At 49.8% G+C, this 72,089-nt stretch overlaps 1 protein-coding gene and 1 pseudogene across 2 annotated transcripts; both read right to left on the reverse strand.

The window, feature by feature from the left end:
* Positions 1-12,163: 12,163 nt before the first annotated feature.
* Positions 12,164-12,289, reverse strand: LOC135052878 (U2 spliceosomal RNA; annotated as a pseudogene).
* A 1,845-nt stretch (positions 12,290-14,134) lies between these two features.
* Positions 14,135-57,488, reverse strand: PRCP (prolylcarboxypeptidase). Of its 2 annotated transcripts, none has more exons than XM_063951328.1 (9): positions 57,406-57,488; positions 32,174-32,314; positions 30,388-30,489; positions 30,085-30,263; positions 29,529-29,686; positions 27,769-27,941; positions 27,227-27,391; positions 17,865-18,052; positions 14,135-15,821 (listed from the first exon to the last, which is right to left on the reverse strand). In XM_063951328.1, the coding sequence occupies exons 3-9, from the start codon at positions 30,481-30,483 to the stop codon at positions 15,602-15,604; spliced, it is 1,179 nt and encodes a 392-aa protein (XP_063807398.1). In that variant the 5' UTR covers positions 30,484-30,489; positions 32,174-32,314; positions 57,406-57,488; the 3' UTR covers positions 14,135-15,601. The 2 variants fall into 2 exon arrangements, with proteins under 2 accessions (XP_063807398.1, XP_063807397.1); XM_063951327.1 differs by lacking the exon at positions 57,406-57,488 and adding an exon at positions 57,183-57,378.
* Between the last annotated feature and the right edge of the window lie 14,601 nt (positions 57,489-72,089).

Below are 72,089 nucleotides of genomic sequence, written 5' to 3' on the forward strand. Positions count from 1 at the left end.
AATGTGGACGCTGAGAGGAGGAGGGGGTGGACGCTGAGAGGAGGAGTGGTGGACGCTGAGAGGAGGATTGTGGACGCTGAGAGGAGGAGGGGGTGGACACTGAGAGGAGGAGGAGGTGGACGCTGAGAGGAGGAGGTGGTGGACGCTGAGAGGAGGAATGGTGGACGCTGGGAGGAGGAGTGGTGGACGCTGAAAGGAGTAGGTGGACGCTGAGAGGAGGAGGGAGTGGACGCTGAGAGGAGGAGGGGGTGGACGCTGAGAGGAGGAGGGGGTGGACGCTGAGAGGAGGAGGGGGTGGACGCTGAGAGGAGGAGTGGTGGACGCTGAAAGGAGGAGGTGGACGCTGAGAGGAGGAGGGGGTGGACGCTGAGAGGAGGAGTGGTGGACGCTGAGAGGAGGAGTGGTGGACGCTGAAAGGAGGAATGGTGGACGCTGAGAGAAGGAGGAGGTGGACGCTGAGAGGAGGAATGGTGGACGCTGAGAGGAGGAATGGTGGACGCTGAGAGGAGGAGGGGGTGGACGCTGAGAGGAGGAATGGTGGACGCTGAGAGGAGGAATGTGGACACTGAGAGGAGGAGGGAGTGGACGCTGAGAGGAGGAGTGGTGGACGCTGAGAGGAGGAATGTGGACGCTGAGAGGAGGAGGGGGTGGACGCTGAGAGGAGGGGGTGGACGCTGAGAGGAGGAGTGGTGGACGCTGAGAGGAGGAATGTGGACGCTGAGAGGAGAAGGGGGTGGACGCTGAGAGGAGGAATGTGGACGCTGAGAGGAGGAGGGGGTGGACGCTGAGAGGAGGAGTGGTGGACGCTGAGAGGAGGAGGGGGTGGACGCTGAGAGGAGGAGGGGGTGGACGCTGAGAGGAGGAGGGGGTGGACGCTGAGAGGAGGAATGTGGACGCTGAGAGGTTGAGGGGGTGGACGCTGAGAGGAGGAGTGGTGGACGCTGAGAGGAGGAGGGGGTGGACGCTGAGAGGAGGAGTGGTGGACGCTGAGAGTAGGAGTGGTGGACGCTGAGAGGAGGAATGGTGGACGCTGAGAGGAGGAATGGTGGAAGCTGAGAGGAGGAATGTGGACGCTGAGAGGAGGAGTGGTGGACGCTCAAAGAAGGAGGTGGATGCTGATAGGAGGAGTGGTGGAAGCTGGGAGGAGGAGGGGGTGGATGCTGAGAGGTGGAATGTGGACGCTGAGAGGAGGAGGGGGTGGACACTGAGAGGAAGAGGAGGTGGACGCTGAGAGGAGGAGGTGGTGGACGCTGAGAGGAAAAATGGTGGACGCTGGGAGGAGGAGTGGTGGACGCTGAAAGGAGTAGGTGGACGCTGAGAGGAGGAGGGAGTGGACGTTGAGAGGAGGAGGGGGTGGACGCTGAGAGGAGGAGGGGGTGGACGCTGAGAGGAGGAGGGGGTGGACGCTGAGAGGAGGAGTGGTGGACGCTGAAAGGAGGAGGTGGACGCTGAGAGGAGGAGGGGGTGGACGCTGTGAGGAGGAGTGGTGGACGCTGAGAGGAGGAGTGGTGGACGCTGAAAGGAGGAATGGTGGACGCTGAGAGAAGGAGGAGGTGGACGCTGAGAGGAGGAATGGTGGACGCTGAGAGGAGGAATGGTGGATGCTGAGAGGAGGAGGGGGTGGACGCTGAGAGGAGGAATGGTGGACGCTGAGAGGAGGAATGTGGACACTGAGAGGAGGAGGGAGTGGACGCTGAAAGGAGGAGTGGTGGACGCTGAGAGGAGGAATGTGGACGCTGAGAGGAGGAGGGGGTGGACACTGAGAGGAGGGGGTGGACGCTGAGAGGAGGAGTGGTGGACGCTGAGAGGAGGAATGTGGACGCTGAGAGGAGGAGGGGGTGGACGCTGAGAGGAGGAGGGGGTGGACGCTGAGAGGTGGAATGTGGACGCTGAGAGGAGGAGGGGGTGGACGCTGAGAGGAGGAATGTGGACACAGAGGAGCAGGGGGTGGACACTGAGAGGAGGAGGAGGTGGACGCTGAGAGGAGGAGTGGTGGACGCTGAAAGGAGGAATGGTGGACGCTGAGAGAAGGAGGAGGTGGATGCTGAGAGGAGGAATGGTGGACGCTGAGAGGAGGAATGGTGGATGCTGAGAGGAGGAGGGGGTGGACGCTGAGAGGAGGAATGGTGGACGCTGAGAGGAGAAATGTGGACACTGAGAGGAGGAGGGAGTGGACGCTGAGAGGAGGAGTGGTGGACGCTGAGAGGAGGAATGTGGACGCTGAGAGGAGGAGGGGGTGGACGCTGAGAGGAGGGGGTGGACGCTGAGAGGAGGAGTGGTGGACGCTGAGAGGAGGAATGTGGACGCTGAGAGGAGGAGGGGGTGGACACTGAGAGGAGGATTGGTGGACGCTGAGAGGAGGAATGTGGACGCTGAGAGGAGGAGGGGGTGGACGCTGAGAGGAGGAATTTGGACACAGAGGAGCAGGGGGTGGACACTGAGAGGAGGAGGAGGTGGACGCTGAGAGGAGGAGTGGTGGACGCTGAGAGGAGGAATGTGGACGCTGAGAGGTGGAGGGGGTGGACGCTGAGAGGAGGAATGGTGGATGCTGAGAGGAGGAGGGGGTGGACGCTGAGAGGAGGAATGTGGACGCTGAGAGGAGGAGGGGGTGGACGCTGAGAGGAGGAGGGGGTGGACGCTGAGAGGAGGAGTGGTGGACGCTGAGAGGAGGAATGTGGACGCTGAGAGGAGGAGGGGGTGGACGCTGAGAGGAGGAGGGGGTGGACGCTGAGAGGTGGAATGTGGACGCTGAGAGGAGGAGGGGGTGGACGCTGAGAGGAGGAATGTGGACACAGAGGAGCAGGGGGTGGACACTGAGAGGAGGAGGAGGTGGACGCTGAGAGGAGGAGTGGTGGACGCTGAAAGGAGGAATGGTGGACGCTGAGAGAAGGAGGAGATGGATGCTGAGAGGAGGAATGGTGGACGCTGAGAGGAGGAATGGTGGATGCTGAGAGGAGGAGGGGGTGGACGCTGAGAGGAGGAATGGTGGACGCTGAGAGGAGAAATGTGGACACTGAGAGGAGGAGGGAGTGGACGCTGAGAGGAGGAGTGGTGGACGCTGAGAGGAGGAATGTGGACGCTGAGAGGAGGAGGGGGTGGACGCTGAGAGGAGGGGGTGGACGCTGAGAGGAGGAGTGGTGGACGCTGAGAGGAGGAATGTGGACGCTGAGAGGAGGAGGGGGTGGACGCTGAGAGGAGGATTGGTGGACGCTGAGAGGAGGAATGTGGACGCTGAGAGGAGGAGGGGGTGGACGCTGAGAGGAGGAATTTGGACACAGAGGAGCAGGGGGTGGACACTGAGAGGAGGAGGAGGTGGACGCTGAGAGGAGGAGTGGTGGACGCTGAGAGGAGGAATGTGGACGCTGAGAGGTGGAGGGGGTGGACGCTGAGAGGAGGAATGGTGGATGCTGAGAGGAGGAGGGGGTGGACGCTGAGAGGAGGAATGTGGACGCTGAGAGGAGGAGGGGGTGGACGCTGAGAGGAGGAGGGGGTGGACGCTGAGAGGAGGAATGTGGACGCTGAGAGGAGGAGTGGTGGACGCTGAGAGGAGGAATGTGGACGCTGAGAGGAGGAGTGGTGGACGCTGAGAGGAGGAGAAGGTGGACGCTGAGAGGAGGAGTGGTGGATGCTGAGAGGAGGAGTGGTGGATGCTGAGAGGAGGAGGGGGTGGACGCTGAGAGGAGGAGGGGGTGGACGCTGAGAGGAGGAATGTGGACGCTGAGAGGAGGAGTGGTGGACGCTGAGAGGAGGAGAAGGTGGACGCTGAGAGGAGGAGGGGGTGGACGCTGAGAGGAGGAGGGGGTGGACGCTGAGAGGAGGAGGGGGTGGACGCTGAGAGGAGGAGGGGGTGGACGCTGAGAGGAGGAGGGGGTGGACGCTGAGAGGAGGAATGTGGACGCTGAGAGGAGGAATGTGGACGCTGAGAGGAGGAGTGGTGGACGCTGAGAGGAGGAATGTGGACGCTGAGAGGAGTGGTGGACGCTGAGAGGAGGAATGTGGACGCTGAGAGGAGGAAGGGGTGGACGCTGAGCGGAGGAGGGGGTGGACGCTGAGAGGAGGAATGGTGCACGCTGAGAGGAGGAGTGGTGGACGCTGAGAGGAGGAATGTGGACGCTGAGAGGAGGAGGGGGTGGACGCTGAGAGGAGGAGGAAGTGGACGCTGAGAGGAGGAGTGGTGGACGCTGAGCGGAGGAGGGGGTGGACGCTGAGCGGAGGAGGGGGTGGACGCTGAGAGGAGGAGGAGGTGGACGCTGAGAGGAGGAGTGGTGGACGCTGAGAGGAGGAATGTGGACGCTGAGAGGAGGAGGGGGTGGACGCTGACCGGAGGAGGGGGTGGATGCTGAGAGGAGGAGTGGTGGACGCTGAGAGGAGGAGGGGGTGGACGCTGAGAGGAGGAGGGGGTGGACGCTGAGAGGAGGAATGTGGACGCTGAGAGGAGGAGTGGTGGACGCTGAGAGGAGGAATGTGGACGCTGAGAGCAGGAGTGGTGGACGCTGAGAGGAGGAGAAGGTGGACGCTGAGAGGAGGAGTGGTGGATGCTGAGAGGAGGAGTGGTGGATGCTGAGAGGAGGAGGGGGTGGACGCTGAGAGGAGGAGGGGGTGGACGCTGAGAGGAGGAATGTGGACGCTGAGAGGAGGAGTGGTGGACGCTGAGAGGAGGAGAAGGTGGACGCTGAGAGGAGGAGTGGTGGATGCTGAGAGGAGGAGGGGGTGGACGCTGAGAGGAGGAGGGGGTGGACGCTGAGAGGAGGAATGTGGACGCTGAGAGGAGGAATGTGGACGCTGAGAGGAGGAGTGGTGGACGCTGAGAGGAGGAATGTGGACGCTGAGAGGAGGAATGTGGACGCTGAGAGGAGTGGTGGACGCTGAGAGGAGGAATGTGGACGCTGAGAGGAGGAGGGGGTGGACGCTGAGCGGAGGAGGGGGTGGACGCTGAGAGGAGGAATGGTGGACGCTGAGAGGAGGAGTGGTGGACGCTGAGAGGAGGAATGTGGACGCTGAGAGGAGGAGGGGGTGGACGCTGAGAGGAGGAGGAAGTGGACGCTGAGAGGAGGAGTGGTGGACGCTGAGCGGAGGAGGGGGTGGACGCTGAGCGGAGGAGGGGGTGGACGCTGAGAGGAGGAGGAGGTGGACGCTGAGAGGAGGAGTGGTGGACGCTGAGAGGAGGAATGTGGACGCTGAGAGGAGGAGGGGGTGGACGCTGACCGGAGGAGGGGGTGGACGCTGAGAGGAGGAATGGTGGATGCTGAGAGGAGGAGGGGGTGGACGCTGAGAGGAGGAGTGGTGCCCGTAGTCCAGTGATGTCCCTGCACACTCGGCCACGCCTCCTCCCAGCGTTAGGACTCAGGAGAGGTGGAGTCAGCCGGGTGAGCAGCAGCACAGCGCATTTCTAAGGTAAAAAAAGCAGCCAGCGGGGCTCAGCAGCTAGGTGCAGGGGAAGGGCTGGGCGTCAGAGATGGCTCGGGCACCATAGCAACCACATCCCCTGCACCTATGGTAGCTACGCCCATGGTTCCCAACCTCTGTCTTCAAGTACCCCCAACAGTTCATGTTTTCCAGGTCTCCTTACAGGATTGTGAGTGAAATAATTAGCTCCACCTGTGGATCTTTTAAAATGTGTCAGTGACTAATGAATACACCTGTTCCACTGCTAGGTGACCTGGAAACATGAACTGTTGGGGGTACTTAAGGACCGAGGTTGGGAACCAGTGTTCCAGAAGATAACAGCTAGAATGTGATTGGTTGGTATAGGCAACATCTACACTTCTATAAACCTGCACTTTAGTAAATACACCCCTTATGGGCTGATTCTGTGATGACCGCAAGTCGCAATACGCACGGATCTTGCGGTTTTCAGCATACTGCGCTCACATCACTGAAAGAACTTGTCTTCTATACAGGCCCTGGATCAGGTATGTGCACATGGACAGAGATAGCTAGAATGGATTGATCCTTCCGGCAGCAGTCCACACAATCCGTGAAATGGGTGTTTCTGGGTGGCAAGTGGGCCGCGGTCATGTGACTGCATGGGACTCTTCTGTCATCGAGAGCTCATTGGCAGCGTGCAGATGGAGATGGGACGTCTGTATTATCAGCCGAATCTTTTTCATCTTGTTATGTAGATTTCATTGCATGTCTTAGTGGTGTATTCACTAATATTCCGACAGGCTATGTGCAATTTATGAGGCCGACTCGATTTGCGGCGACTAATCCAAATGAACCAGCGCAATTCATCCTTGCTCCAGTGTACAGATATCTGCTCCGGTCCCTAGCACTGCCACGGTCGCCTGTAATTAGAAGCGGCAAAGATTTACACCGCAGATTTGTCCCTCAGTTGGCTTCTGTTTTCGGAGCTAGGTAATTAGTGGCACCATATTGGTGTAATGGGGCGGCAGGTCTGTAGTGCACACAGATGATATCCAATATATCTCCTGCATGACATCATTGGTGAATCAGTCTATTTAAAAATGTGACAAACGTGCAGAAACATGGTGGCACAATAAGCTTGTGGCCTCACAGCCCTTAGGGCATAATTTGGTGTGGAGTTTATATATACTCCACATGTTTGCGTGATTTTCCTCCTACACACCGAAAACATTCTGGTAGATAGTGTACACATCTGCCAATAAACCTTTCTTAATAACTGCTGAACTACTGCTTAACAGACCCAATCAGGTTGATGTATTGCCCCCGTAGAGGCAAATCAAGACTATAATGGAACTGTGTAAATCAGCATTCTGCATGTACTGTAGCCTTTGCATTTAATACAGGTAGTGGCCACCAGGGGGCATCTGACTACATTGTAAATAGTGATTACATAAAACTCAATAACCCAGTTCTTCTTTTGCAAGTGTTGACATATCAGGAATTGACATTTAGCCATGTCGATATTATGGCATTTGATAGTTTGGCAACCTTTTGACTGTCATCATTGTAATTGTTGACATGATGGGGGTAATTCAGAGTTGATCGCAGCAGCAAATTTGTTAGCAGTTGGGCAAAACCATGTGCACAGCAGGGGGGGCAGATATAACATGTGCAGAGAGAGTTAGATTTGGGTGGGGTATATTGTTTTTGTGCAGGGTAAAAACTGGCTGCTTTATTTTTACACTGCAATTTAGATTTCAGTTTGAACACACCCCACCCAAATCTAACTCTCTCTGCACATGTTACATCTGCCCACCTGCAGTGCACATGGTTTTGCCCTACTGCTAACAAATTTGCTGCTGCGATCAACTCTGAATTAGGCCCCATGACTACATGCCGTGCGTTACATAATGTAGCTGAACATGTGACACCTGGTGGTAGAAAACAGTACTACTGTAAAACATTTATGTATTTACCTTATGTGATTCCGTAAAACACCATGACCATGGCAGTGATGGCAACAAGATGCGCAGAGTTATACATTAACGCTTAATACCACTGTAGCTATAAAAGGCAATACACGATAACGCAGGCACAGCTGTACTCACTGGTAGATGGAGCTGAGCCGGTGAGTGTAGGTGACGGGTAGTGGTGCGAGATGCTGGAACAGTTATATCAGCAGGTAATTGTAGAACTCACTGTGACACTCGTACACAGTGCCAAGATGGCTCCGGACATGCTCAGTAGTAGCCTTGGTGGCCATCTTGGTTCAAGGGATGAATCTTCCCTGGAGGAGTAGTAACATGGAGTCTGCGCAGTAGCGCACTCCACTTTCAACAGTTGGCAGATATAGGATTCCAATAAGTTGCTTAATGTAGGTCAGTGATGGGTGACAGGGGTCCCAAGGCCAAAAGGGGCCCGCTAATTATGTAGCGGCTTCCTGCGTTAGGACTCATTGGCGCACTGAAACAATTGCTGGAGACACTACACCTGACCTGGACAGTAAATACGTTCGGGTCACTGCTCTGTGGAACATTTCAGTCACTTACTCTGGAGTACAGCGCTGAGAAGATTCACCTTCCTGGTTATGATCACTGATTGGACGTTCTGGACTGTTCTGCATACAGGTTTCATCACCCACGCATTTCTCTCCACAGTATTTCCTTCTACATTTACATACACCAGTACCAAAAAGAAAGAAAAGAGTAAAGGCCCATACACACTGGTCGATATATATCGGCCGTTCTCCTGAACGGCCGATATATCGCGGGACCGTCGGCCAGTGTGTACGGCCGATACGTCTGTGAACTCCGTCGTTCACAGACGTATCGCGTCGGCCGCGCAGCACAGCCGACGGCCAATATATCTACAGATATATTGGCGCGTCGCTGTGTGTGTACACATGCTGCGGCGGCCGGCGGTGATTGACAGCTGAACTGGGTGGGCGTGTGTACACGCCCGCCCAGTTCATGACATCAGTCCCCGACGGATCGAGCAGTGTGTATGCTGAACACACTGCTCGATCCGTCCATAGATATATCTGCAGATCAATTGAGGAACAGAGCATTTTCTCCCTCATGGAGAGGATCAGGTAGGCAAGTATGCTGTTAGTGTGTACCCACCTTAAGACTGATCTATAGAGATCGAAGGCTGTGTACACACTATACGGCTGATCGTACGATCTGCAGCAGATCCCAATGACCATCGTATAAGGTCTACCCCCTGATCCACCCACTTCAATGTTTCATGAATTGGGTGATCGCAGCATACCATCGGATCTGCGGCACATCAGACTGGACGATGCCGTAATGACGCAATGTGATCACATGAAGCATGTAGCTATATAATGCATCGTATGGCAGATCATGCAGTGTGTACAACGATGCCATATACTGTTACATCGCATTGCGGTGTCGCACAGGTGTGTACCCAGATTTAAGTGTCACTAGTCTACAATTCACTCCCTGCAGGTGTACACAATTGTATATGCAGCACTGGCAGTAAGTTTGGACTCTGTATTGCCACCTATTGGTCACTAATGGCAATGCAGCAGTTGTTATTGCTGAACTTCAGAAGCAGTATTTCTTTCTTTACTAAGGAGGTTTTAAATTGTGTTATTTGTTAGAATTTATATTTGGGGCAGGGCGACAATCATGTCACAAAGATACTGTAAATATTTATTCTGCATGTTGTTGTATGAGCAGTGCGAGCAGATACTGGGGAACAGGAATGGCCATCGATGGCGATGATTAGCGATGGTTATGGTAACTTCCATCAATTGGAGGCCACCAGTGAAGTACAATGGACAGTCTGCACATGTGCAAAGTGAATCCATCGATGGCTCAACCATCAAAGTTTCTAACCAATGGTTTAAAACCATCGATGGCTGACACCCCTACTAAGGAATGAGTAATGCGTTCTCGGGTGGGTGTGAGGAATGTGCATTGTATATAGAATCATAGGGGTGCAGTGTATAAGCGACATCCCAGAGGGAAGGTGACCACACATTGTATACCAGACATCACACATTAATCATGCTTTGTATAATATGGGATTGCCTTGTGGTATTAATTTTAGTGGTTCATGAAATTGTAGTTTCCCTTCACAGCTCCCACTAAGAGACCTGCAATGGGTGGGGGAAGGCAGTTTCTCTTCAAAAATCTTTGGCTTGGCCAAAAAGTTCCCAGGAATTGTTTCAATGGTTGTCAAATGGCAATGCACATTTCTAACATAGAACTACAGCTCCCCCTGCTGGCAGGAATACACAGTTCACCATATTTTTTTTATTTTATTTTTTTACTTGAAGCCCGAGGTGCGGTGCTTCATCACCCAGGGTCTGTGCCAAACGTGCTGGGGGCATAGGATCTTGGACCCTCTCCAAAAGGAGAAGGGTCCAGTTACTCCCCAACCCCTCAGAGCCAGAAGGCCTACTGAGGGGAAAATGGTCTGTGGGTCCCTCCTTGCCGAGGCGCAGAGGGACAATACTTGCCTACTTTTGAAAACTAGAATCAGGGAGATTACAGTAGCATGTGCCGTGCAAAGCGCGGCGTGCCGCCATGGGGGCGTGTCAAACTCTACCCAAAGGGCGTGTCTAGTTCCACAAATGGGCGTGCCTATGCTTAAATGCTTGTTGTTGCAAGATATTTCTATATAACATTAGTAACAATATATTTTGGGAAGTTTTGCAAGTATTGATACTAACATTACTGCCTGAAATACAGGGTTTCTTATTTGCAATATGTTTTCGTTGTGATATTTCTTTTCTTCTCACTCAGCACAATATGCATGGTAAATGTGATGCCTACTGTATGCAATAAGTTCCAAATGCAAGTTGACCGTGTGTGAATTCATCCCTAAACATAGAAGTAAATGATTATTTTGGTGTTGTAGATGTTATTTTTATTGTGAACACTGGATTGTCTGCATCTTGTAGGCACGACCTATATTTATTGGATGTGCTATTTTCCATTCCATTGCAGCATTAACCAAATCATTACAGATACCAGCTGCTCTAATTAAACAAATGTGTTTAACTACAGAAAGATTATACTAACAACAATTCTTACACCAGCAGCAGCAGCAGCAGCAGAGTCATGCTATGGGTCAGTGCACACCAGCACAGATAAGAGGAGTGTGTGATCAGGCACTGCTATCTCTCTCTCTCTCTCTCTCTCTCTCTGGGGATACACAAGGGGGGTAATGAGAGCCGTCAGCAGTGATTCCTGAGCAACTACAGCAGCTCACTGTTCTTGCAAAGAAACTCCTTAGTGTCACCCCTGAGAGAATCTGAAGAATCGGGAGAATTGACCTATAAAGCAGGGGATCGGGAGATTTATGGCTGAAGGGTAGGCAACTATGAGAGGGACCCTCGTGTGTCCCCAGGGTTGGCTGAAGCTTCCCCCTGGGGACCGAAAATAACGTCTGGCCCTCCCCAGAGGGGGAGAGCCTCAGCAACTAGGGGAGAGAGAGTGTGGCCCATAAGGGTCTCACCTAAACCCCAACAAAAAAACCGCGAACGTGACTTACAAAACAAAAAAAAGTGCTAGTGCGTAAATAAATAAGCCCCAGCCAGAAGGCCGGGGGGGGGGGGGGGTGTAAGGAAAAGTGCGACAGAAGTTGGGAAGTGATGGTGCTCGTGCCGTCATAGTGCAAAGGCGTGCACAGAGCAGTCTTAACAGCAGTGTAGGCCCCTGGGCACAGCAATGCACTGGGCCCCCTACCCATTCTCCAGCAGTGGGGGTGCTATCAGCGGCAGCATTGATGTCCCGCGGGTGGTAGGGGGTGTTCTATCTTCCGCTCAGCATGTAGGACCTGGAGCAGTAATTTCTCTAATTACTCCTTTACTGCACAGATGGGGCTAAACTGTAGAAGGGGGCATTGGGCTGAATGAAGAAGCCCTGGTACATGACTTCCAGGGTGGTAGGGGGTGTTTAATACATAGGGGAAGGGATAGTGGAGTGGGCTTAATATTTATCATTTTCCGGTGGGAGGTCAGCTTGCTTGACTGCAGATATCTCAAGTTCCTGAAAATATATTTCTTAGCTTTGAATGGGATAAAAAAAAATTAGAAAGTCCCACCTTTTAGAAGGTTCTGGGGACTTGGGGATCAGAGTTCAGGTGCCAGAGCAATTCACCAACGAAAATATAAAACTGCATATTAGGCGTGTGGAGCTGGAGCAGGGACCAGCTGCTGGAAGGCTGATATCTCTGGTTCTGGGCATAGTAGAGACAAGCTGCCAGTGTCCACCAAAAGGGGAGAGTCTCAGCTTTTGGTTTATACCCTCAGAAATACTCTAAGTCAGACAGAACCCGAGATATCAGACTGGGAAGAGCAATTTACAGGCTTGGATGGGAACCACTGCTTTCAAGTCGGATATCTCCAGTTCCCCAGGGCCGATTTAAAAAAATCTGGTACCCCTGGAAAGAGGAGACCCTCAGCTATCAGCCTAGGGCCCTTATTCTCTTGGGGCCCTTGGGCAAGAGCCCATTGAGCCCATACGAAAAGACGGCCCTGGGCGTGTTGATACCACCAGTGCACATTAAGGCACCCCTAGGTCTTCTCACCCTAGGGGCACGTGTCACCTCGAGCTTTGAGACGCTCCCAGCCTCTCAGCCAGACCAAGCTTCATACCTACTCTGTGCCAGGGTCCACCCCCAGTACAAGAGTAGATACTAGACCAGGCCGTTCCCTGTCCAACGTAAGGGTACCGTAAACCCTTACGAAGTAGGGATACTAAGCCTGGTTTTTCTCCACTCTCGACCAGGGGCCTTGCCACACCCCGGCATAGTACTCCACAAGGTGTTTCTCCATTCCACATCTAGGAACCTCTCACGCTCCTAGTGTAAGAACAGATACTCCACCCTAGGTGTTTCCCTCGAGCAGATACTACACTTGATCTTAGCCAAAAGGCCGAGAAGCCATAACCAATCCTCCAAATGACTTTTCTGCAGCAGAGCAGCTTTTAGCTTATATTGCAGCAAGCCAGGCAGGTGAGGCGAGCTTTGTTGTCTCATGGAGAACACGACTACTTTAGTGCTGCACTCATGCAATGCCAAACTGGCATTCCAGGAGAATAAGCTGTACAGGACTGGCAATCATTCTTTGCGATGTCAGGCTGTTCTACACAGAGGGACTTCTTTTTGTGTAAAGTTACAAAATGCAGTCTTTATGCACTGGGAGACAACAGGAGTGACTGGAGAGAAGTTTGGTTTATCCCTTCACACCAGCATTCCTCCCATGCTCCTCTGCCCACCAGTGTGCCCTGCGATTCTCCATCACCATGGCTGTGCAATGCGACAGTGTGAGATAGAACAGTCTTATAAAGAGACAGCAGTGGGGAGGAAGGGACTGTCCCTGCTGCCAGAGCCGGTCCTAGGCATAGGCAAACTAGGCAATTGCCTAGGGCATCTTGTATGCCTAGGGGCACAAGCAGCTTCTGCTGATTAAAATGATATGCAGCATGCCTATATTCTATGTGTAGCATTTTGTATGCAGATACAGCCACAGTCACATACAGTATATAGGCATGCCGCATATCATTTTAATCAGCAGAATCTGCTTGTGCATCCTAGCCACATAGCAATGCACATAAGATGTATTTTCATAAAAAATAGGCACCCAACGTTAGCAGAGCTGCCAGTTGACTCAGGCCAGGAACTATATGTGTCATTATGTGTATAAGGACATTAATAATGTGTAACATGTGTAAGGGGCACTATGTGTGTCATTATGTGTATAAGGGCACTAATAATGTGCGGCATATGAGTAAGGGACATTATGTGTGTCATTATGTGTATAAGGGCATTAACAATGTGCGGCATATGTGTAAGGGAAATTATATGTATAAGAGTATTAATAAGGGTTGGCATAATGTGTAAGGTGCATTATGTCTATAAGGATATTAATATGTGTCATATGTGTAAGGGGCATTACTGTGTGGTATTATGTGTATAAATGCATTACCAATGTGTGGCATTATGTGTATAAGGTGCTCTACTGTGTGGCATAATGTATAGAAACTGCACTACTGTGTGGTCTAATGTGAATAAAGAGCAATATGGTGTGGTGTAATGTGAATAAGGTGCAATTCAGTATGATGTTATGTGAATGAGGGGCTGTACTGTGAGGAGTAACGTTTATAAGGTAAAGTGGTACTACTGTGTAATGTAACGTGAATTAGGGACACTATCGCATTATAAATTGTGAATAAAGTTGCACTACTGTGAGGTATAATGGGAATTGGGGGTACTATTGTGTGGCCATGCCCCTTGCCAGCAAAAACACGTACCTTTTTGGGCTGTGTGCCGAATGAGCACATTGTTCTTATTTAAATTACAGGGTAGGAAAAAAAAAAAAAAAAAAGGACTGCTATGGATGGCAGGTGATGGTGCAGGGTCAGAGGCGGAACTAGCGGTGGTGCTAGGGGGCACCAGCCAAAATCTTGCCTAGGGCATCATATTGGATAGGGCTGGCTCTGCCTGCTGCTCTCCTCTTCAGTGACTGCAACCATCAGTCAACTACTCAGGTTCCACAGTTGCTGGACAACCAATTATACCTCAGGCTTTGACCCCATCAATTAGCAGACACGGTCTTCCTGCTTGGGGTGGGAGAGATGTACTCACTGGCGCCCCCAGGTCCTGGAGCCCTAGGCAGTTGCCTGGTGATGGCACCAGGCCACCCTATGTCCTCTATCAGGTAGGCGTTATCCAGAACCCAGGAGGCATCTGGGAAACTGCGTGCACAGCTATACTGGATGAAAGAGGCAAATTCATGTAGGAAAATTAATTTTTATTGCTGTGTGATTTCTCAGCACCAGACAACCATGTAAAACTGGTAAATGCGGGATTATTTCACCAAAACCGGTAAAGTGATAACACGCGGAAGGATCCAGTCCCCCAGACAGATTAGACAATTCTGATTAGTGATGTGCCAGCACCGGACAAGGAACAAGCAAATTAGTATCAACAGAAGGTTTAGCAATTGCAGAAGGGAACGAATAAAAGGGTCTATTTACTAAACCTTGGATGGAGATAGAGGATGGAGATAAAGTACCAGCCAACCAGCTAGCAACTATCATTGTTTAAACACAGCAGGTAACATGGCAACTAGGAGCTGATTGTCTGGTACTCTCCGTCCATTTTATCTCCGTCCAGGGCTTAATAAATAGACCCCAAAGTCCTGTAGGCAAAGAAACAGATCAGCGCTGGATCCAGGCCTACAACGCTCGTACAGCGGGAAAGGAATGGATTACGTGAGCCACATGACCACGTTGGGGAGTCAGTTTTCTATGACCACATGAATAATCATCTCTGAATTTCCATCACAGACCTACGTTATCATAATACCGTATCATGGGGGTAATTCCAAGTTGATCGCAGCAGGATTTTTGATAGCAATTTTGCAAAACCATGTGCACTGCAGGGGAGGCAGATATAACATGTGCAGAGAGAGTTAGATTTGGGTGGGTTATTTTATTTCTGTGCAGGGTAAATACTGGCTGCTTTATTTTTACACTGCAATTTAGATTGCAGATTGAACTCACCCCACCCAAATCTATCTCTCTCTGCACATGTTATATCTGCCTGCCCTGCAGTGCACATGGTTTTGCCCAATTGCTAACAAAAATCCTGCTGCGATCAACTTGGAATTACCCCCAATGGCAGCTCTTCAGAGACTGACCAAGCTCACAGTAGACGGCAGCTCTGCAGGTGGGAATGGTCAGAGAGCTATACGTATGGATTGTAAGAACGGATACACAAACACTGCGCAGGCCGGAATACTATCAGGACAGTACCGCCTAGTAACAGGACCATGTAGAACAAGGCTAAATTAGCTGCGTCTCCACGGCTCAGGCTAACCTGGCACTCCGTCACACATTTAATTTCCATTGGAACCGCGCTGCAACAGACACCACGAATATCCAGGTTTCCTATTGGCCGCACATGGAATGTATTTAGAAAAATGAAGGAAAAGTGCTCTACAAAGATTCCCCACATACTGCACACGTCTCACAGGTACATATCAACTCTCACCAGGAAGGTCATGCTATTTACACGCGCCCCCCTACCGAAATATGGCTCAGCAAATTCTGCCAACGGCGGACAGAACTGAGGTCTCCGTTTCCAATTGTTTGGTACAGGACAATGAAAAAAAAAAAAGTTCTGTTATTCCACTAATCAGAATATAGAGAGGTCCCTTTAGTGGATATATTACTGTCCAGCCACCAAAATCCATTTATAGTCCATTAACGCCGAGTTGCTTTCTGTATTCTTGGATCCATTTCTTCATGTAGGAGACTTCCAAAGCCCGAGCGTCGAGCACAGACTTGGGGTCATACGCGTTATTAGAACGCAGGTCCAGATGGTGGGCTCCGTCGGCTATAAGGATGGCGACGAGAGACTCGCTGATGCTCTCCTTCACGCCGCCGGCTGACCACGGATCCAGGTCACCGTTACTGCAAGAGAGAAACAATTACTAACTGACCAGTTTTTATACTTTTTGCTACTTTACCCCAAAAGGGAAGTACAGCAAAAAAAGGAGTACTTAAAGTTCATACAGTGGTATGGATGCACAGACAATTGCTCCCCGTGAAACGAGAAGAGTGTATGGTATTCCGTAGGGCAACACGTAACTGAGCCATTCTGCAGCCTAGAAATCTGGTACATGCTCTTTACATAGGATCCCTTAGCGTCAACCACTGCGTTATTAAAAGCAGGACTCGGGTTTGCAGAAAAAAACAGGATGCTCCCTACAGACAGTCCTCTCATCCTCACTAGGGAATTCTGGGGAAGATTTATCAAACCTGCCAAAGAGGACAACTGGAAGCGTTGCCCAGCAACCAGATTCTAGAACTCACACCTGGTGTGGCCAACACCCATGTGTGTGCCTTCGGTGCCTGTGACCGAAAAGGGTGGCGTAGCTCACGTAATAGGGAAGTGGTCTCATGGGAGACCCCATTCTACATCACTTTGGGGGTGTGGCCTCATGAAACCCCCTGTTCTACATCACTCTGGGGGCGTTCCCAGCAACCCCCGGAGATGTTAGGCTTCCCCCAGAGACTCTTCCTGCACAGCCGGCTCCTTCTCAGTGACAGGAGCCGGGCGCTGCAGGATAAGGTCACACTGCAGCACCCGGCTCCTGTCACTGGGGAGGAGGCAGCATTTCGGTTGCACACCCCTCCGAAGGCGACACCCGGGTACAGCCCGCACCCCCCTTCTGACGCCACTGGATAAATGACAGCTAGAATTTGATTGGTTGCTAGGAGCAACATCTCCCATCGTTCTCTTTGGAAGGTTTGATAAATCTCCCCCTCTGTCCCAACACGGGTGTATCTAGTTCTAAAAACCCAAATGGGTAAAACGCGTTCTCAGAAGGGCTGTAGTGTATATGGAATTTCCCCTGAATAAGGGAGTAGCTTACTTAAAAGGAAGCACCCAGTGTAGATTACTCTGGGCGAATGTCTGCGCACACCATTCCAGGGGCGGTGTCCATGAAAAACAGGACTAGCTCTCCGAAAGTGGGACCGTATGACTTACTGGTGATCTGTGACAAAATATGAACCTTTTATTCTCGGCTCGTGCATCTGGATTTAGTAAACGGGACATATTGACAAACAAAGTGCTTTGCCGGAAATATTAAATTGCTGCTTATATGGAAAAATGCAAGTCCTGGCAAACAAAGGCGTTTATTTATCAACTGTCAAAAAGCCCAGGTGCCAGCTAACAGATTGCCCTCAATAGGGCTCATTATCTATACAATACAGGGACTTGCTGTTGCACAGAATGGCCACAAGAGGGTGTTTGAGAACAATTCAGAATTCCCTGAGTGCTGCACATTCTGCTATCGCCGGTATACTGAGCGCCGGGAGCCCGACCGCCGGCAAACAGAAGACCACCCCTGCTATCAGCCCTTTGTATGAAGGTCTTTATAGGACTATTCACTGCAGCTTCTCAGAACGTCTACAAAAGAATGATTTTACATTTACAAGGATCTACTTCTACACCGATACACACACTAGAACGTTTACACAGACAGTTCTACTGCTAGCACTGAACCCACATACAACATACCGTCACTCTGTCGCCATACTATCGCTGAGCAGCCCACACAACCCTTCAACTGGCCCACTCCCACTATTTGATGGCACTACATCCCTCATTGACAAGCTCCTATCTCAGGGCTCTTAGCGTTTGCCCCTAGAATTTGGACAGCCTTACAGTTCCAACAGAGACTGCTTTTCAAAGCCCCATTTAAGGGCTCCATGAGGTAAGATTGACCCATTGTGCTTCCCTCAAGGGTACACGTTTGTTCTAATGGTAGCTACGTAACAGGAAATAAACAAGATTTGGCCCCCAAAAATGGGTCAGACTCACTGAGACCCTCCCCCCCACCCTGGCTCGCCGCTGGTGGCAGGCTGTTACAACTACCCCAAAGATTTCGTTTTCCTTTAAACACCATAAAAAAATTTTTTTAAAAGTGTCCAAAAACCATAATTTACCTAAATATTATATTGCTGGAGGAGCTGATGTTCTTCCCACCATACACAGAAGTAATCCAGGAGGGACGGGGTCGGACTCCCCACTGCTTGTAGCATTCTTCCGAAAAGGCCTCAAAGTTCCACGACTGTGGTTCAAACATGTCAGTGACCCCGTCAGAGCAGAAAGGCATCACCATCTCCGTGCAGGCCTGAGGAGCACAGCAGAAAGGGGCAGAATGTAGCGCCAGTAACCAGAATACAGACATTACAGGAAGTCCTTAGCCAAAGCCACCGGCACCATGTATCTGACCTATCTCTCTGCACCTATGGGTATGGAAACTACAGATGTGTCCGCATACACTGTGCCTCAGGTTGCGCCAAAAGAACCCTTCTCAGTGCGCCAGGCTCTGCGCAACTCGCGGGTCCTTTTCTGTCCAAAGTGAAGGTTTAATTCACATAATTAAGAGGACCAGAAACGATAAAACTACAAGACTCCGGAGCGCCATGTTCCGGGCGGCACCTATGCACATGGTAACACACATAAGGGGGTCACGCTACCAGCATTGGGAAATACAGCCCTGCCTGGAGTGTCCGGAGGCTGCTCAGAGTGGCTGTACAGATGGCAGGGTCAGCGCCTGGAGTGTCTGCAATGTGACCACTCGTCTCGGTTGTAACGCACCATACGGCACAGATGTTAGGCATCGGAGGACACATCTGTGTTTGTGTTTCAGCTTTAGTGTGCGCTATAATCTCCCCTATGGGGGTCAGAGTTGATCGCTAGCTGCAGTTGTTCGCAGCGCAGCGATCATGCTTAAAAACGGTTATTCTGCGCATGTGTATGCGGCGCAATGCGCACGCACGTCGTAAGAGCACAACGAACGATGTAGTTTTGCACAGGTTCTAGTGAAGCATTTCAGTCGCACTGGTGGCCGCAAAGTGATTGACATGAAGAGGGCGTTTCTGGGTGTGAACTGACCGTTTTCAGGAAGTGTTCGGAAAAACGCAGGCGTGGCTGGGCGGGTATGTGACGTCAAAACAGGAACTGAACAGTCTGAAGTGATCGCAAGCGCTGAGTAGGTTTTGAGCTACTCTGAAACTGCACAGAAAAAAACTAAAAACTTTGTAGCCGCTCTGCGATCCTTTCGTTCGCACTTCTGCTAAGGTAAAATACACTCCCAGTGGGCGGCGGCATAGCGTTTGCACGGCTGCTAAAAACTGCTAGCGAGCGATCAACTCGGAATGACCACCTATATACGGAATCAGACCACATATTATTGTACCCATCACATATAACAATCATTTACAATTCGTATTGGAACCTCAAGTTTAATATATTCGGCATCATTTTCTAGCCAAGCAGAATAAATATTTTATCCCATTGACAGTTAATATTTATCTTCACGTTGGCCAGGCCCCTATACATCCAACACTGCTCTGTTTCCAAATCAGCATGAATATCTCAGTTGTTGGACTTCAGACATGTGTAAATAGCTGAAGCATAAGGGTTTCTGCAGCTCTGTTCCATGTAGGTCCTAAATTAAACCCCCCCTACAGGTGTGGAGGGGTGTGCGGGGGAGGGGGTGCTAGCATGTTGTAGGTGGAATATAGAATATACAGAAAATCTGCTACAAAAGTAATTACAAAGGGGATGAACATTTAATTGAATGCCAATTAATGAGACTAGGCCTAGGGAGTGTGTTCAATACTATAGGGCCAGATTCACAATAGGGCGGACGGAACTACAGCTCCAGGCCTCTACATAAAAATAGACCCATCATCATGGCAGCATCATTGCCAGTCATCCACATCGACCATAAATCATAGGTATTAAAAATAAGATTTTAAACCTACCGGTAAATCTTTTTCTCGTAGTCCGTAGAGGATGCTGGGACTCCGTAAGGACCATGGGGATAGACGGGCTCCGCAGGAGACATGGGCACTTTAAGAAAGACTTTGACTCTGGGTGTGCACTGGCTCCTCCCTCTATGCCCCTCCTCCAGATCTCAGTTAGAGAAACTGTGCCCAGAGGAGATGAACAGTACGAGGAAAGGATTTTTGTTAATCCAAGGGCAAGATTCATACCATAACTTGTGATATACTAACCAGTTAACAGTATGAACAAACAACATAGTCTCAGTCCAAAACCGATGAAACTACAACAACATAACCCTTATGTAAGCAGTAACTATATACAAGTTTTGCAGAAGAAGTCCGCACTTGGGACGGGCGCCCAGCATCCTCTACGGACTACGAGAAAAAGATTTACCGGTAGGTTTAAAATCTTATTTTCTCTAACGTCCTAGAGGATGCTGGGACTCCGTAAGGACCATGGGGATTATACCAAAGCTCCCAAAACGGGCGGGAGAGTGCGGATGACTCTGCAGCACCGATTGAGCAAACAGGAGGTCCTCCTCAGCCAGGGTATCAAACTTATAGAACTTTGCAAAGGTGATTGACCCCGACCAAGTAGCAGCTCGGCACAGCTGTAGTGCCGAGACCCCTCGGGCAGCCGCCCAAGAAGAGCCCACCTTCCTAGTGGAATGGGCCTTAACCGATTTTGGCAAAGGCAAACCTGCCGTAGAATGGGCCTGCTGAATCGTGTTACAGATCCAGCGAGCAATAGTCTGCTTTGAAGCAGGAGCGCCAATCTTGTTGGCCGCATATAGAACAAACAAAGCTTCTGTCTTCCTGACCCTAGCTGTTCTGGCCACATAAATCTTCAAAGCCCTGACCACATCAAGGGACTCGGAATCCTCCAAGTCACGCGTAACCACAGGCACTACAATAGGTTGGTTCATATGAAAAGATGAGACCACCTTAGGAAGGAAGTGAGGACGAGTCCTCAATTCCGCCCTATCCACATGAAAAACCAGATAGGGGCTTTTATGTGACAAAGCCGCCATCTCCGAAACTCGCCTTGCTGAAGCTAAGGCCAACAACATGACCACCTTCCAAGTGAGGTACTTCAACTCCACCGCGTTGAGTGGTTCAAACCAATGTGACTTAAGGAAACTTACCACGTTAAGGTCCCAAGGCGCCACCGGAGGTACAAACGGGGGCTGAATATGCAGTACTCCCTTCACAAATGTCTGAACTTCAGGAAGAGAAGCCAATTCCTTTTGAAAGAAAATGGATAAAGCCGAAATTTTTACCTTTATGGACCCTAATTTTAGGCCCAAATTCACTCCAGTTTGAAGGAAGTGAAGGAAACGGCCCAAATGGAATTCTTCCGTAGGAGTATTCCTGGCCTCACACCAAGAAACATATTTTCTCCATATGCGGTGATAATGTTTCGATGTCACGTCCTTCCTAGCCTTAATCAGGGTAGGAATGACCTCCTCCGGAATAACTTTTTCTGCTAGGATCCGGCGTTCAACCGCCATGCCGTCAAACGCAGCCGTGGTAAGTCTTGGAACATACAGGGCCCCTGTTGCAGTAGGTCCTGTCGAAGAGGAAGAGGCCACGGATCGTCTGTGAGCAACTCCTGCAGATCCGGATACCAAGTCCTTCGTGGCCAATCCGGAGCAACGAAGATTGTTCTCACTCCTCTTCGTCTTATTATTCTCAACACCTTGGGTATGAGAGGAAGAGGAGGGAACACATAGATCGACGTGAACACCCAAGGCGTCACCAGGGCGTCTACCGCCACCGCCTGAGGGTCCCTTGACCTGGTACAATACCGCTTTAGCTTTTTGTTGAGACGGGACGCCATCATGTCTATTTGGGGCAGTCCCCACCGACCCACGATCTGTGCGAAGACTTCCTGATGAAGTCCCCACTCTCCCGGATGCAGATCGTGTCTGCTGAGGAAGTCCGCTTCCCAGTTGTCCACTCCCGGAATGAACACTGCTGACACGGCGCTTACATGACCTTCCGCCCAGCGAAGAATCCTGGTGGCTTCTGCCATTGCCACCCTGCTCCTTGTGCCGCCTTGGCGGTTTACATGAGCCACTGTTGTGACATTGTCCGACTGAATTAGAACTGGCTTGTTGCGAAGTAATGCCTCCGCTTGACGTAGGGCGTTGTATATGGCCCTCAACTCCAGGACGTTGATGTGGAGACAAGTCTCTAGACTTGACCAGAGACCTTGGAAATTTCTTCCCAGTGCGACTGCTCCCCAACCTCGGAGGCTTGCGTCCGTGGTCACCAGGATCCAGTCCTGAATGCCGAACCTGCGGCCCTCTAGGAGGTGAGCACTGTGTAGCCATCATCGGAGAGATTCCCTGGCTCTGGGAGACAGGGTGATCCTTTGATGCATTTGTAAATGAGACCCGGACCACATGTCCAGTAGGTCCCATTGAAAAGTCCTCGCATGGAACCTGCCGAAGGGGATGGCTTTGTAAGATGCCACCATCTTCCCCAGGACACGTGTGCAGTGATGCACTGAAACCTTTTTTGGCTTCAATAGGTTCTTAACCAGAGCCATGAGCTCCTGAGCCTTTTCCATCGGAAGAAAAAACTTTTTCTGGTCTGTGTCCAGAATCAGGCCCAAAAAGGTCAGACGCTTTGTAGGAACCAGCTGTGACTTCGGAATATTGAGAATCCAGCCGTGTTGCTGTAACGTCTTCACAGACAGTGATACGCTGTCCAGTAATTTCTCTCGAGATCTCGCCTTTATGAGGAGATCGTCCAAGTATGGGATAATTGTGACACCCTGCTTGCGCAGGAGCACCATCATTTCCGCCATTACCTTGGTAAAAATCATCGGGGCCGTGGAAAGCCCAAACGGCAACGTCTGAAATTGGTAATGACAGTCCTGTACCGCAAATCTCAGGAACGCCTGATGAGGAGGAAATATCGGAACATGAAGGTATGCATCCTTTATGTCCAGGGAAACCATCCAATCCCCCCCTTCCAGGCTGGCGATGACCGCTCTGAGCGATTCCATCTTGAACTTGAACTTTTTTAAGTACAGGTTCAGGGATTTTAAATTCAAAATGGGTCTGACCGAACCGTCCGGTTTCGGTACCACAAACAGGGTTGAGTGATACCCCTTTCCTTGTTGCAGAAGGGTAACCTTGACTATCACCTGTTGAAGATACAATTTTTGAATTGCATTTAACACTAACTCCCTCTCTGAAAGAGAAGCTGGCAGAGCCGACTTGAAAAACCGGCGAGGAGGCACCTCTTCAAATTCCAGCCTGTATCCCTGAGAAACAATCTCTAGTGCCCAGGGATCCACCCGGGAGTGAACCCAGATGTGGCTGAAAAATCGAAGACGTGCCCCCACTTGAGCTGACTCCACCAGGGAAGCCCCAGCGTCATGCGGTGGATTTTGCAGACGCAGGGGAGGACTTCTGCTCCTGGGAACTAGCTGTGTGCAGCTTCTTCCCCTTGCCCTTACCTCTGGCAAGAAAGGACGATCCCCGTACCTTTTTGCCTTTATTTGAACGAAAGGACTGCATTTGATAATGAGGCGCCTTCTTAGGTTGCGGGGGAACATAAGGAAAAAAAATTAGATTTACCTGCTGTAGCAGTGGAGACAAGGTCCGAGAGGCCTTCTCCAAACAACTCTTCCCCCTTGTTAGGCAACGACTCCATATGCCGTTTTGAGTCGGCATCTCCCGTCCACTGCCGGGTCCACAAGAGTCGCCTAGCAGAAATAGACATAGCATTTATTCTAGAGCTTAGTAAACAAATGTCTCTTTGAGCATCCCTCATATATAACGCAGCATCTTTTATATGCCCTAGGGTCATTAAAATGGTATCCTTATCCAGAGTTTCAATCTCTGCTGATAGGGAATCAGTCCATGCTGCAACAGCACTACAAACCCAGGCCGATGCCATAGCCGGCCTAATAATAGTACCAGAATGCGTGTAAATGGACTTCATGGTAACTTCCTGCTTGCAATCAGCAGCATCTTTGAGGGTAGCAGTATCCTGGGATGGCAGTGCTACCATTTTTGATAAGCGTGTTAACGCCTTGTCCACCTTAGGCGAAGATTCCCATCGTATCCTGTCCTTTTGTGGGAAGGGATACGCCATAAGAATCCTTTTGGGAATTTGCAGTCTCCTGTCTGGAAATTCCCAAGCCTTTTAGCACAATTCGCTTAGCTCATATGAGGACGGAAAGGTGACCTCAGGTTTTTTCTCTTTATACATGTGTACCCTCGTGTCAGGGACAGGGGGTTCCTCAGTGATATGCAAAACGTCTTTTATCGCAATAATCATATAACGAATACCCTTAGCCACTTTTGGCTGTAATTTTGCATCCTCATAATCGACACTGGAATCTGAATCCGTGTCGGTATCTGTGTCAGTGATTTGGGATAATGTGCGCTTCTGAGACCCGGAAGGTCCCGGTGCCACTGGGACAGGCATGGTCTGACTACCTGGCTGTTCCCTAGCCTCAGCTTTGTCTAATCTCTTAAGTAATAAATTTACATTAGCACTCAAAACATTCCACATATCCATCCAGTCCGGTGTCGGCGCTGCCGACGGCGACCTGACATTCATGCACTCCCCCTCCTCCTTAGGTGAGCCTTCAGCGTCAAACATGTCGACACATACGTACCGACACACTGCACACACACACACACAGGGACTCTCTTTTCTGAAGACAGGTTCCCCCTAGGCCCTTTGGAGAGACAGAGAGAGAGTATGCAAGCACACACCCCAGCGCTATAACCCAGGAAAAAAAACACAGTATGTTCCTTCCAATAGCGCTGAAACACCTGTATACCGCCAATTATGTGCCCCCCTCTTGAAAACCCACTGTCACCGTCTGTAAGCAGGGGAGAGTCCGGGGAGCTTCCTCTCAGCGCTGTGCTGTGAAGAGAAATGGCGCTGGTGAGTGCTGAGGGAGAAGCCCCGCCCCCTCGGCGGCAGGCTTCTGTCCCGCTCAAAATGTGTAAAACATGGCGGGGGCTCTTTTATATACATGTACAGTGCCCAACTGTACATGTATATATCTCTGTTTGCCATAGGAGAGCTTTATATTGCTGCCCAGGGCGCCCCCCCTGCTCCCTGCACCCTTACAGTGACCGGAGTGTGTGAGGTGTATGGGAGCAATGGCGCACAGCTGCAGTGCTGTGCATTACCTCAGTGAAGCTCACAAAGTCTTCTGCCGCCTTTGAAGCCTTCTTTCTTCTCATACTCACCCGGCTTCTTTCTTCTGGCTCTGTGAGGAGGACGGCGGCGCGGCTCTGGGACGAACGTCCAGGACGAACCTGTGTTCCAATCCCTCTGGAGCTAATGGTGTCCAGTAGCCCAAGAAACAAGACCTTGCAACTCAGAGAAGTAGGGTTGCTTCTCTCTCCTCAGTCCCTCGATGCAGGGAGTCTGTTGCTAGCAGTGCTCCCTGAAAATAAAAAACCTAACAAATATACTTTCTTAGCAGGAAACTCAGGAGAGCTCCCTACAGTGCACCCATCTCCTCTGGGCACAGTCTCAAACTGAGGTCTGGAGGAGGGGCATAGAGGGAGGAGCCAGTGCACACCCAGAGTCAAAGTCTTTCTTAAAGTGCCCATGTCTCCTGCGGAGCCCGTCTATCCCCATGGTCCTTACGGAGTCCCAGCATCCTCTAGGACGTTAGAGAAAGTGTATTTCATCTTTCACAAAATTCTGCAATTTTTCTATTTTTATGTATTTAGGCAGACAGTGGGGCTGACAGTGTAGGGGAGTACACGCCCACATGACAGTGGCCACACCCACATGGCACTGGCCACACATAAATGATATGGAACGGGTATATTGGGTGATGTATTGATGGCAAATGGGGTTCTTAACTTGCAGATGGGAGGTACAAGTCCCCCCAACATTTTACAAACTTGAACGATTTTCATTTGCTGATAACACCTTTTCTGAACCTCTTGTAACAGCAATCTAGTGTCCTGCTATCTCAGTTGCCACTTTTTGGGGGTACAGGATGGTTTCCCCACTTTTTCGTGCCCTTCTCCCAGGTCTCCGTGTGTAGAAATATCAAGCAACATTGGCCCTCATTCCGAGTTGTTCGCTCGTTATTTTTCTTCGCATCGGTGCGATTTTCCGCTAACTGCGCATGCGCAATGTTCGCACTGCGGCTGCGTCAAGTAAATTTGCTAAGAAGTTAGGTATTTTGCTCACGGCATTACAAGGTTTTTTCTTCGTTCTGGTGATCGGAGTGTGATTGACAGGAAGTGGGTGTTTCTGGGCGGAAACTGACCGTTTTATGGATGTGTGTGAAAAAACGCTGCCGTTTCTGGGAAAAACGCGGGAGTGGCTGGAGAAACGGAGGAGTGTCTGGGCGAACGCCGAGTGTGTTTATGACGTCAAACCAGGAACGACAAGCACTGAACTGATCGCAGATGCCGAGTAAGTCTGGAGCTACTCAGACACTGCTAAGAAGTGTCTATTCGCAATTTTGCTAATCTTTCATTCGCAATTTTGATAAGCTAAGATTCACTCCCAGTAGGCGGCGGCTTAGCGTGTGCAATGCTGCTAAAAGCAGCTTGCGAGCGAACAACTCGGAATGAGGGCCATTGCCCGATGCAGCAAATCGCCACTTCTAATTGAATCTCACATTTCCTGGGTGAACGCATAGTCACAATGAACGAGAGTTTTATGATGCAAATTCACTTTCGCAAACTCGCATTTGGTGCAATTAACCCCCCACTGTCAGTCGCTAATGATCAGCTCACAGCAGATTGCAAATACCACGGCCAGACTGGACTCTGGGACCCTGCACTTCGGAGACTAAACCTTCACCAGCTTTATAATATAAAACTAAAGCATCTCAGCGGTCCCGGCGGTGCTCATAGCATGCGGCTCACCCCGCCGGCACTAGGTTTAATCTGAAACACGTTGTACTCTCTGTACAGCTCAGTGTGCAGTCTATGGGGATAATTCAGACCGGATAGTAGCAGCAAATTTGTTAGCAGTTGGGCAAAACCATGTGCACTGCAGGTGGGGCAGATATAACGTGCAGAGAGAGTTAGATTTGGGTGGGTTATTTTGTTTCTGTGCAGGGTAAATACTGGCTGCTTTATTTTTACACTGCAATTTAGATTTCAGATTGAACACATCCCACCCAAATCTAACTCTCTCTGCACATGTTATATCTGCCCCCCCCTTGCAGTGCACATGGTTTTGCCCAACTGCTAACAAATTTGCTGCTACGATGAGGTCTGAATTACCCCCTATAAACCAGCAATTGCAGGAAATTTTACCTTTAAAATCACATTCTCCATTATAATTCAGGTTCACGAAACACATCGGGCACTGGCCTGAAGTTGTATGGTTTGCCAAATTCCTGTGTTACGCCAAGGGGAATGTGCGCCAATAGCTTGTGTGTGTGTGTGTGTGTGTGTGTGTGTGTGTGTGTAATAATACATATGTTTGTTTATTTGCCCCCTGCTGTACATTACCCTGAATTTGCCACATTGTACAGATGGCAGGGAAATTACCTGGTAACTCCAGCCGAGGTCGTCCAGGCTCCCCACGGCTGTCTGAGAGGTGTTAAGGCACGGCGTGTCCCCAGTGTAGTTATAGTACACATTGATCGCCTGGAAGATGTTCTGCAGAAGTGCCTTGTCCTCAAGTTTGGGGTTTTTCAAAAAGCTACAAACCACCTACAGGAGCACAGAAGGCGGTGTAGTGAGAGAATCACGTTACAGATAATTCATTTAAAATGACAATTTGGACTAAAGAGATAACAGTATTACAAATATAAATACAGATCACTCCATTCAGTAGATTTGCTGTTTCTCTTACCCATATTCCCTCTAGAGTAAATTATTCGGCACTGGGAAGCAGGACTTGGTAGCAGTGATATTTGTGATATACAGTAGGCTGCACTGAGAGGTTATACAGTCCTCTATGTAGAAGCAATAGAGCTTACAGACCCTTTAATAGGTCTCTGCTCTAGTTGCTCATCGTTATCAGACATGAGTTTGGAGATTGAGCTGCCCTGGACCTTTGTGAAGGAGGGATCTCAAAACTAAATTACCTCAATAGGCCAGGCAGGCAGAGGCTCCAGGAAGTTGGCAGGGTACGGATAGTCCACCATTGCCAGGTTCACCCAGGTCTCACTCAGCCAGTTTTTAAATGCTGCAACATCATCCTTGCATTTAAGTGGAGAGCATAAGTGAAACGCGTTGGAGAGCCATCGGATGCCTTCATCTATCAGAGAGGGAAACTGTTACCATCTAAGATTCTATCCATCGTGAAACATGTTCATTTGTTCAAGCAACAACTTTAATAATAATAATAATAATAATAATAATAATAATAATAATAATAATAATAAATAATAATCACAACCTGTACAGATTTCAGGAAATGTATTTGCAAACAACCAGGGGACAAGTTTTGCTTCCATGCTGGGAGCACAGAAGACACTGGGCAGATTGTCAATATAAGGGAATAGATGAGAAGTGTCTGATGCCCAATAATGAACCTGCTGAAGATCAAGTGACAGTAGACACAGTGGAAATGAAGTTGGATGATAACGGTCGGCCTGTGCAAAGCATCATCCAACCAAACAGACTGCAGAGAAGCTGTAAGAGATCCAGGGGCAGATGTATTAACCTGGAGAAGGCATAAGGAAGTGATAAACCAGTGATATGTGCAAGGTGCTAAAGGCACCAGCCAATCAGCTCCAATATGTAAATTAACAGTTAGGATCTGATTGGCTGCTGCCTTTATCACCTTGCACATATCACTGGTTTATCACTTCCTTATGCCTTCTCCAGGTTAATACATCTGCCCCCCTGCCACTTGCTCCAAGAGGAAACAGATGGAGATTAAGTGGCAGAGTCTGGTGCACCTGCTGCTGATTTTCCGTATGGCCGCGACAACCTATTTATTAACTTATGCCACAATCCTCCCGCGTATGCCATACATCCGTGTGTCTGCATGTGGAATGTCGCCCACCCACCGTTTTTCCATCTGCAGCCCCAACAGTCGTCATCAGTAGCTAGACATCAGTCTGATACAGACGTCCAACCTCCGTCCGTACGATACTGTAATTGGTGTACGGGCACATGACACTCCCTCTAGACACTGAACAGTTCCGTGCATCCTCAGGATTGGTCGCCACCCAGTTACCGCCCATTTCACATAAAGAGTGGTCCAATCATGCGAAGGCAACGATTTCTCTCAATGGCACATGCACAGTATATGGAAATCCGTGAGATTCCTCCCCAAACCCACTTGCGTCTGTAATCTGGCCCTATATGTTATGCCCGCCCGTAAGTGGAACTAGAATTTTTTTTTTACTTTTGTGTGCACACTTACTCCCGCATGAGAACAGTCTGGGACCACAGAGCGGATACTGCCTGGTCACCCAGAACAGGGCATTTCTCCGTTCATGTCTTGCTCAGAATACTTTTTTTGTTGCTTCTAAACCAGGTATGTTTCAAATCAAATCGGTCCCTAAAATGGTTTTCTAATCTGCAAACCAAACAGTAGTACAGGCTGTCTCAGTCCACTTTATCTCTCTCAAGGCTTAGTACATAGAACCCCTATGTCCCAAACAGTACTCATGCTCATGGACAAATCAGACAGGCTGGCTGGTTGGTAATAGGGATCGTAGTCAGGGCAGCAGTCACCAACCAGACTCACACTTGATCGGGATCATTCAGAGGATGACGATCTGAGCTGGCTCTGGGCAGTTGCTTTGGGCACACAGCCATTCGGGACTCATTATAAGTCACGCCAACAGATCTTTTCTGTGCAGCTGCAGCTTTATACCCACGCCACACTTACCAGATCCTGCCATGCGGTTTATGGCCGACCAGGACTTAGAGATACTTTCATCACAGCCAGCTCCACTCTCCTTGAAGTCATTTGTCACGATTTGATAATATAAGTTGCAGGGAACCAAATCCTCAAATTGCCAAATAGGAGCAGACGCTGCCAGAGCCCTGTTAGAGGGGGGGAAATAATAGGATTCAGTGCAGCTTAGTAAGAAAAGAGAAATCACCCCCAAACAAATTTAGCAAATATCCTATTAGACCCTAGCTCAGGGGTGGGCAAAAAGAAGCCACCCAGTGCCCTAGACCATGGTGACCATTTTGTCTGGTCTTTGTTGGACAAGAACAATGGATCCCTATTTATTGTACAGATAATTATATAGCGCCGGCATACTCCGCTGCAACAAGCAACGTCAGAAAACAATCTTAGTGTTTAGCGTAAGGCCTATCCCACAGCAAACATCAGAATAACGCTCACAGATATGCAATATCCATCCTGATATCGCTATGTGGTCGGATGGCTCTGATCCCGCTCATCACTAAGCTCACGTATTAACATCAGCACTTACCCCACTACAACGTGAGGGTACTTCATTCTCAGCCAGGCCGCCAACATGCCTCCATAAGACCCCCCAATGGCGATCACTGGGCTGTTCGTGGCATCAGGGTTCTTTTTAAAGAACCGTATTAAGACGGCAAAGTCTGCAAGGGCCTGCTCGGAGGTCAGATAATTCAAGTGTTTGGGGTCCTGAAACAGAAGAATGTTGACTGGTTTATGGTTCTCTAAGGCTGGGAAGACATATTTATCAGAGCTCCGTCTGACGGAGAAGAGTCATACAACCCCAAATTAAACAGATCAAGGAAATACTTACACTGTACGACAGGTTACCAAACGGCATAGACTCTCCGTAATAACGGTGCTCTGCAAACACCAGCAGAGCACGAAGCTCCTCCGCTATATCCCACATAAACCCCTAGGACAGAGAGAGAAAGGATATATATGATTTGGAATAGGCCACATTGCTCGCTGCATCAGAAGAGAACAGAGTAAGTAAAATAGGGCTATACACACGTGGCAGATAGAGCAGAACCATGACAAGCGGAGCAACTGTGGCTCAGGACGGAGATCGGAACAGCAGTGTGAGGAGCAGTAGCACAGTGCGAGTAGGGTCAGCCCTAGTAAACTGAAGGGTTTTCAGATAAGGTTTTTCGTTTTGCAGACTGGTGAGAGAATTCCATAGGTCAGAGGTTCTCAAAGGCGGTCCTCAAAGCACCCCAACCTCAAAAAGTACCTCAGTCAATTTGACTTAACCATCTGTGGATATACCTAAATCCTGGACTGTTGGGGTACCTTGAGGACCACGTTTGAGAACTCTACCATAGGTGGTTAGCAGCACAGGAGCAATCTCGTAGGCGGGAGTCCCCAGTTATCAGAGGAAGCCAGGCAGGTTGCAGGTGGGTCTACGATGGGGTGGGTGAGGGAGTGTATTTAGAGATTGGGATGGTCATTGATGGGTTAACCATTGATGGTCACCATCAATGAAACCATTGGTTCTTAACCTCAACAGGGAAACCATCGATGGTTTCACCCACTGATGGTCATCACTGTTCTATTACTCAATCAGAGGTGGGAGCAAGACTATGCATCGCATCCTGGCGACACAGATATTTTTTTTAAAGACAACCTTCAGGAAGGGAAGGAGGGGAGCTTTGTGCCATCGATGGTGAAGACCCATTGGATCTCTGCCACTGATTGCAAAACCATTTATCATCAGTGGTAAATCCGATTAAAGATGTGATTTGCGATGCTGGGGCATGCACATCTGGCTCAGTAGCTCAGATACAGAGCAAGAGGCCTTGGGAAAAGCTACGGGGGCATCGGAAGGGGTACTGAACATCATTGTGCCCCCCCTTCCCCCCCACAGCAATAAAGCGGCAGCTCCCATGCACCCACGGTATTTTCACCACTGCCCACAAGTCATGTCTGTAATTCGCGAGAACAAGATATGTACCAAACCCATTGGGTCCATAATAATCATTTGTCCTCTACGTAAGGCTGGTACTATCTATAACATGACATAGTCCATTTCTGGATAAGAACTTAGGGGTCTATTTACTAAGCCTTGGATGGAGATGAAGTGGGCGGAGTTAAAGTATCAGCCAACCAGCTCCTAACTGTCATTTTTCAAACAGCCTGTAACATGGCAGTTAGGAGCTGATTGGCTGGTACTTTATCTCCGTCCACTTTATCTCCATTCGTAAATAGACCCCTTTATCCATCTCACCTTTAAAAACCCGCACATTTCAGTCCTGTCTGAGCTGCCAGTGATCACTTCCATTGACGGAAAGGGTTGTAGTAGGGTATGCCGGCGGCCGGGCTCCCAGCATACCGGCGCCGGAATCCCGACCGCCGGCATACCGACAGCTGAGCGAGCGCAAATGAGTCCCTTGCGGGCTCGCTGCGCTCACCACACTGCAGGTACTACGCGCGCCACACTATCTACTCTCCCTCCAGGGGGTTCGTGGACCCCAAAGAGGGAGAAAAGGTGTCGGTATGCCGGCTGTTGGGATTCCGGCGGCGGTATACTGTGTGCCGGGATCCTGACAGCTGATAAACTGAAGACCACCCGACGGAAAAGGTTCCTCAGGTGCACTTACTGTGTTATTGCTGAACAAGGTGATATCGCCTTCATTCCCGGTGTAGAACAGGATGGGGCCCCCAGGTGTCTTCCAGTGGGTATTAGATACCAGGTAACGCTGCTTAAAGGTGTAGTCCTCATAGAACCCAAAGTGGTCAATCTAAGGAAGGATAAAGCAAAATGAACACACAACGCAACGTCCAGATCACTTCTGGGGGAGAAATCAGAGTTAGGTTTTATAAGTGTGCGGATATGGGATCACCACCTTCATTGGTACCACCCTGTTCTAGAGGGATACCCATGACAGTCACACATTCTGGCTTCATTCTACTCCCCTGCCACCTTCAGGGGACTAAGATATGGGGGTATATTTTCTGAAGTTTGATTTTAAAATAGATACACATCGACAGCGTGTTTAGGGTCTAAAGTCCATATTTACTAAGAAGGAGTTTTAGAAGTGAAAAACAACTGCGATTTATTAGTCTACTGTATGTTCGATTTTTGTGTCCGATTTACAAACTGTTAGTAAATCTCCAATTTGCATTGTGCCAATGAGAAAACATCAATATTCTTCCGTGTTTCGGTTTAGGACGAGAGTTGGCTTTTGGGAGAACAAGTTATCCTGGACTGCAATGGGAGGAAGGGGGGGGGGGAATAGATGTAGAATATTTGGAGTGTCTATCCATGTGCGCATTGCGCTCACTCCCCTGTACCGGGATGATATGCAATAAGGGAACCGCTTCTCTTTGCAGGCAGAGTGTGACTGACAGCTTTCTAGACTTACAACAAGTTGCCTGGTGCCCCAGATGTTTCATCGTGGCACTTGGGGGTCTGATTACGAAGCCTTGAACAGATGTAAAGTGTCCGGAGATAATGTACCAGCCAACCTGCTCCTAACTGTCATTTTTCAAACAGCCTGTAACATGGCAGCAAGCAGAGTCGGCCCTAGGCATAGGCAAACTAGGCAACTGCCTAGGGCATCTGGTATGCCTAGGGGCACAAGCAGCTTCTGCTGATTAAAATGATATGCAGCATGCCTATATTCTGTGTGTAGCATTTCGTATGCAGATACAGCCACAGTCGCACACAGTATATAGGCATGCCGCATATCCTTTTAATCAGCAGAAGCTGTTTGTGCATCCTATCCACATAGCAATGCAAATAAGATGCATTTTCATAAAAAATAGGCACTCGCGTTAGCAGAGCTGCCAGTTGACTCACACCAGGAACTATATGTGTCAATATGTATATAAGGGCATTAATAATGTGTAACATGTGTGTAAGGGGCACTATGTGTGTCATTATGTGTAAAAGGGCATTAACAATGTGCGGCATATGTGTAAGGGAAATTATGTGTATAAGGGCATTAATAAGGTTTGGCATAATGTGTAGGGCGCATTATGTCTATAAGGACATTAATATGTGTCATATGTGTAAGGGGCATTACTGTGTGGTATTATGTGTGTAAATGCATTACCAATGTGTGGAATTATGTGTATAAAGGTGCTCTACTGTGTGGCGTAATGTATAGAAAGGGCACTACTGTGTTGTCTAGTGTGAATAAAGAGCAATATGGTGTGGTGTAATGTGCATAAGGAGCAATATGGTGTGATGTAATGAGAATAAAGAACAATATGGTGTGGTGTAATGTGTATAAGGAGCAATTCAGTATGATGTTATGTGAATGAGGGGCACTACTATGAGGAGTAACGTATATAAGGTAAAGTGGTACTACTGTGTGATGTAACGTGAATTAGGGACACCATCGTATGATAAATTGTGAATAAAGTTGCACTACTGTGAGACATAATTTGAATTGGGGATACTATTGTGTGGCCATGCCCCTTGCCAGCAAAAACACATACCTTTTTGGGCTGTGCACCGAATGTGCACACTGTTCTTATTTAAATTACAGGGGGTAGGAAAAAAAAATAAAAAAATAAGGACTGCTATGGGTGGGGGGTGATGGTGCTGGGAAAGGGGTGCAGGGTCAGAGGTGGAACTAGCAGCGGTGCTAGGGGGCACCAGCCAAAATCTTGCCTAGGGCATCATATTGGTTAGGGCCGGCTCTGCATGGCAGTTAGGAGCTGGTTGGCTGCTACTTTATCTCTCTCCACTTTATCTCCATCCAAGGCTTAGTAAATACACCCCTTAGTTTGGAGTTTTGGATCAGACCTGGGGCATCCGGCTGCCATGACACTTCCCTGTCACTACCCGAATAAACGCTGCTGTATTTCATTGCAGTTTCAGCAGGGGGTTAACTTTTTGGTACAGATTTATCCAGCGTATCGAAGCAAGCGCTACTTACTGAGCACACAATTCCAGGCTCTCACCGAAACATCTTAATGAAGACAGCTAATTATGAAATCAGCAACGACAGACGCTTACAGTAAATGGAACCATTAATGGCACTACTGTAACATTCAAATAAAACTCATTTTATTTTTTTTTAAATATGCCAAAATCTTGAACAAAGAACAAGAAGTGGTTTTGATGTCCATCCTGTCTGATTAGTTTCCTGGAATAGATAGCGGGAGGGATGAGGATTTCCTCACCTCGCCCATACAGTGCCCCCGCATGCAGGGCAGGAAGTCAGGATCTCCTCTTGCTGATTGCTGCACACTATGGGGGTCATTCCGAGTTGATCGCTCACTAGCAGTTTTTAGCAGCCGTGCAAACGCTATGCCGCCTCCCACTGGGAGTGTATTTTAGCTTAGCAGAAGTGCTAACGAAAACGATCGCAGAGCAGCGGCATCATTTTTTGGTGTAGTTTTAGAGTAGCTCAATACCTACTTCAGACTGTTCAGTTCCTGTTTTGATGTCATGAACCCGCCCAGCCATGCCTGTGTTTTTCCTGGCACGCCTGCGTTTTTACGAACACTCCCTGAAAACGGTCAGTTGACACCCAGAAACGCCCTCTTCCTGTCAATCACTCTGCGGCCAGCAGTGCGACTGAAATGCATCACTAGACCTTGTGTGAAACTACATCGACCCTTGTAAAATTACTTTGCGCGTGCACATTGCGCCGAATATATACGCATGCGCAGAAGTGCCGTTTTTTTGCCTCATCGCTGCACAGCGAATGAATGCAGCTAGCGATCAACCCCCAATGTCTTATACTATTGGACATACAAGCTAAACATGTAAACAAAGGTGTACAAAAATGTTGTTAAAAGCACATTGTACTTGTTAGTGTGCCGACACGCTTGTGAATTAGCCTTCCACGCTCCCGCAACCAGTATTTGCCGTGATGGCAAAACGGAGTGTAAGTGTAGAGAATAATAATTTTATTTATATAGAGCTGCTTCTCCAATAGGACTCAAAGCACTTAATAGATAGTATTAACATAATAAAGCATTTAAAAAAAAAAATGCACTTGAAATATGTCTGACTCTGCATCACCCGTACTTGTGGATGTGAGAAACACATATTAGCTGCACCATCCTGTAAATGGGAAAATCTGCGCCAGCCCCTAACACTATGGGTGGGATTGTGAGCTGGACCACTTCCATATTTGCATCTTTTGCCAGACGCACGTCTGTAAGTTTATGCAAGAACCATTTCACAGCCTTTCCCTGGTGTACAGTCATGTATCGGAGCGAGCAAGGACTGAGACTCCCACTAGCATGGAAAGATTGGTACGTCTTTACTCGCCACCACTGAAGCCTGCAACAGCCCTACGGCAGGTGCAGAATTCCCATCAGAGACCGAAGATGCAGCGGCGGATCATAGAATCCAGCAGTGGGGTCTTTCTACTACAGGCGCCCCCTGCTGCTCCAGCATATTGTAGCACAGCCACTGCAAATAAGTGGCTGAAGCGATGCCGTCCATCTCTGGATCGTGCCCACATGAATGCATGGTGCAACTTGGATGCTTTTGCAGTAAAAATATATAAATCGCACCACTACGTCAGACAGCGCCATAGTGTGGGACGCAGGATCAGGCCCTAAACCTGCTGCAGAGTGTTTTTATTATTATTATTATACACACACTGGAAATTTGCAAGTTAATGCTCCCAAAATAATACCTTTGTGTGGAATAGATCCGGTCGCATTAAAGGCAAATTCTGCATATTTTCTGAGCAAGTGGTTAGAGGAGAACTATAGTGAAATGCCGCCTTGGATGCAGTTCAACAAGTTATACAATAATACTGGCGGTGCAGCATTTTACTGACTCATTAGCCAGTACCGCTATGCCTGCAATAGACAAGCAAACTTCTCACCTGCTTTAAGCTGGCAGGAGAGGAGTAGAACACCAGACCCCATGTGCTAACATTCCTTTATTTTAGAAGTGCTGTGGACAGACAGTTCAGGGAAATGTATTTTTCCAAGTCTGACGAATGACCGAGGACCAGGCCAAATCTCCAGAGGGCGGAGAATCATGCAGGGGCGTCAGAAAAGAGTCTCAGGGGCAGATTTATTAAGCCTGGTGAAGTGATAAAGTGGAAGGTGATAAAGCACCAGCCAATCAGCTCCTAACTGTCATTTTCAAACCCAGCCTCTAACATGGAAGTTAAAATCTGATTGGCTGGTCCTTTATCACCTTCCACTTTACCAAGCTTAATACATCTGCCCCTCAGTTATATAACAGAGCATAGGGGCGTATGATAAATGTTGCCCCAGCCAATCAGCTCCCAACTGTCATTTTTCAAACACATGACAGAAGCTGATTGGCCTGGGCACCATTTATCACACGCAACAAGCGTTATAATTCACAAGTTTTATGACTCGTTGATAAATGAGCCCCATACTATGAAATGCGCTGGAATTAGTAGATATGACTTGTGGGGGAGATGCATCAAATCTCCTAAAGAGGACAAATTTGCCAATAGCAACCAGACGTTTATGATAAAATGATTGGTAGCTATGGGCAACTCTCCACTTTTCCTGTTTAGAAGGTTGGACAATTCTCCAGTCTTGGTTACTCATAGCATGTCCCCCCACCGGTAGTTTATGTAATTATCACCTATGACCCGTCTGCTCAGTGTGTGAAATCTGACAGGAAACCTGAGGCGGTTCTAGGCGGCAGATGGAGAAATGATCAGGACATCTACAGATGGGACCCTGCGGGAGGGTAATCAGGGGCAGCTCTGCACAAACACAACTTATTCTCTGCAGTTACCAAAACAAAATGTGATCATCCCCGAGAGCCCTGAGCTTCAGTATAACATGGCCGAGCTAAGGTCGCCTCAGACATCTACAGCCTGTATTTCTGGTGTGCTTCAGGTGGGCGGCTGCACTGCACATTCCAGCAAACACACTGTAGGTCAGGAGTCCCTGACCTATGGCTGAGGAGCCAGGCAGCTGCCATGAGCAATTAGCAGAAAGCACCCAGTAGTCCGATGTATTAATAGTGTCAGGGAAGCTGGTTGTATGCACAGTGCTGCCAACTGACTTCTGGATGCAGTGTAAAATGGCTTCCAAAACTTAGCACTTCATCATAGCGAGTTAGCGACATGCGATCCAGCCCTGGTGGCATTTCCCTGGCAGTCAGCAAGCGGGGCCGGGCCGGCCAGTATATAGACCAGGGGTGGCCAACCAGTCAGAGACAAAGAGCCAAGAAATCTTGTTAGGTACATCAAAGAGCCGACTTCGAGCAGAAGGCGCACTTGCAAAAATGGGGTGTGACCTTGTGCCTGCTAGGCCACGCCCCTGGTATAAAATACATTGAAAAAGCCAGATCCAACATAAAATACAATGATTAATTGAAAAAGCCAGATACAAATAATTGAAAAAGCCAGATCCGCATAAAATATATTGAAAAGCCAGATTCACATAATACACTTCAGTTCCCCCATGTGTCACACCAGCCAGCACCCACCTGTGTCACTCCAGCCAGCTCCCCCATGTGTATTTGGCTCCCTCAGTTCTCAGTCTACATAGTGCTGCTTCATGTCTGGCTGGAGTGCAGCGGTTTACAGATCTCGTGGTCACGTGACATGAGTGTTGGGAGCCACATTTGAATGAAGAAAGAGCCGCATGTGGCTCAAGAGCCACGCGTTGGCCACCACTGATATAGACCATTAGTCGCACTTATAGCAGATTCCATAGGTTATACTATGCAGGCCCCATGTCTTCTCTGCCCCAAGTACGTTTTGCAGACATATTTAGGGGTCTATGGGGGTCATTCCGAGTTGATCGCACGTAGCAACTTTTTGCTGCTCGTGCGATCAACTAGACGCCAAATATGGGGGGGGGGGAGTGTATTTTAGCATAGCAGAGCTGCGATTGTTTGTGCAGCCCTAATATGCTAACAAATTTTGTGCAGAACAAGACTAGCCCTGCAGTTACTTACCCTGTACGATGGATCCAGCAATGAAGGTCCCGGAACTGACGTCAGACAACCGCCCTACAAACAACTGGACACGCCTGCGTTCGGATCTCCACGCCCGGAAAACGGTGAGTAGACTTCCCGATCCGCCTCACGCCTGTCAATCTTCTTGCGATCGCTTTGTTCTGGCCGTTGCCCGCCGCGCATGCGCATTTCTGACCCGTTCGCACCGCAGCGTGCGAATGGGTCGGAATGACCCCCTATGTACTAAGCCCTGGAGAGAGATAAAGTAGACGGAGATAAAGTACTAGTCGATCAACTCTAAACTATAATAACTGCCATGTTACTGGCTGTGTTTGAAAAAAATAGGATCTGGTTGGTTGGTGCTCTCTCTCTCTCCATGGCAGTTCCTATGATCCTCCATTCTTAAACTGGGGTCCGTCATACCCGGCCTTCAGTCTCTGAATCATCCCTTTGGATGTGTTGCACAGCCAATGGGATGATTCTATGGCCGACGTGGTCTAAGTACAAGCAGCGTGTAATGATAAATTGCGCCATTGTATATTATGGGTGTGGTTCGTTTTATCGACAGTATCTAGGTCGACAATGTTTAGGTTGACCACTATAGGTCGACAGTCACTAGGTCGACATGGATGGAAGGTCGACAGGGTTTCTAGGTCGACATGTGCTAGGTCGACAGGTCTAAAGGTCGACATGAGGGGAAAAAACATTTTTGGTGTCGTTTTCTTCGTAGAGTGACCGGGATACCAAATTAGTGCACCGCTTCGCTCGCCATGCTTCGGGCATGGTGCCTTCGCTCCGCTACCGCTTCGCTTGGCACACTTTACCGTTCCAATCGTAGTCCACGTGGATCGTTAAGTATGAAAAAATCCCCCCCCCAAAAAAAAGTGAAAAACTCATGTCGACCTTTAGACCTGTCGACCTAGCACATGTCGACCTAGAAACCCTGTCGACCTTCCATCCATGTCGACCTAGTGACTGTCGACCTATAGTGGTCGACCTAAACATGGTCGACCAAGACACTGTCGATCTTCAGACCGGATCCCGTATATTATATTGCGCAGCGGATTGCACAGTGTGTGTGCGGCATATGCAATGTATCGATACATCGAGTTGCTGGGCCTCTCCTTCTCTTGGTGTGTACCTTTAAATCTACTGTGTACACTAATCATACATTGTTATTTTGTACAAATTCTAGTATCTCTTCATTGTATTTGTTATCAGAACACACTTTGTAAACTGTAAAGTAATGGAGACGATGGATAATTAAGGAAAACCCTGAGCAATGGCAAACGAGGAGTCTTCAAAGACATTCTGGCTTCCTGCATTGCACAGAGGGACACCACCAGAGACACACATATTATATATATATATATATATATATATATATATATATATATATATATATATATATATATATATATATATATATATATATATATATATATATTTTAATTGCACACACACTTACCTTAGTGTTATACTCACCCCTCCCCCATTAGATTGCAAGCTCCTACTGTACCCCAATCTCCCTGTACACTGTGTTAGGATGTATTGCCCCATACAGCACTTACATTGCACAGCACCAGGTAAAATGCTTGCGCTGTATAAATATTGGAACATAGAACACTGCAAATCTCTGTTCTTTACAGAGATCACTGTACAGCAGAAACCTGTTACTTCCCATAGCCCATCACATACAAGTAAAGGCCACATTACCAGTGTTAGATACATCATTATTCCGTGACCAAAGACACAGAAATACTGTACAACAACGCTGCTAAAAATGATCCGCAATACGTTTTATTTTATTTTAATGCAGTCATTTTTTTTTCATTTTTATTCAAGATGTCCCAAAACCGGGTGCAGCCTGTATTCAGGTCAGTCACATCACACCCTCTGCTAGGCGGTGGCTGCAGGGCTGACATTATGGAAGGAAAGCAGCCACCTACCTGTCCCTCATCGGCTGAAGATAAATGTAATATTACAGTGCAGCTGTTGTGTCTGAATGTGCAGTGGCAGAACGCAGGCCACATAAGTCTTAGTAATGATCTGTATTACCGAGAGAATCACCTCATGTGGGAAGACTGTCCCTCCTCGCTGAGCGAGGCCTAGCTGTCTCATCCTGCAGGATGTTTCCCATTCACGGATGACTGAGAACATGCAAGCTGGAAAATAAACTACAGATATCTACTGACAGATACAGACACGGAGGCAGCAGTAGTGTTGTAAGGTCAGTGTGCACACAGAGGCCACTGTAGAGTAGGACACCAAAGTCTATTTATGCATCACACAATTTGTCGCACTGCTCACATCCAGAAGACGAGAGGAGAACCCATGCGGGGTAGGACGGCGGCCAGCACTGGTTGTTATCGTGCAAAACTTGAGCTCACCTCTGATCAGATCTGTCAGGGTGAGTGGAGTTATGGTTTGTCCTCACCACCCTGTCAGAAATGTACTGTACAGTGTGGAGAGACAAAAGGTGGGTACACACTGATAGATGTATCTGCCGATCAATTGATCTGCATATATCTATGGATGGATCGGGCAGTGTGCTGTGCATACACACTGCCCAATCCGTCAGGGACTGATGTCATGAACTGGGCAGGCGTGTACACATGCCCGCCCATGCCAGCTGTCAATCACTGCCGGCTGCCGCAGCATGTGTACCGACCGCCCGTACACACACAGTGACGCGCCTATATATCAGTAGATATATTGGCCGTCGGCTGTGCTGTGGGGCCGACGCGATATGTCTGTGAACGACGGAGTTCACAGACATATCGCCCGTACACACTGGCCGAAGGACCCGCGATATATCGGGCGTTCAATAGAACAGTGTGTACGGGCCTAAAGAGTCAGCGCTAACCATGGGAGCCACCGCACACTGCCTTGCACACTGCACCAGACCCAAACACTGCGCACTGCACTATTATTAACCCTACCATGCTAGTTTATCCTAACAAATTGGCCTTCAGGTCTGCTGACTGTTAAAGGCGAGGGGCAAAGCGGGCAGGGTATCCCCAGGGCGACCCAGGATGACTCGGCCGCGCAGAATGTCTTTTGCCCAAAAGGTGCATCTTATTCGCACAGATAAAACAATTGTAGAAACATTAGTAAATCTACCCCTCAGACTGGTTGAATTGGAATCTAAAACAGTGGTGGCGTTTCCCGTAGCAACCAGATTCTTATGCGGGGTACACACGGTGCGACTTGTGCCTGTGTGCTAAGCAATCTATGTTAGCACAGATCGCTCAGCACGTATCGCAATATACACAGTGTGCCGAGCGATCTGTGCTAACCAGTGTTCTGTATACACATTCTAGGCGATCTGACTAGATATTGCCTGCATGCTTGAATGATCTGAGCCTGCAAAAGCGCTATCGCCTAGGATGCGTACACACGGAGCGATTTGTGCTTAATTTCTAAGTGATCTAGTCAGATCGCTTAGAAAATAGGTAGAATTCGCCCCGTGTGTATGGAGCATAACGGTCTCGATTGCATTCTAGAAAATGATAGACAGAATGTGATTGGTTTCTATGGCAACACCACCACTCTGTTTTAGAAGCTTTTTCCTCGCACCTACAGTAGTTCTGTAGTACTTAATTTGCGACTTTGCAGATGTTTTAAACTAACTCCTGTGTGGTGAAAGTCGCAGCCCAGCGCCGGTAGAACACTGTTAATGGTGGTTTGCTGCGTCTGCGTTGTGAATAAGACACAAAACCGAAAGAAAAAGACACTACGCCTCTGAGGAGCTCAGACGTGCCAGAGGTCTTGCGCTATATAGCGTATTAAAGAATAGGTTCATACTGTATACAGTGCATCCGGAAAGTATTCACAGCGCTTCACTAGCAATGTACAGAGATATCCTGGATGAAAACCTGCTACAGAGCGCTCTTGACCTCAGACTGGGGCGACGGTTCATCTTTCAGTACGACAATGACCCTAAGCACACAGCCAAGATATCAAAGGAGTGGCTTCAGGACAACTCTGTGAATGTCATTGAGTGGCCCAGCCAGAACCCAGACTTGAATCCCATAGAACATCTCTGGAGAGATCTGAAAATGGCTGTGCACCGACGCTTCCCATCCAACCCGATGGAGCTTGAGAGGTGCTGCAAAGAGGAATGGACGAAACTGCCCAAAGATAGGCGTGCCAAGCTTGCGGCATCATATTCAAAAAGACTTGTGGCTGTAATTGCTGCCAAAGGTGCATCAACTAAGTATTGAGCAAAGGCTGTGAATACTTATGTGATATCTTAGTTTGTTATTTTTAATAAATTTGCAAAAATCTCAAAAAAAAAACAACAACTTTTTTTCATGTGGTCATTATGGGGTATTGTGTGTAGAATTTTGAGGGGAAAAAATAATATATTCCATTTTGGAACAAGGCTGTAACATAACAAAATGTGGAAAAAGTGAAGCGCTGTGAACACTTTCTGGATGCACTGTACCTGTAAGTGTATGAACCCAACATACGAAAACGTCCCTCAGAGTACGCCATTACACCAACACCGCAGCAGGAATATGAACATCTGCTTAAGTAGAGCAGCGCTGGGTAATGAAGGATTACTGGCCATTGTCATGGTGTCACTACGGGTAAATGAGCAGATGGGAGGAAGCAGACTTTTATGTAGGGAGGAAATGGGAGACCCTTCCGGCCCGTGCCTGCGAGTACTGTCTGCAGTGTGACCCTTTGATTAGCAGTGCATAAAAATATATCATTTCACTGGCAACGTATAACAAGTACTTCCTTATTTAGCCTAATTGCCAAGCAATCTATTGTTTCTTTCTGAACAGTCCATTGTTTGTATTAGGCTATTAAAATCCTCATTCAAGGATTGCCAAGTACATTAGCTGCACTGATTGGCAGAACAATGGATAACGGTGCTGCAAAGCGGCTCCGCTTCTCCCAGGGATAGTATGACAGCATGCTACTGGGGGGCTATTGTACACTGAATTAGGCCAGTGAGGTTATGTGTTACCAGAGGGATTGGCAGATGGACATAGGTGGATAGCCAATGGTGACAGAGTATTTACCTTCAATAACTGCTAACTGCACAGCATGTGAGAGAACGGATACAGAGAGCTGGGCCGCCACGAGGTATGCAGGCCCCTATACGAAGGGAGTGTGGCCCTGCCACACTGTGACTTCAAGACCCCATCGACAGATGCCATGCTGCCAAGGGGGTGGGGGTCACATAAATGCACCTCTTTAGCAGGTGCAGACCCCGGGTACTTTGTTTGTACCCATCCCTTACTCGTTGCCCTGGTTGAATGTGACAGCCAACACAACATAAGGTTTAATAAGGAATAACAGATACGCAATATGGCATCAGGGGCTTAATTCATGTTTGATGACCGATTATCACGGAGCAATTATTGGCAGACTGCGCATGTTCTGCGATCGCAATGCGCAAATGTGCCATTGCGGTATTGCTCGCAATGAGGATTTCATCACAAAGTGAATGACAGGAAGTGGCCGTTTGGAGGTGTTACCAGGGAGTGGTTAGAAAGACGTGTCATGGTCCTTTTTTGTGGTGTGTATCTTTTGTCGGTTACAAGCTTGTACATGCAAAAACATGGCACCTGCATCGCTACTGCTGCGGCCAGTCTGCGCAGCTATAGGTCAACCCTTAGCCCCGATGTTCCTCGTTTTTACATATAGGCTGCAAATGTGTACGCAATTGTGATGGCTCCGGCGGGTCACTGTCATCCGTAAGTAAGAAAGAACATTGGAGGTCATTATAAATTATAATATAATATCAATTTAGGGGCAGATTCTGAGCGCACAGAAATAATTTGGGATATTAGACTGCATAACAAGTAGCATCTATGCACTGCCCCCCGTACCTAGCCATCATCATTAGCATGCATTGCAGCACCTCTGTTCCTGGTGCAAGACGGCCATCTACAATCAGACGGATCTCTTGGAACGCTCACCTCTGTACAGCCGCAAATCCGTCTACAGTACACTCATCCTATGGGCAAACGCCCTATTGCTGCCCACTTAACCCCAGGCATCCGCAAGTAGAGAGATGTGAGGGAGATGCGTATGACTTATGGTGTGTACACAATGAGATATTTTCTTACGATTTTGACGATATAGTCAAAGTCGTAAGAAAAGCTAGTGCAGATCACAAGGTGAAAGTCACCTTGCGATCCCGATTCGATGCCGATGCGCGGTCGGCATCGCAAGAATAGATAGACTGTGCAGGCAAGTCAATTTTGACTGTCTCTGTAGAAGAGATAGTCAAAATTGACACTTAGCCAAAATCGCACATAGTCAGTATCGCATAGCCCGAATCTCACCGTGTGTATGGGCCTTTAGAATCGCCGTAAAGGCCACAGAGCAAAAAGTCACGTGATTCTTTCACAAAACGGCATGTGAAGCGCGCACCTCAGCCCCTTCGTGTGTCACATCAGTGGATCAGAAGCAACGCGTTTTACTCTCCCCATCCGGGATCTAGCATACTGTACACTTTCAAGAGGGTCCCATACACTAGAACGATAATGCCTGATTCCATCCAATTTCGCCCTTTCAGGCTGATAAATCGGATGGAAAGTGGCAAATTGGATATGTTTTACATCCGATGCGATGCGCAGTCCCGTGAGCATCGGATCGGAGCCCCTAGGTCGTTAGTGCTGCACTTGTGATATATCGGATCCCGCAGGCATGGCTGGGATCGCATACGATACATCGTATGCAAAAGGATCGCATACAATACCTGCCGCCCGGGAAGCTGCCGGGCGGTTCAAGGGAAATCGCATCAGACTTTAGCCTCCGACATGTCGTTGTAGTGTATGGGGCCCTGAGATATCAGAATACTATCATGTTACCAGTCAGTAAAATCGTATTAGTATGTGTGTCAGCAAGTCCAGTTCAACTACATTAGGGAGAGGGTTTGAGCTGAAGAACCGAATCAGGGGCTGATCTGTGGCACTGGCGCAGCACTTTATAATAAGGTGGTTCATGGCACACGCGAGGCCAGCCTCATGAGGTGTGACAATACCAGGGCCGTCCAGCCTCACTTCCTTACTAAGTTTGGAGATACAGTAGACCGAGGCAGAAAGTTCTCTGTTCAGGGCCCAGGTGGCAGCTCTCTGTTTGCCCAGGTATGGGTTCAACCCTGCTATGGCTAGCCCATACTATAGAACCAACCCAGGCAGCATGCACCACCTCAGGCCCCGGCCCAGCCTGCCTTCCGGAGATCAGTTATAGTACCGCAAGTTCAAAAAGTCCCTCTGCCGTGAGCGCTGTCTCCTCAGCAGCCATGAGCGACTAGAGACAGACAAAATCAGTTGGGAATCATAAGGGGGGTATTCAATTGTTTGAAGAGTCAGTTGGGTGTCTTTTTCCCCCCTATCTAATACACAGGGGGGGGGGGGGGAACAGACACCCAACCGTCTTTTAAAACAACTGAATTCTCCCCATAGAGCTGCCAGAGACCCTGCAGCACGAGCAGGACCCCGCAGGAACAGAGCCGCCAGAGACCCTGCAGCACGAGCAGGACCCCGCAGGAACAGAGCCGCCAGAGACCCTGCAGCACGAGCAGGACCCCGCAGGAACAGAGCCGCCAGAGACCCTGCAGCACGAGCAGGACCCCGCAGGCACAGAGCTGCCAGAGACCCTGCAGCACGAGCAGGACCCCGCAGGCACAGAGCTGCCAGAGACCCTGCAACACGAGAAGGACCCCGCAGGCACAGAGCTGCCAGAGACCCTGCAGCACGAGCAGGACCCCGCAGGAACAGAGCTGCTAGACACCCTGCGGAGGCTTGCTCGGCACACAGTCCCTGAGGAGGGACTTCTCAAACTCACTGTTCTATAGTGTTCTACCTATCTGGTCGAGATACGGTCGTTAGGTCGACACAGCTTAGGTTGACAGTCATTAGGTTGACCACTGAAGGTCGACATGTACTAGGTCGACAGGTCAAAAGGTCGACTTGAGTTTTTCACTTTTTTTTCCATTTTTTGGATTTCTCCATACTTAACGATCCACGTGGACTACGACCTACTAACCTGTGCCGAGCGAAGTGAGGCACGTTGCCCGAAGCATGGCGAGCGAAGAGAGCCATACGAGGGGACATGGTGCACTAATTTGGGTTCCCAGTCACTTTACGAAGAAAACGACACCCCAAAAAAAAAAAAAAGTCCAAAAACTCATGTCGGCCTTTTCACCTGTTGACCGAATGCCCATGTCGACCTAGTGCAAGTCGGTCTTCAGTGGTCGACCTAATGACTGTTGACCTAAGTTGAGTTGACCCAACGACCCGTACCCATCCAGACGATGCATCCCCCAGATCCATCTAGTGGTTAAGCAGATAAGAACATTAGGGCAGATGCATTAACCTGGAGATGGCATAAGGAAGTAATAAACCAGTGATATGTGCAAGGTGATAAAGGCACCAGCCAATCAGCTCCTAACTATTAATTTACATATTGGAGCTGATTGGCCGGTGGCTTTATCACCTTGTACATATCACTGGTTTATCACTTCCTTATGCCTTCTCCAGGTTAATACATCTGCCCCATGGTTTGCATACTACTATGAGATGGCCAGACTAGCATTAGGCAGCATACTGTACATGAGGAAGGGGGGGGGGGGGGGGGGGGAGGAGAGAGAGGGGGGTACCATACATGAGGAAGGGGGGAGACAGAGGGGGGTACCAATAAATACATTTAAGAAACTATATAATTTTTTAAAAAAAAGTAGAAGGGGAGGGAGTAAGATTAATACTAATGAAGTGGACCTCCTGGTAGCAGCATAGCTAAATGTTCCCGGCAAGAAGTTCCCAGTAATAAAAAAAAAAGCTGTAGCATCAACAACAACAACAAAGAGAGGGGGATACCATACATGAGGAAGGGGGGAGACAGAGGGGGGTACCAATAAATACATTTAAGAAACTATATAATTTAAAAAAAAAAGTAGAAGGGGAGGGAGTAAGATTAATACTAATGAAGTGGACCTCCTGGTAGCAGCATAGCTAAATGTTCCCGGCAAGAAGTTCCCAGTAATAAAAAAAAAAAAGCTGTAGCATCAACAACAACAAAAAATAGAACTCTATCAAATGTGGTTATATACATCAGATATATTATACTTCTAAAAACGTCGGTTTCAAACATACATCGTTTTATTGGTAGTGTCCCTTTAAGTACCATTGCACATCTCAAAGCCTTCATTATGTATGCAGGAAAGCAGTGATGACATCAGACTAGTAATGAACAAGCGATTATTATACAGATCATCTATATTCTGCACAGTGCTGGTTACAATTACTAATGTATAGTCACGTACAGCAGCCAGGAAGAGACGCTCTGGTCTATTCATGAAGCAGTGAAAAGTGTGGAGAAGTTGCCCATGGCAACCAATCAGCCGCTACGTATAATTTTATAGAATGCACTTTATAAATGTTACCTCAACACTTCTTGGTTGCCATGGGCACTTCTCCACTGGCTCACTTCTCCACACTTTTCACTGCTTCATGAATAGAACCCGCTATCACTCTGCTTCTAGGTTCCGCGTCAGGGCGTGTACTGCGCTCCCTCTCGTAAAGAATCTGAGATACAGCAGCCCATTGGCTACTGTAGGAGACTATAGAATCCTATAGTATGGTAAATCAGTTCTGCCCAATAGAAACCTATGGAGGCAGCCTTAGCTGTCAGATATAGAGGGAGCGTGGCAGATATTGGAGATATTTGCTTCGTCCTTCCTTGCTATATTCAGAGGATCCTTACATTTTGTAGGAATTCCCTAATAGCAAAAATGCTAACTATGGGGGTAATTCCAAGTTGATCGCAGCAGGATTTTTGATAGCAATTGGGCAAAACCATGTGCACTGCAGGGGGGGGGGCAGATATAACATTTGCAGAGAGAGTTAGATTTGGGTGGGTTATATTGTTTCTGTGCAGGGTAAATACTGGCTGCTTTATTTTTACACTGCAATTTAGATTGCAGACTGAACACACCCCAGGGACGTGCAGTCAGGGGAGGCAGTGCCTCCCCTGTCATTAATGATTAAAATAATGTAAAGAAAATATTTATGACACATATTCTGTGTCATAACTATCTGCTTTAGCATTTACATTATTTTAATCTTTTTTACTTGTGTAAAAACTGTCTTCAGTGTGTTTCGGAGGCACTGCTGCCAGTGCCTCCCGCTATCAATGGGAAATGGCCGAAAGCGGGGGGCGGGGCTAAGCTTTGGGCAGTGAAAGCCCATTAAAAAAATCATCCGAATCGGCACTTACTATAAGTGCCTCTGTGACAGGAGGCGTGCTTTCAGCCTAAATGAAAGCACGCCTCCTGTCACTAACACTTATGTCATTGGCCAGTTGCGGGAATGGAGGGGGGGACGAAACACAGCATGTATTTTTTAATACTTGTCATCTACATGTGCGGCGGCCTATTAGCTCCCCCCCTGGTAATGCAGTCCGGGCAGAGGGGAGATAGGAGCCGCGATACCCTTTACACTGGAACATCCCTCGCCCCCCCCGCTGGCCTACCTGCCTGCCCGCCCACCCGGCGCACGGACTCCCATGGCCGCCCGCCCAGCGCACGGACTCCTCCGCCCGGCCGCCCAACAAGCCGGCGCACGGACTCCTCCGCCCGCCCGACACACGTATTCCTCTGTCCTGCGCACGGACTCCTCGTCTGTCTGGTGTGAGGCAGCCAGAGCAGAGGGGAGCAGCTTGTAAATAGGACGGAGGGAGAGATCGCGGCCAGGAGCTACAGGTGAGGTGACATGCTTAACTGGCCGCTCCTTCCCAGAACTGCTTCCATCCTGCCCAACCCCCCTCACCCCCCCTCCAACTCAGCACCGTTACTCCCATCCTGCCCCTGCTGCTCCACACCACTACTCCCATCCTACCCCCCAGCTATGCACCACTACTACCATCCTACCCCCCCACTATGCACCACTACTCCCATCCTACCCCCAGCTATGCACCGCTACTCCCATCCAACCCCCCAGCTATGCACCACTACTCCCATCCTACCCCTTAGCTATGCACCACTACTATCATCCTACCCCCCCACTATGCACCACTACTCCCATCCTACCCCCTGCTATGCACCACTACTCCCATCCTACCCCCCAGCTATGCACCACTACTCCCATCCTACCCCCCAGCTATGCACCACTACTCCCATCCTACCCCCCAGCTATGCACCACTACTCCCATCCTAGCCCCAGCTATGCACCACTACTCCCATCCTGCCCCTCTGCTATGCACCACTACTCCCATCCTACCCCCCTGCTCCACACCACTACACCCATCCTACCCCCCCACTCTGCACCACTACTCCCATCCTACCCCCCAGCTATGCACCACTACTCCCATCCTGCCCCCCCTGCTCTGCACCACTACTCCCCCTGCTCTCCCCCCCAACTCAGCACAACTGCTCCCATCCTGCCCCCGCTCTGCACCAATGCTCCCATCCTGCCCCCCTGCTATGCACCACTGCTCCCATCCTGCCCCCCTGCTATGCACCACTACTCCCATACTGCCCGCTGCCCCACACTACTCCTCCACCACAATGTACTGTGCGATGTGACCCGATGATGTCACACCACGCGAACGGCTGCCCACCTGCCCGTGTTCTCCTGCTGGGCCCACCAACTCCACTGATGAGGCTGAGAGACAGTGAAGGGCGGGCGACTGAGAGGCACAGATAGAAGGGTGGGAGGCTCAGAGCCACAGAGTGAAGTGGGGAGAATGAGAGACAAAGTGAGGGGTATTGCGAGAGATTCAGATGGGAGATGATGGCGTGGCTGAGAGACGACGCAGGGAGGAGATGATGGTGTGGCTGAGAGACGACGCAGGGAGGAGATGATGGTGTGGCTGAGAGACGACGCAGGGAGGAGATGATGGTGTGGCTGAGAGATGCAGGGAAGGGGTAATGGTGTGGCTTATAGATGCAGGGGGTAGGAGGTGACACGAGTCTGGTTGAATCTCTGGTGTATGATGATCACATTGGTTATATTCCTACACAAACAGGCATCTTCCGGATCATGTGATCTCCTACATGAATAGTGATTACCGACTGAATACGCTGTCTGCCCAGGAAGGATACATTTCTTCAGAGGTTCCCCGTTATGAGAAACCACCATACAGGTAAGGTGCATATTGAATAGAAAAGAATGCCAATAGGCGGTGCTAGACACACCCAGTAGGCGGTGCTAGACACGCCCGATAGGTGTTGCTAGACATGCCCAGTAGGTAGGTGGTACTAGACACGGCTCTACGACGGTGCACCCCCTAATAAAATGTGCTGCGCACGCCTATGTGCAGCGGGGGCTGCGGCGGGGGAGAGTGGCGGGTACTTTAGTTTGTAATGGGCTGAGCTCACCCATGCTTTATCAGGGACCCAAGGCTCAGGGCTGTACTCCTTCTGTTGTATTCTATACTGCTGGTAGATGGGACAGTAATGTGCTCTCCCTGGCGTCACCCTCTTCCTGTCACCGACTGCTGTAACCCATAGCTGGCACCAACTGCTGGTACCCTCTCATTGTCACCCTCTACCTGGCTTCACCCTCTCGACATCACCCACAGCTGGCACCGACTGCTGTCACCCTCTCCCCGTCAGCCACAGCTGGCCCCGACTTCTGTCACTGACTCCCTGCCATCCTCGCCCTGGCATCACCCTCTTCCCGTCACCCGCAGCTGGCACCGACTGCTGTCACCCTCTCCCTGTCGTTACCCACAGCTGGCACACACTGCTCTACCCTTTCACTGTCCCCCTCTACCTGGCGTCAACCTCTCCTCGTCACCCTCTCCCCGTTGCCCACAGCTGGCACCGACTGCAGTCACCCTCTCCCTCTCTTCCTGTCACCAACTCCCTGGCATCAACCTCTTCCTGTCATCCACTGCTTGCACAGACTGCTGTCACCCTCTCCCTGTGACCCTCTTGCTGTCACCAGCTCCCTGGCATCATCCTCTCCCTGGCGTCACCCACTGCTGTCACCCTCTCCCTGTTACAAACTGCTGTCATCCTTTCCCTGGCGTCACCCACTGCTATCACCCTCTCACTGGCAACACCCTCTCCCTGTCACCTTTTGCCTAGCATCACCCACTGCTTCTCCCTGGAATCGCCCTCTGCCTTTCTTTGTCTCCCACTGACCCAGGGACAGCGGTGGTAACAGGCATTGGCTTGGGTGCGGTGGCGGGCATCGGCAGGACACAGCAGACATTATGGCTGCAGTGCCTCACCAGCCACTGAGCTCACCGCACGCCACTGCCCAAATCTAACGCTCTCTGCACATGATATATCTGCCTCCCCTGCAGTGCACATGGTTTTGCCCAACTGCTAACAAAAATCCTGCTGCGATCAACTTGGAATTACCCCCTATGTTAATGCAGCAGGGGATAAAGACGCTTTCTGCAGTCATCGCATACACATGTGCTGCGTCCAAAGACTTGGCATCGGATCACCATCGGTTGCAGCACTGGCTAACTGAGTAAGGGGTCTATTCAATGCATGTCGGATACTTTCCGACGGAAAGGATCCAACAATGCAGTATTCAATCTGTGGCCAAATCCGACAGGTTTTGGCCGTACTTGACAATGTCAATCCGACATTTTTTTTTTAATTGTCGAAAACGGGGCTAAAAGCTGTCGGATTTGGCCGTGAATCCGGCAAAACACGAGGAGCCGCGGCTAATCCGCCGATCTGTGTGCTTTCCGACAAGTCAGAATTGCCGACCTGTCAGAAAAAACGGCAGCCCCATTGAACAGGTCGAATCACGATTCGACCTACAATAGTCGGAAATTGCCATCTTTCCGACAAGATGGCAGTTCCGACTATAATTGAATACACCCCTAAGTCTATATTGGCCGCCACCTCTGCGCGGCTGAGGCCAGTAAATCTGCGGGAGACCCTGTTCTCGGCACTTCCAGAAAAGAGGGGTGGCACGTCCCCTAAACGCCAGCATCCTGCTAATCAAGCTGTGTCTTAGGGGGCACTGTATGTGATGACGCAGAGAGGATCCTGCACATGTGAAGTCCGGACGACTCCGGAGTTGTACGCACACCATTGGGTTTGCATAAAACTCTAAGTCATTATAAAGTCTATACCTAAAAGAGGGATCATAAATATAATCTAGTTATACCCACGGGTGGCAGCCATTTCATTTGCGAAAGTGTCCCGGGCATATGTGACCCCTATTACAGGTCAGACGGAGCCTTTGATCAGGCCGGGACAGGAATACAGTCATACGTAATTACAGCTGCCTCTAACCTGTACTGCAAGCTCTATGGGGAGGTTCTATGGGGGTCATTCCGACCTGTTCGCACGCAGCGGTTCTTTGCTGTGGTGCAAACGGGTCAGAAATGCGCATGTGCTGCAGACGCTTTGTGCACACGCGTCATTGCCTGGCGACGATCATCGCCGGGCAACGACGCCGCCAGTGACAAATGTGATCGCAGCGGCGATCGCAAAAAGATGGACAGGCGGGAGGCGTTCCGGGGCGGATACTCACCGTTTCCAGCCGTTTTTTCAGGGAGTGATAAGAAAAACGCAGTGTCCAGGCGAACGGAGGGCGGATGTCTGACGTCAAAGCCGGGACCTGCATCGCTGAATCCGTCGCACAGGGTAAGTATGTCCAGGGCTAGTCTTGTTTTGAGTGAAACATTTTTAGCATAGCAGGGCTGCACAAGCGTTCGCAGCCCTGCTATGCTAAAATACACACCCCCCCCCCCCATAGGCGGAGATTAGTTGATCGCACCAGCAGCAAAAAGTTGCTACGTACGATCAACTGGGAATGAGGGCCCATGTGACTGGCTGCAGAAACCCAGCCAAGAACGTCCCTTCCTTCCTTAGACTTGCCATACTATCCCTTTAATCCGGGACACCTATGAATTACACAGGTTCTGTGGCTAGCTAAATTCAAGCCTGCATTTCACCTGGTTTTAATCAGCCACAGAACCTGTGTAAATCCCGGATTAAAGTGATGTTATTGCAAGCCTACTTATACTAAACAAATAGTCACACCTGTAATCTATTTGCAGATCTGTGCAATGTTCTCGGAATAAAATCCATTATAAACCCTCAGGCCTCCTGTTGTGGCACAAAAAAAAAAAAAAAAAAGTCGCAGAACTCTCTTCTTCTCCATTCATATGACTGTATCAAGTGGTTACCGGTCACACGCTGTTAAGCACACGTAAATACAGCTGGGCTATACAGTAGGTCACAACCCTATGGAGGTGAAAATACAAATACAGCAGTTTCCTAACTGCCAGAAAAATATGCAAATGTCGCTGCCGCCTGGATTTGTATAATGATGCCCCCCGGCAGCTTTGCGAGTCCCAGCGGCTGTGTACAAATACGCAGCGTCCGTCGCAAATCAGTCAATTCTCAGACCTATGATCGCGCAGCAAGGCCGCAGGAAGACAGACGCTGTAGCTGCATACGGGACCATGCCCTGAAAACAGTCACGACACGCCCATATTTTTGCCGCCACTCACCGTAACTGACCACAAACGGTCCCCGACTGTCAGTCACTTTCCATATACATTCTCTCTGCAACCACTGTCACAAGACCATAGAGTCACATGTGCAGTCGGCATATAATTGCTCAACTGAGTTACATCACTGAATCAGGTCATGGTGCAGCCAAATATCATCTGATTTCTGGCAGTTTTGTGGCCAGGAGCGATGGTGTCATCTCATACAAGCTCTCAGTCCTCTCATACACATAGGGGGTAATTCTAAGTTGATCGCAGCAGGATTTTTGTTAGCAGTTGGGCAAAACCATGTGCACTGCAGGGGAGGCAGATATAACATGTGCAGAGAGAGTTAGATTTGGGTGGGTTATTTTGTTCCTGTGCAGGGTAAATACTGGCTGCTTTATTTTTACACTGCAATTTAGATTTCAGTTTGAACACCCCCCCCCCCCCAAATCTAACTCTCTCTGCACATGTTACATCTGCCTCCCCTGCAGTGCACATGGTTTTGCCCAACTGCTAACAAAATTCCTATTTTACCAGAGCCGGCCCTAGGCATAGGTAAACTAGGCAATTGCCTAGGGCATCTTGTATGCCTAGGGGCACAAGCAGCTTCTTCTGATTAAAATGGGTTCACTACGGCTGGCCGGCGGTCGGGCTCCCGGCGACCAGCATCCCGGCGCCGGGAGCCCGACCGCCGGCTTACCGACAGCTTGGCGAGCGCAAATGAGCCCCTTGCGGGCTCGCTGCGCTCGCCACGCTACGGGCACGGTGGCGCGCTACGCGCGCCACACTATTTTATTCTCCCTCTATGGGGGTCGTGGACCCCCACGAGGGAAAATAATTGTCGGTATTCCGGCTGTCGGGCTCCCGGCGCCGGTATACTGAGCGCCGGGAGCCCGACCGCCGGCAAACAGAAGACCACCCGATTAAAATGATATGCAGCATGCCTATATTCTATGTGTAGCATTTTGTATGCAGATACAGCCACAGTCACACACAGTATATAGGCATGCCGTATATCATTTTAATCAGCAGAATTTGCTTGTGCATCCTAGCCACATAGCAATGCACATAAGATGTATTTTCATAAAAAATAGACACCCAACGTTAGCAGAGCTGCCAGTTGACTCACGCCAGGAACTATATGTGTCATTATGTGTATAAGGGCATTAATAATGTGTAACGTGTAAGGGGCACTATGTGTATCATTATGTGTATAAGGGCACTAATAATGTGTGGCATATGTGTAAGGGACATTATGTGTGTCATTATGTGTATAAGGGCATTAACAATGTGCGGCATATGTGTAAGGGAAATTATGTGTATAAGAGCATTAATAAGGGTTGGCATAATGTGTAATAAGGACATTAATATGTGTCATATGTGTAAGGGGCATTACTGTGTGGTATTATGTGTATAAATGCATTACCAATGTGTGGCATTATGTGTATCAGGGGCTCTACTGTGTGGCATAATGTATAGAAAGGGCACTACTGTGTGGTCTAATGTGAATAAAGAGCAATATGGTGTGGTGTAATGAAAATAAAGAGCAATATGGTGTGGTGTAATGTGAATAAGGAGCAATTCAGTATGATGTTATGTGAATGAGGGGCACTACTATGAGGAGTAACGTATATAAGGTAAAGTGGTACTACTGTGTGATGTAACGTGAATTAGGAACACTATCGCATTATAAATTGTGAATAAAGTTGCACTACTGTGAGGCATCATTTGAATTGGGGGTACTATTGTGTGGCCATGCCCCTTGCCAGCAAAAACACATACCTTTTTGGGCTATGCACCGAATGTGCGCACTGTTCTTATTTAAATTACAGGGGGTAGGAAAACAAAAAAAAAGGACTGCTATGGGTGGGAGGTGATGGTGCTGGGAAAGGGGTGCAGGGTCGGAGGCGGAACTAGCGGTGGTGCTAGGGGGCACCAGACAAAATCTTGCCTAGGGCATCATATTGGAAAGGGCCGGCTCTGTATTTTACCATGCCTTGGAGAGAGATAAAGTACTAGCCAATCAGCTCTAACCAGTGCTGCAAATATGGAAAATCATATGGAAATCCGTGACGACTGTTCTGCATATCTCCTTGCCGGTACAGTCCTGTAACACGCAGTCTGCCCTGCCATGTTTTTTAATATAAATACACGGAAAAAGTGCAGATTTTTTTTTTGTTACTGGTATACTCCATATTTACTGAATAGAGCCCAAAATCTTTATTACAACTACAATATAAGCTTTTTTTTTTCTGCTAATTTTTTTGCAGATTACCAGCACGTGGGCGCGGACCATAACATGTTTATGCCACAGGGAGGCTTAGACTAGGGAGGCCATTCCTGGGATCGGTGGGATCCCAGGATTTATTGTGCAAAATCCACTGGGATTTAAATCCTGGGATTGGTGCCTCCAATTCCAGGATTAATCCTTTGCCTGGTGTGGCTGCATCAGATGTGACCACACCATGTGATCGTTATGCTGGGCATACACTATACAATCATCTGGCAGATCTGGCTGGTTGGAATGAAAATCTGGTAATGGATGAGAGAAAATGACAATTGACCGCTTGCTCCCAATGCTCCAGTCACCGTAATAGAAGCGTGCGGGACATATTGTTCCCCTGGGACACCTGCGCAGCGACCAGAAAGCCCCATTCCGGGTCAGCTGATCACAGACATTTGCTGACTGCTACAAAGTAACAGGAGGAAACGAGAATCAGATGTCAGCGGCAGCAGGGGAAACATCTTGCGACACACAGGAAGAGAGAGACTCGTGATTATATATCTATGTAAGGAGTCTCCTTAACCCATAGAGAGCCACAATAACCTACGATGCCCATCTGCCTGCTCTTTAGGGGTTAACAGGACCATGAGACATACTTGCCTACCTGACCCTCTCCATGAGGGAGAAAATGCTCTGTTCCTGGACTTTCCTGGTAATGTATGATTGCCATCACCTGTGGTGAGCTAGTTAATTGATAAGAAAGGTGTTTCACCACAGGTGATGGCAATCATACATTACCAGGAAAGTCCAGGAACAGAGCATTTTCTCCCTCATGGAGAGGGGCAGGTAGGCAAGTATGCCATGAGAGCCAACTTCATATAAATGACCTGGGGGGGCTTCATAGTACATCTTCCATATGACTCAAAAATGCTATGCATAGACATTTCTGTGGGCAGCACAAATATAGCCGGTGCCCGGGCACCCACAGAGCCGTCTCCTGTAGACAGGACCCCTTAGGTCTCCGCATCCTCCTCCAAGACCCCAAGATGGGCAGTAGCCCCCTTACCTTCTGATCAAAGTAGTAGGTCTCATAGGTGGGACCAGAGTGCACCACAGAGACCAGCAGCCACATCCAGGCCAGGAGGAGGCAGCCTGCCAGCCTTAGAGATGCCATATCTCCCTGTGTGTCTGAGATCAGGAGGGGATTCCCTGTCTATACAGACTGTAACAGGAGAGGAAGGCCCAGCCCCAAGGAGGAGACTCATCTCCCTCCCCATTAACCTACTCACTCATGTGCTGCTGTGTGTAATGTATGTGATCAGATCATCAGCAGAACCCAGTAACCCTGTGGCACCGCTGCCCAGCCCTCACCTCTGGGTAGGTCTATTTTGAGACTGTCCCTAATCAAGCACAGGGCGATTAATCTAATTAACTCAGTAATGAGACCCTGACGGAGAGCCGTGCATTGCCTAACAAAGTGCTGTAACAATGAGTCGCCTGCACATTGGCCGGCATTGTGTATAAAGCTTTCCTTTCTGAATACTGTACGATGAATAATTCATTATGTATAGGATTACCAGACTATCCCTTTAAACCAGGACGCTAATGGCTTGCACAGGTTCTGTGGCTGATTACAACCAGGTGAGATGCAGCCAGCCCCGGAACCTGTGTAATTCATTAGTGTCCCGGTTTAAAGGGATAGTATGGTAAGCCTCATTATTTATTAACCTACAGGTCAGCAAGCACCAAGTGTGTATGCCTGAGGAAGGAAGCGAGCGGTCACTGGAATGGGAGGGGGACCTTGGGATTAAGTGACCGATAAACCGTATCTATCTATTTATCTATCTATCTATCTATCTATTTGTTTATCAGGATGGATGGCACTGGAAGTGCAAAAATAAAAATGTATGTATGTATAGACATGAATTACGCATGTTCTCTAACTGCTTAAAATCAGGTGAAATGCAGGCTTGATGTCAGTTGGCCACAGAATCAACATAATTCATGAGTGTCCTGGTTTAAAAGGATAGTATGGTAAACCTATATATAAAATAACCAAACGTGCAGCACTCGGAACAAATAAATGCTCTAAAGCTGCAGCGTAAGATCAGCATTTCAGTGCAACATTATCACACTGTTGGCCTAATTCTGAGTTGATCGCAGCAGCAAGTTTAAAACAAAGAAAATATAGACCCCTTGTGCGCTTAAATACTAATAGCAGCCCTTGGATACCAAAAAACCTTTCACCGTGGTTTGCAATATGTGAAACAAAATGGATGTGGCACCACGTGGCGCTATTTTTATACCCTCAAGAAAAAGACCTTACACGATGGAGTCTGATTTGTTCTCATAGATGGTAAAATTCATATGAGGCATATTGATTTCTAAAATACAAAAGTACACACAAACATAGTGCAACTCTGTTTTAACACCAAACAACACTTCAATCTCTATGGTCTCACTCACATAGAGCAATTTTGATATTGCATGTAGAAAATCAAGGATGATGGAATGGCCTCTGTCACTCAATGGAACGAGATTCCTTATTGGATGGCTTAAAAAGAAACAAGGCAATAGTGCACTAACGTCTTAAAAGCCAAAACGAATTTAATAAAATACACTTACAAACATAGAATAAAATTCAGCATGTAGGGGATCAAGTGGACTCCTGAACAGAGAAAACTGTTGCCGGAAATAATCACCGCAAGGTCCCAGTAAAGGTGCAGTGCGGAACAGGACGTGGGTGACAGCGGCGGCGGTGCAGAGGGGCAGTCCTGGGGCAGCAGTGATGTGGACCTTCGGTCCCTATGACCGCGGCACCACCATTTGAAATCTGCTGCGGTTCGGCAGCCAATCAGGTGATTGGCTGCAGGTTCCAGCGCTTAAACAGTGCGGAATTTGAAAGGCGGTGGTGGCGGGGGACAGTGCTCAAAGTACCTATATATATATATATATATATATATATATATATATACACATAGGAATAGATTGCACGGCACTACAATAAAGGAGCAAATGCCACTGGTGCCTTCAGCAATTAGTACAACATAAACCTCACACGTCAGATGCTTCCACGCGCCACTCAAGCACACTTATCTTATGAAATAAAGACACCACAACTGTAGTTGGCGTGAAAGGGGTCAGCTTTTATTTTCTGACTGAGAGGGAGGCCTATTAAATACTAAAACTAAAATGCAGACTTCCCTCTCTAACTAAAGGTGGCGAGGAGAAGAACGGTTAAACATAATAAATGTAACATGGGTGATAAACATTATAATACATAAAAAACAAGCAGTAAAAAACATATGTGTTAGGGAGCCTCCTGCCCCAGATGTTCCGGGATCGGCCTGCTGCCTCCATCCCAGACATCAAAAATCCAAGGACAGGGGTCGACCTTCTGCCACTACCCCTGTCCCCCAACGGTTGCAGGGACGGAGGTACGCTCCGCCCCTACGGGATAAAAGTTGGGCCACCGGCCCCGACATCCACATATGTTTTATACTAATTATATGGACCCACTTGTGAAAATGATGCCCGTAAACTAATTCTAAAAGATATAAATTACCTATAAATACACCCAAACTGACTAACTGTGAACTCATCATTAAACTTAAGTAACCGTTCAGAAAACCGGCCACCGAAAGCCGACACAAAGAACCCCATAGTAAAACCAAAACCAACTCTGTTCCGGTTTTTTGGGGGCGGGAGGGCGGGCTGCGTGAAGACACTGAAAGAGGCAGGAAATGGTGGGTTAGCCACCTATATCCAGGCTGTACAGCCCCTTTCCACAATCCGGCCAATGGCCTACCAGTTCCTCACTCAACGTTCCTCCCACTGCAAAAACCTTAACCCCTTGCAGGCCAAAGTGATGCACCAAGCAGCGCTCTGCAAGCACGGACGGCGTGTTTATGCTGCTGCTGTCATATTATATTCCTTACGCAGTCTTAAACCTCACACGTCAGATGCTTCCACGCGCCACTCAAGCACACTTATCTTATGAAATAAAGACACCACAACTGTAGTTGGCGTGAAAGGGGTCAGCTTTTATTTTCTGACTGAGAGGGAGGCCTATTAAATACTAAAACTAAAATGCAGACTTCCCTCTCTAACTAAAGGTGGCGAGGAGAAGAACGGTTAAACATAATAAATGTAACATGGGTGATAAACATTATAATACATAAAAAACAAGCAGTAAAAAACATATGTGTTAGGGAGCCTCCTGCCCCAGATGTTCCGGGATCGGCCTGCTGCCTCCATCCCAGACATCGAAAATCAAAAATCCAAGGACAGGGGTCGACCTTCTGCCACTACCCCTGTCCCCCAACGGTTGCAGGGACGGAGGTACGCTCCGCCCCTACGGGATAAAAGTTGGGCCACCGGCCCCGACATCCACATATGTTTTATACTAATTATATGGACCCACTTGTGAAAATGATGCCCGTAAACTAATTCTAAAAGATATAAATTACCTATAAATACACCCAAACTGACTAACTGTGAACTCATCATTAAACTTAAGTAACCGTTCAGAAAACCGGCCAACTGCCAGGTTACAAACCTGCCACCGCCACCGAACTAAAAAACCCACACAACAAAACAGAAAAAACTAACTAGAGAGACTTAAGAAAGCACAAACCAAATGAACTATGAACAGGAAAGAGCTATCTATAGGGACCTAAGAATGTAAATAATGTCCTCCAGGAAGATAAGCATGCCAGCCGGGGACAAATGCACCCCGTCAGACCGGTATTGTGTCGGGTCACGGTAGGAAATACCACCGTGCGGCACAACCAGCCCGCCATGCTGGAGGACAGCACGACCAACGACCGAATTGACCCTCCTCCGAACCAGGTCAATCGCCCCGGGGTTAAAGGCTCCGCGCCAAGACCGCCGAGGAACGATGTCCGACCAGAGGATGAGGCAAAACGGCCAGTCAGCCATGAGTTCCAGTAGCTGGCACCTGATTTCGAGGCGAATGTCGAGCCCAGTGCGGCGTACCAGATCATTGCCCCCCAGATGCAAGACCAAAATCAGGGGGTACCCAAATCGTCCAACTGCCGCCCGAAGCCAGTCCCGCAGGCCATCCCAGCGGAGGCCTCTACGCCCCAACCAGCGCACAGCCTGCAGCTCCGGAAACCGGGCGGTGTCGCAAGCCAGAGCCGACACGGACAGCCAGTAGATGTAGGAATGGCCGACAAACCATAGAAAGTGCGGATCTAACCGCCGCCCTGCAAAATAAGGTGTGCTAAGGTTAGGAATGATATAAATAAGGTATGTAAATAAGAATCCTGACTGCAGCCCTAACGGGGGGGGATTGTGGGGGGGGGGGGGGGGCGCCCAATTTGACTTGAGGCAAAAACGAAACTTCGTTAGGCGGCAAAAGCCGAAATTAAAACCAACGATAAAACAAAAATTCCTCAAGGCCCCCGCAATCACAAAGTGCAACTGCGACGAGCGGCTAGTCCTCAAAGGGGCGCACTGGGAGGAAAAGGCCTGATATAGCGCCTGACTGCACCAGACCTCCACCTACCCAGTGCCCGGACTTCGACCTCGGACCAACCCGCCGCAGCGGCAGCTGAAGCAGCGCCGATGCGGAAAGAGTGAGTCCCATAGTCGGCCGGAGATAGACCCAGGTACAAAATACAACGCCCCAAAACCGACCGGAATTGATATCTGGTCAACGGGGCGCCGTCACAATGGACGAGCCACCCGGTGGGCGTTGGAGGCCGTATGGACGAATATGCCCGGGCCGCGGAAACTGGACAAATGCCCCGCGCACGAGCCGGACCCATTCGAACCCACTGCCCCCTGCCGGCTACGTCAGTCTTGGATCGCTGAATTCTGCACCATAAACCGTCGGGGCGGATGACGACGTGGGCCTCCAGCATGGGCGAGACCGAAGCCCGAGAGACGGACACCAGCTCACCCACCCTGAACGCACCGTGGAAGGCCATAGTAAAGGCCGCCCGGAAGAGGCGAACCTCGTATCCCGAAAAGCAAATGCTCGGTAGGGATCCCAAAATCCACCTCAGCAAAGCACCGGTGATCGGCTGGCGGGTATCCGGGAGGGGCGGGGTGGCCCGAGCCCAACCTTTCAACACCCGCCGGAGGAAAAAGGACTTCGTAAAATCCGCTTCCCCCCGCAGCTGCAGAAAGTAAGAGATACCTGCCAGAACCCTGTTAACAGACGCCCGCGAAATACCGTCGGAGTACAGAACCCAGATGTAATCTAAAAGTAAATCATGAGAGGTCTTACCACACTGGCCTCTCTCCCGGATGAAGCGACACCACCGCTCCCAGGCGGCCCGATAGGCCGCAAAAGTTGCAGGGGCCAATGACCTGTGGGCTAACGCCTCCATTCCGGGTGGATGACCTGCCACACAGAAGCAGGACATAATTCCCCATGGAGGAGAGCTGCAGGAGCCAAGCGCCTAAATCGCTGCAAATCGCCGCGTGACAGGGCATCTGCAATTTCGTTACGCACGCCAGGGACATGTTTGGCTCGCAACGTAATGTTGTTGACCAAACATAACAAGACTATCTGCGCAATGACCCGCAATACCGGCAAGGACGTGGATTTTTGGCGGTTGATGGCAAAAACCACGCCCAGATTGTCGCACCAGAAGACAACATGTTTATTACGCAGGGCATCGCGCCATAAGTCTAAAGCGACCAGAATAGGAAAAATTTCCAGCAACAGCATGTTCGTAGTGAGGCCCATGCGAAGCCAGGCATGCGGCCAAGGAGAGGCACACCAACGACCCGCAAAATAAGCACCAAACCCGAAAGCGCCGGAGGCGTCCGTGAAAAGCTCCAGGGTCGGGCTAGACACGATCGCCTCCTGCCAAATACAGGTGCCGTTGAAACGAACAAGAAATTCGGCCCAAATGCTTAGATCCCGACGGATTTCGAGGGACAACCTGAGGAAATGATGCGGGCGTCTAACCCCCACGGTAGCCCGTTCCAATTTTCTACAGAAAACCCTGCCCATGGGGATCACTTTGCAAGCAAAGTTAAACAGGCCCAATAGGGATTGGGCCTGCTTGAGAGTGAGCTTGCCCGCGGACAGCACATATATGATACCGTCACGTAAACGCAACACCTTGTCCGAAGGAAGCCTACAGAGACCCCTGACCGTATCAATCTGGATCCCGAGGTAAACCAAGGAGGCGGAGGGTCCCTCCGTCTTTTCTGGTGCAACCGGAACCCCGAAGCGCGCAAAGAGGGCCAGAGCCCCCTGCAGCAGGTTGACGCAGCGAGGGGAGTCTGAGGGGCCGATAAACAGAAAATCGTCCAAGTAGTGGGAAATTCCCCGTTCGCCCGTTGCCTGCTGGAGACACCAGTGGAGGAAGGAACTGAATCTCTCAAAGTAGGCGCAAGAGATAGAACAACCCATCGGGAGGCACCGATCTATGTAGTAGCCATCGTCCAGCTTAAAACCCATAAACCTGAAGGCGGAAGGGTGCAGCGGAAGGAGACGAAACGCAGACTGGATGTCCAACTTACACATAACTGCCCCTGGGCCAAAAGACCGTACGGTGTCAATGGCCGAATCAAAGGACAGGTAAACGACCCTACACTGGTCAGCAGGGATAGCGTCATTAACCGAGGACCCCGCAGGACAGGAAAGGTGTTGGATGAGGCGAAATTTGCCCGCTGTCTTTTTGGGCACTACGCCTACGGGGGACAAGACCAAGTCTGGCAAGGGGGGCTCCCGGAAAGGGCCTATCATCCTCCCTAAGGTCACCTCCGCCTCTACCTTGTGCCGGAGCACGTCCGGAAACTCCCGAGCCGAACGCAGGTTAGTACCCGCCCCAGGACCCACCCGTCCATGTATCGGCAAGGGGAAACCCGACGCGAAACCTAAGTGTAAAAATCGGGCGTCCCCCGACCGCGGGTATCGTCGCAGCCAGGGAATGAGCGCGCAAAGTCTAATTGGGGTGGGAGCTGTGGCTAGCGCCGGTGGCCGCGGGAGCGCGACTCTGTCGGGGCTGCGAGCCAAAAGCACTCCCGGTCCCAGGACTGGGGCAATCTTTAATGCCGTGGCCCCCGCCACATCTGATACAGGAGTGGCGAAAACGACATCGCCCCCCCAAGTCGCATTGTGCATTATTAAAAGCGAAGCATTTCCCATGCCCCGCGCGCCCTGCGCCTCCGCGAAAGCCGGCAGAACGAGAGGCAGGTTTTTTTGCCCATCGTCTTGCCGTGCCGCCGTCATCTGTGGCGGCCGAACCTTGTGTCAGTTCAGAGCACAATTCCACGTCTTTTTTACCAAAGTTATAGATCTCCCGGCCATGTTGTTTGCGTCGGAAATCCTCGTCGTAGCGCCGCCAGGCAGACCCTTTGTACTTATGGTACAGAACGTGTATAAGAAATTGATAGCGCACCACGTTCATATGTTCATCCGGGCGCGTCTCTAGGTAACACGCCGCAAAGATCAACATGCAGCGGACCCAATTCTGGTAGGACCGCAAAGTGTCCTCGCTACCCTGCCCCTTTTTCTTAGCCGAAAGCAAGGCTTTGCGATCGTCGCTGGTAAGGGCAAAAATGTTCACATATTGGCCCTTACGGATACGGTCCCGGATCCGGGGCCTGAGTCCACGTTGCACCGCCGTATTGGCGCAGTGCACGGTGTCTGATTCCACCGATACTTGGGACGCGGACGAGGTGGAATACCGCCGCTTGCGTTGTCTACGACGCTTCACCCTGTGCAAGCCGCCATCTGAGGAGGACAGACCCTCCGAGGAAGTAGAGGCAAGGGAGGAATCTGTGCCCCGACGCCTGCGCCTACTGCGCTTGCCGGAAATCCTACCTGCGCTGCTACCTATGCTAGAGGCGCTGGAGCGAGTACCCGAACCCAAGCCGCTAGCGCTCCCCTTGGACCAGTCAGGGTCCGAGGAAGACTCACCTGCTCGAGAGGGAACGCCGTCCGCGCCTCCGGCCACCGAATGACTCGTGGATACACCGGCGGACTCCATTGCCGATCCGACTACCGTGGCTGGGGAGACAAAAGAGACATTGTTCCCCTGCACCGCCACCGGTCCCGCAGCCACCGGGAGCGGGGCAAAAGGGGGGGTAGTTGCCCCAGTAGACAGAAGTGGAATAAGGGATTGCGCAATGCTATCCGCCAAGGAAGCGGTGGGCCGCCCCAGTCCCCCGGGTACGGAGGATAACAAGGGAGCCACCGCTGACACTACAGCGGCACAAATGGCGGACAAGACGGAGGCGTCCACCAAGGGTGCAGTCGCGGGGGCAGGTGAAGTAAGGACGGACCTCCTCCGCGCGTCACGCGCCCGACGTGCGGTACGCAAACCTCCCGTCGGGAGCAAGGATCCGGAGGATCCCTCACTGTCGGGAATCATGGCACCACCGTCTGGCTGCGCCAGACCGCGTATAGACTGCCGGCCCCTCGACTGTCTACCGACCCGAGCGTCGGCCACAGGGGGAGAAGCCGGAGAGTCGTCGCCACTAGAAGGGAGGAGTCCGACGTCGGACTGAGAGCTGGCCGCGGAAGCGTCGGCAGTTGAAAAATGGATGCGGGGAGGGGGTGCTGGGTCGGGATCCGCCTGCGCACGCCGCCCCCTAGTGGGGTGATTAGCTGGCAGGCGCGACCCCGTCCGCTGTCTGCCAGGCGGCGCGCGGCCGCGGGCGGCGGCCGAGCCACTTGCCAAGGCGGGCGTCCTGGATGGGCCCGACGCCCCGGGCCCCACCACGAAAGGGGAGGTCGGACGGGCAGGCACACCGCGGGCGGGCGCGGGCCGCCCCCGTACGACCGGCCCCGCACTGTCTGTAACAGCTAATGCCCCCCCCGCTGGCGCGGAGCGGGGGCGACGCCCCACCCCAACGCGGGAGGGCGCTGACCGCACGGGTGGGGGGGTAGTGGCACAGAGGGGGTAAGCCTCATGTGGGCCCCCCTGCTGTGCGCCATGTTTGCTGCACGCGCAGGCAGTAGTCCAGCTGCCGCGCGACCCCCCACCCGCCCACTAACTGAGGCAGCCGTGTTGGGGACTGGTGAGAGCCGCCGGGCGGGAGCTCCGCCCCCGCCCCACGTGACCCGCGCTGCCACCCGCTGTAAGAAGCGGCGGGGCCAGGGACGGTAAAACACCGTCCCTGGCAGGCCGCCTGAGGCTTCTCCTGCTCCCCGGCGCTCCGTCCCCCGCCGCTGATTGCAGCGGGGAAGGAGACGGGGAGGACGCACGTGGGGGAGCGCGGGCGGGCGGCCGAGCTCGGCCGCGCACAGCCCTAGTTTCCCTAACAGCCACAGCAGCTCCGTCCCCCGCCGCTGATTGCAGCGGGGAAGGAGACGAGGAGGACGCACGTGGGGGAGCGCGGGCGGGCGGCCGAGCTCGGCCGCGCACAGCCCTCGTCTCCCTCACAGCCACAGCAGCCGCAGCAGCAGGGCTTCCCCGACCCGGCGGAACATCAGGGGAATCTAAAAGCCGGGCGGGGAGGCCAGCGCTGCGTGCAGGACGGGAAGGGGGGTTTCGTAACCCCGACATGCCCAGGGGAAGAGGAGTCACAGCAGGCAAAGGGGGGGGGGGAGAATACCAGCAATAACCTCCAAGAGAGTAGGAGAAGAAGAATAAAAGAGTTAGGAATAGGATGAATGTAGCATTAGGAATATAGGAAAGAGAAGATAAGGAAAAAAGAGAAGAAAAATAAAAGTATATATTACTGAATAAATGAACAATACTTGCACTGCCTGCGTGAAGACACTGAAAGAGAAGAAGAAAACAACGGAGCAAAAAAAATACATTGCATTATTTGAACAAGACTATCGGACTGACGCTGTTTTCTTCCTGTGTATATATATATATATATATATATATATATATATATATAATATATTAAAACACAGTACATAATACAGACAGTACATAATAGTACATAATACAGACAGTACATAATACAGCCAGCCTTACGTTTTTCTGTACTTTGCTGCTGGCAGGCTGCACAGATAATGTACTGTAGTCTGTATAAATAGGAGAGCTACCTGGATGGGTGCTGGCTGCTGCCTCTACGCACCGTCCTCCTTCTTCCCTGCAGCCTGCGTGCCCAGCCAATGACTGAGCCGCAGGCTGCTGCTCTTCAGACTTTTGGACAGCTGAGCCGTCGCTCAGCTGTCCTTCCCTTTACACGCTGACAGTGACTTCCTGCGTGCAGCCGCGGCGCCAGCCTATGAATGCTGTGTGGAGCCGGGAGCCGCCAGGGACAGCAACCGCTGAGCTGCCCTGCGTGTGGTGCCGCCGCACGCGCTGTCTCCTGGGAGCGCAGCATAATACCGCAGATCGGACCAGAGGTCCGATCTATGGCGATGGCGGCGACGGGGGGCCCTTTAAAAAAAGGGGGCCCGGGGTACTTATCCCCAGGGCCCCCCTCTTAATCCGGCTCTGCCCCCCTGCAGTGCACATGGGGGGTAATTCCAAGTCGATCGCAGCACGATTTTTGATAGCAACTGGGCAAAACCATGTGCACTGCAGGGGAGGCAGATATAACATGTGCAGAGAGAGTTTAGGTGTGTACACACGGGTCGATTTTTTTCTTCCGATTCTGACTATATAGTCAGAATCGGAAGAAAAGATAGTGCAGATCGCAAGGTGACAGTCACCTTGCGATCCCGATCCGATGCCGATGCGCGGCCCCGCGCGGTCGGCATCGGCCGAAAAAATAGGCTGTGCAGGCAAGTCAATCCTGACTATCTCTATAGAAGAGATAGTCAGGATTGACACTTAGCCAAAATCGCACATAGCCAGCATCGCAAGCACACTCATTATGTGCTTGCGATACTGGCTAAGTGCCGACCCGGCCCCCTGTCGCACGGTGAGAATCGGATAAGTCCGAATCTCACCGTGTGTATTTGGGTGTGGTGTGTCCTATCTGCAATCTAATTTGCAGTGTAAAAATAAAGCAGCCAGTATTTACCCTGCACAGAATAACCCACCCAAATCTAACTCTCTCTGCACATGTTATATCTGCCCCACCTGCAGTGCACATGGGCCCTCATTCCGAGTTGTTCGCTCTGTAAAAATCTTCGCATCGCAGCGATTTTCCGCTTAATGCGCATGCGCAATGTCCGCACTGCGACTGCGCCAAGTAAATTTGCTATGCAGTTAGGAATTTTACTCACGGCTTTTTCATCGGTCTGGCGATCGTAATGTGATTGACAGGAAATGGGTGTTACTGGGCGGAAACAGGCCGTTTTATGGGCGTGTGGGAAAAAACGCTACCGTTTCCGGAAAAAACGCAGGAGTGGCTGGAGAAACGGGGGAGTGTCTGGGCGAACGCTGGGAGTGTTTGTGACGTCAAACCAGGAACGACAAGCACTGAACTGATCGCAGATGCCGAGTAAGTCTGGAGCTACTCAGAAACTGCTACGAGGTGTGTAATCGCAATATTGCGAATACATCGTTCGCAATTTTAAGATGCTATGATTCACTCCCAGTAGGCGGCGGCTTAGCATGAGCAAATCTGCTAAAATTCACTTGCGAGCGAACAACTCGGAATGAGGGCCCTGGTTTTGCCCGACTGCTAAAAAATGTCCTGCTGCGATCAACTTGGAATTACCCCCTGTCTTCATGAGAAACAGCAATAGACAGTTTATACCCCTTTCACATTGCACAAATAACCCAGTATCGACACGGCATATTGCCGTGTTGAAATGGGTCAGTGTGCAATGTGAAAGCACTTTCGGCGAATTAGCGAGTCGCCTGACCCGGTAATTCGACCCGGTATAAAAGAAGGATTATACCCGAGTTGAATACCGGGTCAGGCGCAGTGTGAATGGGAGCCGCGTTGATGCGAAACGGCTCCCATTCACAGCATAGGGAGAGGCGGCGCAGGAGATGAGCTTATCTCCCAGCGCCGCCTCCACCCCCGCCCCTGCTGCTGCTGCGCCCCCCCCACTGCTATGGCAACTGACCTGGCATATTGCCGGGTCGGAAAGCCGACATAGCAGAGCAAATGCCGGATCCCACCTGGTAAGGACACGTTTCTCTTACCGGGTGGGATCCGGCATTTGCGATCTGAAAGCGGTATTACTGTATGTTACCTCCCCATACCAAGACACCACATGTGTATAAAATAAAAGTTGTTTTCTTCATAAAGTGACCGAGAACCCCAATTAGTGCACCGTGTCCCCTCACTTAGCTCGCCATGCTTTGGGCAAGGTTACTATTCCCAATCGTAGTCCACGTGGATGGATCGTAAAGTATGAAAAAGTTAAAAAGATGAAAAAAAAATCAATGAAAAAATAGGATTTTAATACCTACCGGTAAATTCTTTTCTCCTAGTCCGTAGAGGATGCTGGGGTCCACTTCAGTACAGTGGCGTGCGGTGAGGTCAGTGGCTGGTGAGGCACTACAGCCATAATGTCCGCCAGATCCTGACGATGACCCCTATTGCTGCCGAGCCAATGCCCACTACTGCCTCTGAGCCAATGTCTGCTGCCACCGCCAATGGCTTACAAACTTGCCTACCATCAACTGACCCAGCCCTCCGCCACTAATTTGCATCTCAGTCCGATGCCGCCAATGCCCGCTGCCTGCCTGCTCATCATACTTGTGATATATTGTACATTTTTATAGAAAAATAAAAAAAAATTAGTGTTTGGGAAGGGAGTGGGAGGAGGACATGAATGCAATTCTGTTGTCCAGGGCTTCCATTATCTTAATGGAGAAGGGTCTGAATGGGTTAAAAAATATAAAAAAAAATAAGAATTTACTTACCGATAATTCTATTTCTCGGAGTCCGTAGTGGATGCTGGGGTTCCTGAAAGGACCATGGGGAATAGCGGCTCCGCAGGAGACAGGGCACAAAAAGTAAAGCTTTAGGATCAGGTGGTGTGCACTGGCTCCTCCCCCTATGACCCTCCTCCAAGCCTCAGTTAGGATACTGTGCCCGGACGAGCGTACACAATAAGGAAGGATTTTGAATCCCGGGTAAGACTCATACCAGCCACACCAATCACACTGTACAACCTGTGATCTGAACCCAGTTAACAGTATGATAACAGCGGAGCCTCTGAAAAGATGGCTCACAACAATAATAACCCGATTTTTGTAACTATGTACAAGTATTGCAGATAATCCGCACTTGGGATGGGCGCCCAGCATCCACTACGGACTCCGAGAAATAGAATTATCGGTAAGTAAATTCTTATTTTCTCTATCGTCCTAGTGGATGCTGGGGTTCCTGAAAGGACCATGGGGATAATACCAAAGCTCCCAAACGGGCGGGAGAGTGCGGATGACTCTGCAGCACCGAATGAGAGAACTCCAGGTCCTCCTTAGCCAGGGTATCAAATTTGTAGGATTTTACCAACGTGTTTGCCCCTGACTAAATAGCCGCTCGGCAAAGTTGTAAAGCCGAGACCCCTCGGGCAGCCGCCCAAGATAAGCCCACCTTCCTTGTGGAATGGGCATTTACATATTTTGGCTGTGGCAGGCCTGCCACAGAATGTGCAAGCTGAATTGTATTACACATCCAACTAGCAATAGTCTGCTTAGAAGCAAGAGCACCCAGTTTGTTGGGTGCATACAGGATAACAGCAAGTCAGTTTTCCTGACTCCAGCCGTCCTGGAACCTATATTTACAGGGCCCTGACAACATCTAGCAACCTGGAGTCCTCCAAGTCCCTAGTAGGCGCAAGGCACCAAAATAAGCTGGTTCAGGTGAAACACTGACACCACCTTAGGGAGAGAACTGTGGACGAGTCCGCAGCTCTGCCCTGTCCAAATGGACAACCAGATATGGGCTTTTTTGAGAAAAAAACCACCAATTTGACACTCGCCTGGTCCAGGCCAGGGCCAAGAGCATGGTCACTTTTCATGTGAGATGCTTCAAATCCACAGATTTGACTGGTTTTAAACCAATGTGATTTGAGGAATCCCAGAACTACGTTGAGATCCCACAGTGCCACTGGAGGCACAAAAGGGGGTTGTATATGCAATACTCCCTTGACAAACTTCTGGACTTCAGGAACTGAAGCCACTTCTTTCTGGAAGAAAATCGACAGGGCCGAAATTTGAACCTTAATGGACCCCAATTTGAGGCCCATAGACACTCCTGTTTGCAGGAAATGCAGGAATCGACCGAGTTGAAATTTCTTCGTGGGGCCTTTCTGGCCTCACACCACGCAACATATTTTTGCCACATGTGGTGATAATGTTGTGCGGTCACCTCCTTTCTGGCTTTGACCAGGGTAGGAATGACCTCTTCCGGAATGCCTTTTTCCCTTAGGATCCGGCGTTCCACCGCCATGCCGTCAAACGCAGCCGCGGTAAGTCTTGGAACAGACATGGTACTTGCTGAAACAAGTCCCTTCTTAGCGGCAGAGGCCATAAGTCCTCTGTGAGCATCTCTTGAAGTTCCGGGTACCAAGTCCTTCTTGGCCAATCCGTCTTATAAGTCTCAGTACCTTAGGTATGAGAAGCAGAGGATGGAACACATACACCGACTGGTACATCCATGGTGTTACCAGAACGTCCACAGCTATTGCCTGAGGGTCTCTTAACCTGGCGCAATACCTGTCCCGTTTTTTGTTCAGACGGGACGCCATCATGTCCACCTTTGGTATTTCCCAACGGTTTACAATCATGTGGAAAACTTCCCGATGAAGTTTCCACTCTGCCGGGTGGAGGTCGTGCCTGCTGAGGAAGTCTGCTTCCCAGTTTCCATTCCCGGAATGAAACACTGCTGACAGTGCTATCACATGATTTTCCGCCCAGCGAAAAGTCCTTGCAGTTTTTGCCATTGCCCTCCTGCTTCTTGTGCCGCCCTGTCTATTTACGTGGGCGACTGCCGTGATGTTTTTCCCACTGGATCAATACCGGCTGACCTTGAAGCAGAGGTCTTGCTAAGCTTAGAGTATTATAAATTTACCCTTAGCTCCAGTATATTTATGTGGAGAAAAGTCTCCAGACTTGATCACACTCCCTGGAAATTTTCTCCTTGTGTGACTGCTCCCCAGCCTCTC

Source organism: Pseudophryne corroboree, chromosome 2 (assembly GCF_028390025.1).
Source record: "Pseudophryne corroboree isolate aPseCor3 chromosome 2, aPseCor3.hap2, whole genome shotgun sequence".
NCBI lineage: Eukaryota > Metazoa > Chordata > Amphibia > Anura > Myobatrachidae > Pseudophryne > Pseudophryne corroboree.

Bases quoted from the DNA above. Each gene is read 5' to 3' on its own strand.
- PRCP (XM_063951327.1), bottom strand. From the start codon at position 57,290: ATGGCATCTCTAAGGCTGGCAGGCTGCCTCCTCCTGGCCTGGATGTGG. The intron at 30,490-32,173 runs GTAAGTGCACCT...TCTCTGTCCTAG, and splicing joins CCTTGTTCAGCAATAACACA to GGGTTTATGTGGGATATAGC. The intron at 15,822-17,864 runs GTAAATTATGGT...TCTCTCTTGCAG, and splicing joins TCCAGCAATATAATATTTAG to TAACGGTGACCTGGATCCGT.